The following is a 70,724-nucleotide window of genomic DNA, read 5'->3' on the forward strand; positions in this document are numbered from 1 at the left end:
TTCAAAAATGCATTTTTCTCCCTTAACAGGAAATTTCTCATGATCACTCCTGTGCTTCCTTTGGCAAAACAAAAGCGATATTCCCCCATATTAAAGCAGTGCTATGCAATGGTCAATTGCAAGAGAATTCAGGAAGAAAAAAAAAAAAAAAACAAACAAACAAAAAAAAACACCACAAAACTGTAAGAAGGGTAGCCAGACAACAGATACACTTCCCAAATGAGGAAAAATGAGATTCTCACTGGCCTTTTTCCCAGGGCAAGCCTAAGCCAAGTAGCTTTTCCCATTCTTTTACAATATTACTCCACTGCTTTTATTCACCTTTTAGACCCTGCCATTTCTTAGCCACTATTGCATAAGGTCAGGGGAGGTTCATCTCTGCTGTACAAAACTTTCAGACAGCAATTTTTTTTCTTCTCTCATACTAAGGTAACTTCATAATGAAACTAACTTGGAACCCATAAATCCAGTTACTTTCAAATAAGTTTCAGATGGGCATCAAGACTTTAAGGGTCATATTAAAAAGAAATGGATTTTTTCTGGGTTTGTCCAGTAGCATCCAGGACTCATAAAACTACATTAAATATCAGCTTCACTTTTCACAATATTGCAGTGATGAAGAAGTAGCTCAAAATTGATTTATTGATCTCTAAAAAGACAGATACATAAGGTTATTAAGTTACTACGTCAATATGCGAAAAATCTATTACTTGGGCTTGTTAACATTCCTGTGTTGGTTAACAATGGATATAAAAAGGACAAGGCAGACCCCTCCCATCTAAAACAACTGTTCACAGACAAAGATTCAGCACAATGCCTTTTCTGGAACCTATCTACTTCTAGGATGGAGTCAGTGAGAAGCATCATTTGATGTTTATTTGCTTCCAAAATTAAGTCCATGTTCCAAAATGTGTACTTCATTTTCCCAACCTCAGTGTCTCCCTGAATACACTTACACTTACACATGTATCTGAATTATTTGGCCAATTTTTTTTCCTATGAAGTTACATGCAAAGAGAAGAAGTGAATGTTCAGTGTTTGAAAATCAGCCATGAGCCAAAGTATGAATTTAAGGAGAGATAGATAGATAGATAGATAGATAGATAGATAGATAGATAGATAGATAGGTATATATTCAGAGAAAAGTGTTTCACTCCACAGATGTAAACAAAATCCTTTTTCAGTCAGAGAAAGCAAGGTCCTTGTGGTTCTTAATTTTGAATCCATTAGAGTTTTCAATGATTTATGAATATGTAGAGTTTGTGTCGCAGTGGGTTTGGTTTTGTCACATCACCTCAATTTTTCTGATGAGTCGCTAATGAGAGGTCAATTACTTATGGAAATTAGAAAAACATTCATTGAGGAACTGGTCCGAGGCAAAGTGTGCTACCCCATAATGTTTTGATATAAATCATTATGGCATTAATGAATATTTTACTCTTTTTCATGTTACAGCTTATTTCCCCAACCTATAAAATGGCCTTAATATGATTTTGAAACAAACATGAGTAACTGCCCTAAAAACATAATCATATTGTATATATGATAACTGCAGATTATCTTTTTTCCTTTAGCTATAAAAGGTTTTCTCAGGCATCAACATCTTGCTGTGAAAGCTTCAGGTGATCAGACCAGCAGTGTCAGGAACACCAGGTTTGCTGTGCTGAATCACAGCCCTGATGTGGCACCTGCCCTGGCTCCATTTCCAGGCACTACATGGTGGGAAAAGCACATCCTGCACAGCACCTGGATCCAATCCAAACTGGTGCTTGTAAATTGTCCTCCTGACCCCAGGTACCCAGCACTGCAGGAAAACATCCAGAGCCTGCAGCATCTCGTCCTGACCCCACTGCTGGTGAACCCTACCCCTTTTTTTAGTCAAAGACCATCAAGAATTAGTGGAAGGTAAGAAGTTAAAAACATTCCTTTCACAATTCACCTTCTTTCTGGGCACCTATTTTGTGTTTTCTAAAGGTCTCGAATGGCATAAAAACGGAAGAAAGGAGGCAGAAAGAATTCCAGGGACCAAGATGGATAGTGGGTTAGTTGCAGTACCATGCAATTAAATTTAGAGGCCAGGGATATAATTCACTGCTGAAATTCAGCTTTGCGCCATCGTAAGTTATTATTTCAGAGCAGAAGCTGAAATGGCCAGAAAGGGGAAAGTGTACAAGCAGAAGTATAATTGGACTTCAGTATTTCATATTGATACCCTGAGATTTCCACTGCTAAGCACTGTTTCAGAGTCTGACCAGGGTAACACTGCTGTGTAAGATCTCCCATATTCAGGCCACTAGATTATCCTGTTTCCCCTGCAGGCACTGTAAATCAAAAGCAAAAGATATCCCATTATGTTCTGGAGGACAGTTTTGTTGGCCTTTCTTTTCAAACACAATCTGAACACACATGTTTTTTATGTGAGTCTCATTTACTTCAGCTTTACTTTCTTGAATACAGATTTAACTTGGGAGGAGTGAAGGCAAGTGGAAAAAAAGCAGACCTTGAAACCCAGCAGTTATCCACAGAGAAGGAAGGTGGCAGCTGGTTAAATAAAAAAAAAAAATTACTGCATCATCATGTGGATGTGATTTTCTCAATTTCTAAAGAATTACAAGGACCTTATCCTGTTGAACCAGCCTCAGTTTGGACTTAGGTGAAACCCCTTTTTGATTCAGAACCCATCATTTTGGTGTGGAGAAATCCATATTAAGGGGTTGGTCCAAAGTACAGTGCTGCCATTTACTCTCAACATGACATTGGGTGGCATTCAACTTACGTTTCTAATTCCCTCTCCCTTCCTTCCTTCCTCCTTGGAAAGATAAACGTGTGAACAACAATGAGGTATCCAACTACTAATCGAAAGCAATATAGTTCTGCACAGATCAGCTCCTTGATGGAATAAAGGAGTGAGCATGGATCTAAGCACCTTCTCTTCATATCATAGCCTTCATGTTGTTTTCAGGAGCATTTTTGTCAGGCAGTGATGAAAGGCTGAGAACAAAGTGAACAAAATTTCCTTTTACTGCTTAAAAATTCTCAGCTTCTTTGCTATATCAAAACGCTGTCTCTTTAAACAAATCGCACGGTTAAAAATGCCAAGTTATAATTCAGCAACTAACTCTGAAAATGACAATTTAATCAATCAGAACCAACCCTCCTGAAAAAGAGAGGTTGGGAGAAAAAAAAAAAGAAAAAAAAAAAAAAAAAAAGAAAAAAGAATCTTAAAGCTTTCATGCAATGCGAGTGGTTGAAACTATAAAAATGTTCAATCACTGTAGAACAAGCCTGCAGCATCAATGTTTATTAAAGTCAGGGGAGCCATTTATTGACCTGGGAAACAGCAAAGCACCAGCAGCACTGCTGGATTGCATTTTTATAGTTAACAAACGGAGGATGATATTTTCCTTTTCTCTTCTAATTGTGATTCCATCAAATCCAAAAAGTTAAAAGCCTCCTGATTTTTAAAGGAAAGCAAAGAGAAGGATGCTCCACATCGTTCTGCAGTCATTCTCTTGGCTCTGACTCCTAACACGGGGATATATCAAATAATTTCAAATATTTAGGCTTCTCCACATGCCAGCAGAATGACAGACCTGCATGTGCTCTCTCCATCATTTCAGCTGATGGCAGAATATAGGGAGCTACTATTATGAGGCTGGTTCTTTCTGTAATTAAAAAGGAATCACTCTATTTATTCATACAAAGGTTACCCTGTCACTGGACCAGCCAAAAGCACTCAGAATGAATTGTGCTCTCCCAAACTGACACCAGGCATTTTCTCTAAAGACATATCTTAGTTGTTCTGGAAATTTGGTGACTGTTTTGCCACAAGCACATTTTAAAAACACACCTTTTCGTGCTGCATAAATAGTGAACTGCTGAAGGATATTAAAAGGAAAGAGTCAGCAACGTGAACTGTGCTCACAGATCCGTGTCACCCAAAGTACAGGAGTCTGGCTCCTGCTGCCTTCTTTCCACATCATCCCCATCCACAGGGAAACCTGCGGTCAGCTGAGGAACGCGGGCCAGGGATTTAAAACGCCCTCTAAACCGGTGTCAGTGCCACAAAAGAGGACTTTAAAAGCGAAGAGGGTGATGAGTGTAGTGTGAAGGAGAGCTGGAGCCACCCCGCATCCTCCGTGGATGGGGTAGGAAGCGGGATGAGCAGCGCGGGGTGTACATGAGCGCATCAAAGGTGATGAATATCGTAACAAATCCACCCAGCACCTCAGCAGCTGGCAATACACCGCATGCATTAGCGGCTCGGAGCGGGGTGGGAGCAGGAGAGATGAAAAACGAGTCCTTCACTTGCAAACGGCACCTCTGCCCCGTGGAGGATTTCACGCTCTCACCGTGGGGAGCACAGGGGACAAAACTGCTTTTCCTGATCGCACCCAACACTTCACACCTTCCCTGCAGGTTTGCAAACAGACCTCCGGCAGCTCCACTTCTCGTTTTCTTTTCCTCATTCATAGAGAAAAACACGCAATATCTTTACTTGAAACACAGTGGAGGAGTCTGACACAAATTAATGAGTCGCCTATCATACTCTAAGAATTTTGATAATTGCAATGGGTGGGGGGGAAGGCTTCAGGTACTCCGAGAACTGTAAAAAGCTGCTTCGGAATTCAAAGACAGCTCATGAGAAATCAGATCAGCTGATAGGTTGCTGTAAGGTTTGAGATACCCGTTTTGCGCTGAAATGATACTACTACGAGAATATGAATAAATAAAAGGTTATGGAAAATGTAAGCCACGAGTTCCCTCAAATTAGATCCCATTGGCGTGAAATTACTTCACAGCTGCCACATGTGTTGCTCCAAGAGAGATTACTCCTTAAATAATGTTAATGACAACTTTGATTTGACTTCTGTAATTACTAGAGGGAGAAGGGACCACATTTCCTAGGAAGAAAAATCTTTTATCTGCTTGTTTAATGTACAGTCTTTGATGAGATGGAGCTCCTTTCCCCCAAGTTATTTCCCTGAGTATTTTTGTTTTGAAAAAGAAATGGATTTCCAGGTTGAAAATGGAGCTGCTGTGCAGCACTCAGAGCAGTGGGAGAGGCATCTAATTGTCATTTACAATGACCCTCGATTCTTCTCTAAACACAGAGAGATTCTTTTCCTCTGCTGACTCTCCTCACCCTCACTCCACAAGCAGCCGTATTTACAGGGCTGGATTCTTCTCTGAGTTGCTTCCACCACCACCAGTAAATCATAAAAATTTCTCCTGCAATCAATGGAGTGCCTTCACATTTACCAGACAGTATAATCTGGTCCACAAGGCAGCTGATTGTTATCTATAACCTCCCCATCCAATTCAAGTGATGGGAGATGCAACCCAAAAATTTCCTTTTGACTTTTTTACTGCCAAAATAGATCACATTCTTTGGCAGCCTTTTTACAATCTCCACTTTTCTAAATAAACATCACAGAACCACTACTGCTTTTACTGCAAAATGCTTCTCCCTGCCTGTATCGAGGCGGGTTTTTAGCTGACGTGCCAACACACAGAGGCAGCAGCTCTGTGCAAGTGTGGGGTGCAGCACCAAACACGGGATGCAGTGGGGACCAGGGAGCACCAGGAATCATTTTCATGGTTAGATAAAGGTGAAAACCCCCTGCACTCTCCCCATCCCAGTTAGACACTGCATGGTGATGTAAATCATTAGAATGCAGCTCCCAGAGAATTTGGGATAGGATGCTCCTCAACAAAGGTAGAGAGGAGCTGTTATGTGCAGTGCCTAAATCCCAAACGGGCTGTGAGCAGGGTCTGCTGAGGAATTGTTGAGCTGGGATGTTCTGCAGGATGGAGGGACAGAAAGACAGCTCTTGCAAAGGCCACCGAGCAAAACCAGGTACTACCACAGCTCAGTGGCTGCCAAAGTGCTGAGGAGAGCACGGTATTTGGAAGAAATCAAAGTACATTCCTGGACTGTAAATGAACTGAAACTGCTCAGAAAAGCCCTGACATTGAAGGTCATGCAATTAAACACAGGGCTCTGATTTGCAAGAATCAACAAAAAGTAAATGCATTATTAAAATGCACGGCAAATAGAACATAATACCAAAAATGGACAGATTCTGGCTGTACTGTGCCATTACATTAATTAACAGCTTTCCCGGATTGGTTTGCTCCTAAGATTCAAAAACATTCATTCTTCGATGAACATTTGTACTCAGAAAATGGCAAATTTCATCCCAGCCTTCTTTTGTTGGGAAGAAATGATAGCTCTTAATGAGAAAGGGAACAGAGAAGGAGCTAAACAGCATAGCTCCCACAATCACAATGTGACTTTCTCACTGGGGCCTTGAACTTCAGAGCAGCTTCAACTCATTTACAGAGCCAGGGAATGAAGGTGCCTTCCCTATATGAAAATTAAATATTTTCAAGCAGCGTTATGACTTTGCCTTGAAGCATTTGTGGCTCCATGTTTCATTGGCATTTGTGGTCATTTTAGTCCACTGAGCTTAAATGTGTAATAAGGATGCCTGGATGTGGATAATTCTTCCTCCTTTCCCACTGCAATCAGGTTTTGTCCTTCATTATACCTTTCTGTGGAGTCTATTAGAGCATAAATCTTTACAGAGTTCTTCAAGCTTTGACCTACATCTTGCATGTACGGGAACTTTTCTCCCTAAATTGTCTTTTGGAGCACACCAGTTCATTAAAGTTTTGAACACTGAACCTTCACTCTTATTGCTTTATCACCCAGTTTATGCGCCAAATGCCAAAACAGGCATCAGAAATCTGATTTATGAGGATATATAGAGAAATTGTGGTACATGCTTCTGACTGGGAGTCAGCTGGCAATTTCCTATCAGGATTTCCTCCTCAGCTCCCAGTGCCCAGCACAGCAGTCCACCAACAGCGCTGCCAGCACTGAATTCACAATTCACCATTCAGGAGTAACAAAGCTTTGAGGCCTTTTGTAATATCCTTGAATTTGCGTGCTTTCCAGTTTTAATCACATTTGACCATTTTGTGATTTTCATGGTTGTTGGTTTTTTGGTGTTTTTTTGGGTTTTTTTGGGTTTTTGGTGTTTGTTTGTTTGTTTGTTTGTTTGTTTGTTTGTTTTTTAAATAAGTCAGCACTGATTGAAGATGGGGGAAAAAAAAAAAAAAAAAGTCAAGCAGTCTCCAAATGCCAGTGTCAGAAGTATTTTATACTCTCTTTGAAATATCAGAAGACTATGGATGAACTGTAAGCCAGCAGTGCTATCCAACACACAAGCACGGGTAAGGCATGCCAGGTTCGCCTATTGATTTACCATTCCACACCTTAGCGGAGTTATTCCCTGCTCACACCGCCGACCCCCCTCACCCCGCACAGCCCTACAGCCATTTCCACGGCCGGTGTTACAGCCCGGCGCACCCCGCGGCCGTGGGCAGGCCCTGGGCAGGCCGTGGGCACGCCGTGGGCAGGCCCTGGGCAGGCCGTGGGCACGCCGTGGGCAGGCCCTGGGCAGGCCGTGGGCAGGCCGTGGGCACGCCGTGGGCAGGCCGTGGGCACGCCGTGGGCAGGCCGTGGGCAGGCCGTGGGCAGGCCCTGGGCAGGCCGTGGGCACGCCGTGGGCAGGCCCTGGGCAGGCCGTGGGCAGGCCGTGGGCACGCCGTGGGCAGGCCGTGGGTAGGCCCTGGGCAGGCCGTGGGCAGGCCGTGGGCAGGCCCTGGGCAGGCCGTGGGCACGCCGTGGGCAGGCCGTGGGTAGGCCGTGGGCAGACCCTGGGCAGGCCGTGGGTAGGCCGTGGGCAGACCCTGGGCAGGCCGTGGGCGGGCTGTGGGCAGGCCCTGGGTACGCCCTGGGCAGGCCGTGGGCAGGCCGTGGGCAGGCCGTGGGCAGGCCGCAGCGGCCGGAGGGTGGAGCCGCGCCGCCGCCGCCTCCTCGCCCCGCTCCTCCCGCGGCGTGCGCGGCCTCGGCGCTACGCGAGCGCGGGGATCCGCCGCGGCCTGTGGGCCGCCATGGCCGCCGAGGTGAAAACCAAGCTGTCCAAGAACCTGCTGCGCATGAAGGTGAGGGGAAAGTTGGGAAGGGCGTGCGGGAGGGCTGGAAGCGGCGGTAGCCATGGCAGGGGGCCCGGCTGTCCACACGCGGCCGTGCCGGAGCCCTGGTGCCCGGCATCCCGTGCCCATCGCCAGCCACGCGGGGCCAGCCCCGGCCGCCTCCTGAACACAGATGTGTTTATCCGTGGTCTCTCTCTCGGGTTCCTGGCTGCTCCCCCGGCAGGACATCGCTGCTGCCCACAGCGAGCTGCTCCAAGGCGGCCAGCGGGCTCCGGGCTTACACACTGCAGCGTTCGGGTGGGAGAGCAGCTTCCAGCAAAAGGCTGACCTCAAGAGCCAGCTCCAGCGCGCCGTTCGGGAGTGCTTTCGTTCCAGCTCCTCTGCGGCTGGGTGGTTTATTGGGAATTTAAATTAAAAGATTTCAATAGTACGCTGAAATGAAAATATCAATGCTGCTTGCTTTGCTTGGGGGCGGGGCTTTTAGTATTGAGGGAAAAAAGTTTAGGTTTTGGGGTGTGCGTTTTTATCCCTGTTTGCATTGCTGGCTAAGGAAATCCCAGCCTGAATGGGGATTAATATCCAGTATTAACTTTCCCAACTCATAAATGGGAGGGATCTTAGTAACATCCCGATGTGCTTGTTACCCTTGGAATTGTGAATCTCGTGTCACCAGGGTGAAATTAGTCTCTGCTCACTGTCTGATGGATTCTGCTTCACATCATGTACTACAACTCCTAACTCATAAGAGTACACTGTCTGATTGATGATCCTTTATTCCTGGAAAACAACCAGGAAAAGCTGAGTTCCTTTTTTTTGTTTAATGTTAATACTCAATTTTTTTAACTGAGTGTGATGGGGCCTTTGTGGCTTCTTGCTAGTGGTGGTTTATTTAGCCATTTTTTTCCCCCACGTATTTATATGGGCCTATATTTCACATTCTGGCTGAAAAGAGTTAGCTGACTTCAGTTCAATTTTTCACATAAAGTGCACTCTGCTACAGTTGGATGATGGACTATTTACCCTAATTAACAGATGCTGCTGAATCTAAAGCTTGTTCACAGAAAATACAAAATACATCTTGCCTCACTCTCAGAAGGGAGTAGGTGTTGAACTGAATCAGCCAGCAATGTGTGGCTCCCATAACCTGGATGGCAGCATCATTATTTTTCCTTATTTTTATATAATACACTTTTAAAATGAAATTTTTCTTGCTGTTGTTTGTCAGTTTACTAACCCCCTGGAGATTTCAAAAGCAGGTTTTTAGGTTGTTTTTCTGTGGAAGGCCATGGAGAACCCACCACGTGAATATGCTGCCATGACATTTGCAGGTTCACAGTCCAGGCAGTAATAACCAGCTTTGAAGAGATCAGTAGTTTTTGAAAAGGTCATACACAGATCTTGCATTTAGCACTTTGTTTCTGCAGGTCTTCCTGTTTACAAATGTTTTAATTAAGCCTTTAGCAGCTGCCTCTGCAGGTAGTGATCCAGTGTATTACCAGAATTCAGCAGGTGGGTGAAGTGGCACCCAGAGGTGATTGTGTGGTTGGTGGTGTTGAAAGGATCATTCACAGTAGATCCTGGGCCACGTGGAGACAAACATTTAGATCTTGCACCATTTGGTCCCGATCTTGTAGCTTGGGGAAACTCACCCAAACATCTCCTCAGTTACTGACTTGCATGTTCTGTGCTTACCACAATGGGTATATTTTTAATTCATCAATGTGTGTTTACATTGAAGAGAAACCTGATCACATAATTTTTATCTAGGTTTTTCCTGTAGTAATCTTTAGGAACATAATCTTTAAAATGGAGTGTGAAATGATTATTTAATTGGGTTCTTGTAGCAGAATTTCTTGTGTTGAGATTTCCAACTGGCTAACCAATTTCTGTGAGCAATGTGTTTTTCCACATGATAGATTCACTTATTTTCCTCAAGAAGATACTGTAATTTTAATTGGAAAGCTTTGACATATTCTGAATCGACTCAGAAAACACGAGTAAATTTTCCTTTCATTAAAGGTCTTGTACAGTGGATGCAAATAGAAATAGAAAATTAGGCAGTAGCTCTGTAGGCTTGTACTTCTGAGTTTGGGTTGGTTGGGCATTTTGTAAAGACTGTAAAGATGTGTGGGTTGTCCACAATACACACATTGCACACCTATATCACCTGTATATTTTTACAGGACTGTGTGTGAACTGTACTGTTGGACTTGCCTCTGTCTGGGGATTAGGTTGTTATAAATGTAGACCTCTGACAGGTACAGTTATTCCAACACCAATTTCTGTAGATCCTCAGGGAGGTCCCAGCTTTCAGGGACGTGGGACTATACAGATTATCACCATAAAATTTTGAAGAGTTCTATTTTTTCCCTGGCATGTTTCATGGACATTGTTTAGATTTAATTGTCACTCAGTTCAGGCGCCTCACTTGAGACAAATGGAAATTAAAATGCTGTTTCACAGGCCTCAGGTCTGTAGTTCTGTGCTCTCAGCAGTTTTTTATAGGCTGTGACAGATGTCTTCTTCTGCTCCCAGCTGTTGAGAGGTTACTGTTCCTACCTGTCTGTTCCCATCCTCTGACAGAGGTTATCACCGAGGAGGCAAGTGACAGGAGTGTCCTTGTATTAGGAGAAAATAGCAGTCTTGCCCTCAACTTCATTTTTGGTCTCAGCTATTTTGGCAGACTGTTCCTGCAGTGAGTTAACAGGTGATTAAAGGTAGTGCTGGACCATACTTCTGTGGGTCAGTGAGGGTTGAAGAGCTGGGAACATCTTCCTTTAGGACAGCTAGATACAGAGGACTTTCCTTCATAGTCTGATTTCAAAGTCTTACGCTTTTCCACTTCCAAAGGCAGGTTTGTGCCTTCAGAGCTATAAACACAATCCAGTTCGTTAAATCTGAGAAAAGAAAAAGATGGTTAAACTATTGATGTTTCAAAAACTGGCCAGCCTGGTATGACCCACCTCTAGCTCTGAGCTCCAGTTTCTATGGGTGGAGTTGCTTCCTGATGTGCAGCAATAGCTTCATTGCCTTCTCTCTGGCCTTCGCTGAAACATTAGAAAAACTTTAGTAAAATTAGGGATCTGTGACAACTCCAGTCCATCAAAACTAACCAGGACAGCTCTGTTTCTTCATATGTAAGTACAGGTATGACTGACTGTTGACTTTCAGTAGATAGCTGTGATCAGTTTAAATTTTCCATTGTCTGTTGGCCCAAACTTTGACCAAACTCAGAGGGGAAAGAAAAAACAAAATGAAAAAAAAATTTACTTTGTATCAGCTGCTAAATATTATGTAATGGTTAATTGCCATCATGTAATTACTGCATATTCAGAAGATACTCACGATGCAGAAAACTGAAGCTGTGTGTTTGTGTCTTTTTTGTAGTTCATGCAAAGGGGTTTGGATTCACAAACTAAGAAACAACTGGAAGAGGAAGAAAAGAAGATAATTAGTGAAGAACATTGGTATCTTGATGTACCAGATCTAAAGGAAAAAGAGTAAGCTTGTAATCTTTTGTACTTCTTATCATTATTGGATTGTTTTGAAATGGAAATAGCATATTCATATTTTTTTCCTGTTAGATAAGTATTATAAATAACCTGTTAACAGAAGCAAAAATAGTGACAGACTGGAATTACAACTTCTTTTATTACTTATTTTTAGGGCTGTTCTTGAGGTTGCCCAGTGTAGTTTGACCTACTTTCAATTCTTGTGTGTGCTGTTTTCTTTCACTCACACATTCTTCTAGATGCATGTAATTAGTTTCAGTCAGGATCCAATTCATTCATTGCTGTTTTTCCCTTTCATTTGAAAAAATAAGTTTGAAACCTTGTGTTAGTAAATTCAGCTCCAATCACATGGTTAAGTTGATTCAGGACAGTTCTGTCCTCTTGTGTCCAGCTCACTTCAAATCCTGATTTTGAAATAGGAGAGAGAATGGCAAAAATAAATGAAGGCTTAGCTAATAAGAAAAAAAGTGTCCTGCTCTTTAGAAAGGTGCTTTAAATAGCAGGAGAACTACTTTTGAAATTACTCGGGCTTCATCCTTTCAAAAGTGGAAAAAAATTCCACTGAGGGAGAGCACACATACTTTTGAAAAAGCTGGGAACCAAGGAATTAACTGTAGTTGAATAAGGCCATTGATAAACTCTTTTCCATTACTCTTGGTGGATATGACAGAAAGGTATTTGAGCTTCAGTTGCAGCAAGGAGTGTTCAAGCTGGACATTGGGAGAACTTTTGTAACAATAAGGCTATTGAAGCTCTGGAGTAGATTGCCTGAGGAGACACTGGACTCTTCATCATGGGGAGTCTTTTGAGGACAGGTTAGCTGGACCTCTGCTGTTCATGGCACACGTGTAACTGATCCTGCCTTGAGGCAGGACAATGAGCTCAATCTGTTCAGCCTCAATTCTGTGATCGTGAGAGTTTGATTTACATGGGAGATGAAGAGGATGAGGAAACGGGTACATATGTGTGAGGAAAAGGATGGAACAATCCACGGAAGTACTTTTATCTGACACGTGTATTATGAATGCCTCAGGGTCATGTTTCTTTTCTCACTCCACGCTCATTAAAAGAGGAAAAAAAAGGAGGGAGAAGGGGAAAATCTGTCTGCTGAACAGAGAGTGACACAGTGTTTTATACCCTGACAGACTCAACGAATGCCTGGTCTAACAGCACAATGAAAAATTAATTAGAAGCTTTTGCTGGTATAGTAGTGCCACCTGGGGAGTGATATTTATGTGGTATTTTTATTCTGGCAAAAGTATTAATGTAGGCGGAACCATACAGCAAAGAGTGCTTTTTGTCAGGAGAGTTAATTTTGCTTGTGAAACTGGCACAGCTTTACTGGCAAAAAGGATTCCTTTGCACTCCAAGCTCCTTGTACTGATAGATTTATCAGAGCAATTAAGCAGAAAGTAGTTGATGGTTTAAAATATACTGTGGCTTTGTTTATTTGTGTGGGGGGAAGACAGCACATCCTTTTTGCATTTGTTTAATTTGATTATTTTAAAGTGCATGGTTTGATAAAGTGCTGGGTTTGGGGTTTCATGTAGGAGCTGTATAATAGAAGAGAGAAGCTTTCTGCGATGTGAGGATCTCGTTTATGGCAGAATGTCCTTCAAAGGATTCAATCCAGAAATTGAGGTACCATTTCAGTGTCCTGGTTTGAGGTTGTCTTACTTTAGGATTGAAACCCTTGGAGATGGGGATTTGAGTGTTCACTCTGCAGCCTTACTGGCCTTTGCAGCACCTCCCATAAATCCTCCCATGTCCAGAAACTCCATCATTCAACCCTAAATGTTGATCAATGCAGCATCTGGTAAATAGAATCTTTTTACCTTACTTCCCTGTGTGGTTGGTCAGTAATTACATGACTCCTGCAGATTTTCCCTCCCTGAAGTGAGGAAACCATCCCACATGCTGCTCACCAAAACAAAAGCTCACTTTTCCTCCTGACATAGAATGCAGAGTCCAATCTACAAACCTTCAACCCTGTTCACTCAACACTTGCTTGTATAACTAAGGCCTTCGAGTTCCAAAGCAAAAATGCTGGGCAAGAGAGTCTTTTAATTTCTTTCTGGAATGATTCATGCTGATAGAAATAGACAGGGACAGTAATAAAAAGATTACCACTGAACTGAGGCAGGAGGATGAAGGTGTAAAGACTAAGAGATTTGCAGAAGGCTGTGTAAGGTAATTTAGTAGAGGATTCTTTTAGTTCCTTTGAACTTGCTGTCCCTGTGACTCAGCATATGATTGCTTCATGGCTTTTACTGTAAATCCTTGAAGATATTCTTTCTTCTTCCATTCCAAGGTCTGTGTGCTAACACCACAAGGAAAGATTAATTATGATCTAACTCTCTGGTCTCCTGGAGATGTTTGGAGTGCCCTTTAGGATGTTTGAAAACACTCTCTCTCTGTTGCCTTTTCTTCATGAGTTTTCATAATGATGAGCTCTAGCCTAACCAGGAACAGAAAATGATTACTAAATTTGATTCTTACCTCTTACACTCTTCCACCAGTGAATTTCAGCACTGGCACCATTGTGTCATAGTTACATGTTTAAGCTGTTTCTCACTTCATTTTCAGAAGTTAATGATCCAAATGAACTCGAAGTGCAAGGAAGAAGAAATTGAAGAGGATGATAAAATGGAGGCTGATGTGTCAGATGAAGAAATGGCCAGAAGGTAAGTTAGATTTTTATGATATAATCAGTACTAGCTAGAAATAAGATATGTTACTGTATTACGTGTGGGGAAATAAAACCCAAAAAGGAAACAAACAAAACCAAAAAAGCCCACACTAGGTATGGAACTGTACCAAATTGATTTTCCAGGAATGCTGGTGTATATTCACTTGAATCTCCATCACATTGTGGGGTAAAATAACTTGTATGGGTTTTCTGCCCCTTTGATATCCAGGTACTCCATGCTAATTCCCTCCTTGTTACCAGTTGCTAACAAATTGAAACCATCAGAGTGAATAGTAATGTAGTAAGTCATGTAGTACTTGTGCTTCTCCAAGCTTTTAATGACCAGGTTTTTACTTCATTTAAATTGTTGATTAGGTTTAGGATATGCTCCACGATTTTTCCTCTGATTTTAATAAAAGGTGTAATTTTTTTTATTCTCTCTACAGATATGAAACATTAGTGGGAACAATAGGGAAAAAATTCTTGAGAAAAAGGGACCAACGTGTACTCAAGGATGATGATAAAGATGAAGATGATGAAGTCGAAGAGGGGAATAACACAAGACCTAGTAAAAGAGCTAAGAAAATATTCTTAAAACCTCAGGATTAATGTCAACTGCACAAGTGGAGCTTGTTACCTAATGCCTACCAAACAGACTACCAAGAACTGGAGATTGATTGGAGTTTTTGCTATTTAATGTAAAGGGTGGATTTGTAAATCTGTTCTATTCTCATTGAAATTTCTACCATCCACAGGACAGACACTTTCCAAAGTGGGTGTTTATATAATGGATGTTGTACATCCTTTCCTCTCAGCAGCTTTTTGTGAGTGGGGCACTCATCCCATCAGTCTCTTTAAATGTTCTGCATAGTTAAATTGAGTGTTGCATGCAATCAAAAGCAACATTATTTACAATTTAGCATAACATCTGAAAGAAGTATTTGGAGTAAAGATGAACTGTGTTCAGTTCAGTAAGGCAGTTCAGCTTTCACTGCTTGCTTTATTATGAAAATGAAACCTGTGCTGTCTTCAAATTAAAAAAATGTAGCAGAACCATGCTTGGTTTATGGGCTTTTTTACTGTGCTAAAAATAAGATGGGAGAAGAACAGAGAGATAAAATCCACTTTATTGAATTTTATTTTTTATAAAGTTTATTTAAAAATAGAGGATTTTGTAGTGAAACTTTTTTTAATACAGCAAGCAAAATATTGGGCAACGTTTACAGTTTGACATCTGAGCAGATTATGAGTCTTTAGTTTCTGCCTTCCAAAAGAAGTTTGCTAATTTCGCCTCTTTTTCAGCAAAAAAATCCAATCTTATAATTATGTAAGTCTTGTCATAAAAGCATAATAACAGTTTCAGGAACATACTTGAAGGCTGAATAAAAACTGTGGGGTTTTGTGTTAATGATTCTGGATTAGCTTATTTAATATAAAAAATCATGCTTAATACAGTCTGATCCAAGGGGTGATCCTGTTCTGTGCTGGCCACAGATGTCTCCCAACATTAGCTGAGTGGACTGATGTATTTATTTAGCATGTGATGAAACCATCTGAAGTAGCATTAGGATAGAAACACAAACATTCTCTTTGGTCAGTTGGTGCTCTGGGCCTATTAAAACATCAGTGTGGTGGTGTCTAAAATCATAGCAGTTCTCTGTGTGCGGCCTTTCAACAAGAAATATTGCTATTGCTACATTTCCTCAGGATGTCCAAGCTACTCATTCTTAACCCTGGCTCTCTGGAGAAAGAGCAATTTGTTAATTGAAGCGAGGAGTGGCCATTCTGCCATGGGCACCAGGCTTTTTTTGGTCTTTTTTAACAGCTCAGTGAAGCAAGACGTGCAAGTCAATTATTTAAAGAAGGACACACTGTGTCTGCTGTATTTTGCATGTGATATATGGACTATGATCCATATATCAGGAGCACCTAATTAGATATTCAAGATGGATCACACATGGAAAGAGAAATATACTTTTAACCTAGTAAGGGAACTTTGTGCAGGTGGAAAGGCTGTGATTCATGATCTGAGATAGTTTTTCAGAGCTAATTAAATGCTACTGGTTCAATTACTTAAAACCTGATCATATATTACTGCTAGCTGAAAAGGAGTTAATGATGGCAAGACATTTTTCTTCCCATGGAAGATGTGACCTGAGCTAAGAGATGATTTACTGTTGGTCATCACAAGAAAAGCTTGGAATATATCCCATTATTCTTTCTTGCTTATTAGTAGGGAAAATGATTCCTCTCTCTCTCTGAATGCATTTCTTGAATGGAGAGTGAATTTCTCCATAGTTGCGCTGAATAGTTGAGGGGTAAAGTGTGTTCTGGTGAACCACCAGCAGCTAGGAGGTGTCACTGCAATTGCATGTCCTGAGAGACCATTGGTTGGGCAAGTTTCCAGTGGTGCCATGTAAAGAAGCTTTTGGGTTATTTTGGTAACAGCAGTGGCTGAGATGAATTCTCTGTGCAGTCTTCCTTTTTCAGGGCTCTGCAGAGAACTCTGCTGCATTGCAGGGTTCTGTTCAGTCCAGTGGGGGTAATTCTCATCAAAGGGCATTCTGCCTCCTTAATTTCATGTCATTTCATGAGGGGTAGCTGGATATGGGAGAGGCACAGTCCATGGATAAGCACATGAGAAGCTAAAGAGCTTCCTAGAAAATCCACTAATTGGGACAGAGGAAGGTTGGTTCTGTTTCCTAAACATGCCCAACAGCAACTGTGAAGAAAAGGTAGATTTTAGTTTAATGTCTTAAAATCTGGGGGCTTTGCTGTTCACATTCAGCTGGTAGCTCAGTGCTACAGTAAGACCAGCTACTTATTTTTAGCACAATCTTTTATTCATGGGGCATTTGCAAAATGTGCCTTTAAAAGCACCATCCGTAGTGTTATTGTGAGCAAAACAAAACCAAACTCAGCCCTCTGTGACTTTTTCAATGTACTTTAAGTACAGAATTACAAGCAGACATGGTGGGATCTTCTGAAATACCTGTCTGCATTTGCAATGGTATAAATAGATGGTTGGATTTAAATCTGACTCGAGCTTCCTACCTGAGGTAGGAACATTCTGCTGTATAAAATCTGCTTGAACTACTCTTGACAGAGGTTGTAAGCATAGCAGTGAAATATTCATAAAGCAAACCTGCATTGATTCAGGCTTTCTGGGCTCCAACAGACTCCAGCACATTTCATGTTCAAGCTCCTAAGCTGTAGGACTTTCCCACGTGGTCATGTTTCTAAATGAAAAGTGTTTCTTTGACAACAGAAGCAAGCTGGGTAAGTAGGTTTTTTTTATTTCAGAAAATGGCTACCTGCAAAATGAAACTGGTAAAGTGTTACCAGACACCAGAAGTGTTTGTGCCTGTACCCTGAGGTGCCTGAAGTGTGATTGTAGGTGGTGCTCACTGACAGCTCACATATCTCTGTCCCTTGTCAGGAGAAGTTTGGTCCCTCCCTTTGGCAGGCTGGTGGTGCTTATTTTGTAATAAATGCTGGGCTTGAAAATACAGAATATTGAACAACTTTGTCTTTTTTGCTGATGTTTCTCTTTTATTCTGCTTAGTATTGGATCTTAAAAAGCCCAGGACCAGAGTCCAACTGAAGTGAGCCGTCCAGTGTGAATTTAGTAATGCTTGAGCTGATTAAACTTTGGTTCTTGGGGGGGGGGCAGGATGTTCAGTGGTGCCCTGGAGTTTGAACCGTGTTTCTTGTGCTCTGTGTCTTGTTATCTAATGACACACTCCATTATGCAATGCTGCAACCATGGGTGGCTGTCCTTGCACTGGGCATTTCCTGTGTGTGTAATGGGCAGCTGGGCTGGGATTCTGGGACTTCATCCAGCATTCAGACTTTAAAAGAAATTGTCTTGTCTTTCTCTTGATTGGAATACCATTCTTTTAAATTGTATTTGGAATTAGATGAGTCTAGGGGCAGGGGAGGGGTGGTTTCTCAGCATTTGTTTTGCTTCATTTGAACAACAGTCCACAACTAAAACTGCAAAATCACTTAGGCTCTCATTAAACCTTTCTCTGAGAGAGCTAATAAACCATCGTGGTAGGGAAGGATGGCAGGCATCCCATGGTTCCCTACTGCATGTGAATTCAAGTTTCTGTGAGAGCCAATGCTTTAAGGACTTGCTGTTTTGTTTTCTTTTTAGGCTGGGAGAACATCAGCTCCTACAATACTGCCTTGCTAATGGAACCCCAGCATGAGGCCTCGGGGTTTGTTTGGTTTTGTTTGGTTTTACACCATTCTCATCTCAAACCTCTGAGGCATTTTGGGCCTGGCATTCACACCTCAATAACCTGCTTTCATCAGCTTTGGGGGAGCTTTAGTTAAACTGTGAAACTGTTCCTTAGCTGTATGTGTTGACATTTCTTTGTGTGATTTCATGTTTCCCAGTGAGGACCTGCTTATAATTGTCACGTCAAGATGAGAAATCCCTCTTAGAGAGTGGTTAGTAACAGATGGGAGTCAAGGAGGTGGCTGGGGCCTCAGTCACCAGCAGCACTGTAGATCTTGGGTAAAAATCAAACAGTTGAAAGAGAAGCTGGGTGAGTCCCATCTCTGCAGGCCCAGTGAAATGCTGATAGGAGCCCATGACTGCCCAAGAAACCCTTGCATATCAAAATTGAAGCAAATATCTGGGAGCAACAGCAGGAAAGTTGGAGGCAGAATAACCACCCTGTTAACGGCTATCCTCAAGACACTAAAACAGCTGTGCTTGATGGCACAGAGAAATGTGGTTTGATGAGCTGGGTAAATGAGAATCCCATCAGATAGAATGGAGGTGGTCAGTGCTTTGAAGCCTGTAATGTTCCCTGAGGTCTCAGGGAGCACCTTGTCATGACCAATTATTTAGAAAGAGGTAAAAACCTTTAATGAGACATTAATATGAGGGAATAACCTGAATGGAAATTACTGAACAAATTCCATCATTCCATTATTAACAGAAAAGCTGCGTTCTGGCCTCTCTTGGGTCTTTCAGTGTCCCCTGTCACCCTGCCTGCCTCTCATTTCCTCATCCCTGTGCAACTATCTGTGGACCCAGGCCATGAGCTGCCACTGTGTCTGGTCACACATAGAGCTGGCACACACCACAATCAGCCCAGAGCTGCTGGCTGCCAAGCCCAGCAGAGATGACTCCTGGGCCTCCTCTTCAGTGATTATCTTCCTCAGCCTACGACCTCTTCATCCAGGTGCCCGTAGGAACTCACCATCTCCAACACCACTGCTACATTTGTTCAATATTGGCCTGTTTAGTTCAAGAAGTGACAGGTAACAGGTTCCAAGGAACAGGTAAAAAGTGACTGAACAGGTAACAAGTAACAGAAAGTGGCCTCCAATTATGCCAGGGAAGGTTTTGATTAGATACTAGGAAAATTTTCTCACAGGATTGGAAAGGACTGGAAGAGTGCCAAGGGTGGTGATGGAGTCACCGTCCCTGGAAGTTGCACTTGAGGACAGAGATTAACGGTGAACATGGTTGTGATGTTGGGCTGATTGTTGAACTCGATGATCTTAAAGGGCTTTTCCAACCTCAGTGATCCCATGATCCTAAGAAGTTTGAGGTGGGAAGGGTTGGCCAGCAGATCAGCAGCATGAGTGAAGAGCCCTCACTGGGCAGATGGTGTGTGGAGTCGGTGCAGCTGGGGGCAGCTGCACCTGAAACAACTCATAATGTCTTTATTTTCCTTTTATTTATTTTCAGGTATACACTTAGAGCATTTGTGAGATTAATTATCAGATGATGTCTTTGAGCAAAAAGACTGTTCAGTGGGAGGAATCAACATTTGACCTATATTCAGACTTATTACAGACTGGGAGAGAGAGTGTTTTTCAGTTTCTGCTTATTTTTGATGCATTTAAGAATGTTTCCCCTTTCTTAGTGGTTTCCCTGGTTGGGCTTTTTGCAGAGAAGCAGGGTAGGAGAAACATTTTCTGAAAAATGGGGAAACATGATTGTGAAAAAAGGTTTCCTTTAGATTTGACTGGCTCCTTGGGTTGCTTGGATACAGATGAACAAACACTAACAGCATTAAAGCTCCTGTGTTAGGGGGTACCTATTCAGGACAGCCATATGGGCACTCATGTTTGCAGGACAAAATTAAGGGTATAGAAGGCTTAGCTTCATGTACAAATATAATGGAGTCCTAAAAGTACAGAATTTCCACCCCTTTTGGGACAAAAATAAATCTAAGCCAGCTGTGACATTTAAGTACCAGTCACAGTTTATAGGATGATTACATCTCAGAAACAAAGCTTAGTAGTTATCTCCTTAGAGCCCATCAGCCACAATAACACTGCAATATATAGAATTTTCATCACCAGAAGAATAGCTACATACCAAAAATTACTTGGGGCAGTTTTCTGCAGTAATGGCTGGAGGGATGCACATGATGATGATTTTCATTTTGTACTATGGTTTGTCTAAGGATGATGGTGAAAGAATTATGCCTCCTAATGCTCCTTTCCAAGATGACAATGTTTTACTCATATTAAACGTAGAGGAATGAGATGAGCTGTGATGGTTGGATCTTGTAAAAAATGAAGTTTTAAATGTGTACTTCATTGTCTAAATGCTCACAGATGACTTGTCTTCCTATAATAACCTTAAAAATGTGTTGGCAGCATATCACAATTAATAATCCATACTCATGTGCTACAGGCATATTTCTTACCCAAGCTTATAACCAGATTCAAATCAAATCCTACATTTGTGCCAAAAATTGAATGGCAGCCATCTCCCAGCAAATAATTTTACCTAACTGACTCAAGAGTCTTAAATTTCTGATTTTCCCCGAAGTGAAATTCACATTAATCTCATATTAATGTATATATCCTTCAGTCACTTGCAAAAGAATCCCATAACCTTGCAGTAAGGATTGCACAGAAAGTGGAAAGTGCTGTACACACGTAGCATTACTGTAGGTTTTCTCACCCATCTAGATTGTGTAAGATCCTTTAACATTAATGGGGACAAGTTTTCTCTCTAGGGTGATGTTGAATTTCTCTTTGAGGGTTTTTTCCACCTCTTCATCTTCAAGAGTTACAAATTCCACCAGATCCATGTTTTCCTTGTAGTTGTACGTGGTCTCAGTGAGCGTCCACCCAATTAGCGCTCGGAATCCGTCGGTGGTCTGGAGGGCGCAGATGGACTTCTTTGTGAAGAGGGAATCTGGAGAGGTCTGCAGGTATGTGCACTGGAAACGGAAATCTTCCACTGTCCGTGGCTCAAGGCTGAACATATAAACTTTCCTACACTCTTTCTTCTCCAGCAGATCGGAGTTGGAGAAGCTCTGATTGGGGATGTATTGTTTCCGCCTCATCTTCTCCAGGTACCAGACGCCGTTTTTTTCCGTGAAGCGGAAGACGCCGGGAGCCTGGGGCTGCTCTTTCCCTGACACAAGCTCCATGGGCTGCCACATCTGGTAGGACACCCCGAAGCCTCCATCAACCACGTAGGCTTTGCCGTCGATGACGACCTTCACCACGAGGTGGGTCATCAGAGTGGCGTAGGCGTTCTGGTGGGGGTTGAACACGTAGGCTCCCAGAAAGCTGGTGTCGTACCCCAGCCCCTTCAGCACCCAGCCCAGCAGCTGGTTGTTTTCCATGCACCAGCCACCCCGCTTCCTCCTCACAATCTTGTTGTAAACATGCTCCAACTCCAAAGTAATTTTCTCCCCGCAGTGGATGCTGAGGTTTTCGAAGGGAACGGCACGGATGTGGTGCTGGAATATATTGGTTAAAGTTTCCAAGTCTTGTTTTTCAGTGGAGCCTTTGTAGCCAGTTCTTGCAAAATACTCTTCAAGGTTCATCTCACCTGTAAAGGAAGGAATTGTGTTTTGGTTTCTTTACATCAGTGATTTATGATGCTGTGAAAAGCTACCTTGGCTCTGCCAGCAAAGATGCTTTAATTCACTGAACCTCATCAGAACAGCTTTTAAAGGAAACAACTATTCCTATCAAATGGTTCCCTGAGCAAAGAGCAGTGCACGTGAGGGTTTGCTTTTGTCTTAGAGTCATCCCTCTGGCAAACAGCTGATGCCATTTCAGTTTCACACGAGGCGGCTGTGAGATGGGGATTTGCTGTGTTTGCATTGTAACAGCGGGGTTAAGAGGAAATGTATGATCATGCTGGGGAGTGTGTACAAGGGTTCATGAGAAATGGTCTAAAGCCACTGCTCAGTGACAGGACTGTCACTGGGGGAGGCAGTGTCATCTGCCAGCAGGAGGGAGGACAGACTGAGCCAGGATTCACATGTTCTTTTCATGAGTCTGCCACTGATGGACGTGACAGTAAATTAATTGCTCGTTCAGTACACGCTGCTCTTCCACCACTTATAAAAAGTTAACATGAAAAGTAAAGTGACAAGCTTTGTTCAGATAATTATAACTGAAAAAACCCTGACTTTTGAAAGAGGCACAGACCACTGAGTCTTGTGCCTGCTCTGTGTGTTGTAGAAACTCATTTTGGTGTTGGAGTAATGGATCTGAAGGGAGGTGAGTGGCCTAAAAGACAAGGAGCACATCTCCATTCCCTGCCCTGTGTCTCACAGGCCACCCTGAAAATGAACAGGGCCTGCTTTACTCTCTGTGGTCCTGAGCTTTTCCAAAACTCACCAATCCTTAAACTCAGCAGCGAGCTGTTGAATGTTTACTGCAAACTAGACTTTCTCAAGATGATTCTCAGTGGCAGATTCGTGCTGTGCATATTCATGATGTAGAGGCAGTTGTCCCAAGTTCATGGAGAGCACCAGCAAAAGCTACAAGTTACCTGCTACAGAGAGGAATTTAGCTTCCAGTGATATCTAAGTGTATTGTTGGAGGATATGTTGAATGTAATATTTGTTAAGTGTAACATAAAAGTCGTGGCACTTTCGATTTGCAGAATCTGAGCATATCTGATCCTATCACTCTGACTGTGAATGCTAAATAGATCACACCAGTGTAAAGCTGGTTCTCAAGTTTGTATTATTTGTGATTTCTTTCTGCAGCTGCATAATATGCTTGATCAGCATTAGATCTGGACTGCAGGAGATGAAAGCCACTGTTCTTTTGAAATGTGAGCAGACCAGATGAAAAGGCAGGTACTGAAAAGGTCATCCCACAAATGTGTCTATGATTTATGCAGAGAAAAACATCAGCAGAAGAATTTTAAAGGTGCAAATGAAGGTGTTCATACAAAAATATTCCTTACCAAGACTATACACAGTATCAGCAATTCCACAGTTGAAAATATGTTATTTGTCTTCTTTTATTCTAATACATCAGCACATGGACTTCCTGGATTGCACAATCCAGAGTCTGTAATTTTTTTAAGTTGTTTTTAAAGAGCTGTAATTTTATTCCCTTAAGCAGAATCTATTGATTATTCGACTGAACTTTTGCTTCCTTTGCACTTGCAATACTTTTAAACAATTTAAATATCTAAAAGCATGACTTCCAACAAGAAGTTGCAGTTCTAAATTCATATCTACTATTGTACCTAAACAAAAGAATCTATTCTATAGTGAAGTGAAGCTTCTCCTGAAGAATGAAAGGTAGAAAAATTGAAATTGCACATCAGTGTTTTGCCCTCTTTAAGAGCCCCTATTTAACAGGTGATATTTTAGCTCTATATGTGCACATTTTTAGAACATCTTTCCTAGAGAATGTTGCCTACGTTATTGTCCATGACCTTTACCATCATAAAGAAACCAGGTTTTTTGTATCTTTCTTTGGAGGGTTTTTTTAAGAAAAAAAAACTTACCTCTTATGAGATCCCTTTTGATTTATTGAGGTATTCAGTTTCTGGGTGGTTTATTACAGGGGCAGCAGTCAGTGAAGCCAGGAGTGGATACAGACCGTGAGGGTTGTTTTTCTAAGCTCTGCTGGCCCTCGCTCCTGAATCTTAAATTCCAAGAAAGGGCAGAGTCCATCCAAAATGAAATCACATTTTTGGACTTTGCTGATCCGTGAGCAAATTAAACTTTGTTTCTTCTCTATTAGTAGATGGTTTTGCTTTCCCCTAGTTAAGACCAGAATGAACTCATTTTCCATATTAAATAATTACAGTAGGCTGTTGCATGTGGCGTTGTAACTTTTTAAAATTAAATACTGTTATTTTGCAAGCCAGCACTTTGCAGTGGAGGATGTTAATCTGTGCCCTGATGGGGACACTGAGGTGCCAAGGTGTTGCAGGCTGTGTGTCCCTGAGCTCCATGGATGCACCAATGACCCTTCTTTGCCCATACAGGAACTTTTTTCAATCTGTTCAACTCCTCAGCTGCAGCAGGGAGTTATTGTGGAGCTGCCACACTTAATGGATGCCAAGGCAAATATTGCTTTCCATTTCTGCTCTAAATGCCTCCACTGGCCTCCTGAATCCTCACAGCACTGCAGTGCTGTTTATTTAATTCTCCCCCAGTCAAGACTGTCTCCACTTGGTTTGATGGAGGTGGAATCATCAGAGGAGGCCTCTTTGGGAAAGGCAAAGAACATATTAGACTGCACCTGGGGAAGCACCTGAGTTTTAGGCACATCAGGTGCCCCGTAGGTCTGTGGTTGACTGAAACAAGCATCAAAGTCTTCTCCTTGGCTGATGTTCTTCTGTCACCCTCTTTCATGGCACATCCTGTACAGTACCACAGGTATCATCAGGTAAAAGGCTTCTGTGTTACGGATGTCACACTGGTGGCATATCCTCACTTCCCAGGCCTTCCTTTTTCATCCACATTTTTTAAAGTAGCTTTTGTGCAGAGTACTGTTTGTAATAAATACAAGGACTTTTCTCTGTAATACTGTCATGTCTCCTTGGCAGCAAATGAGGGCTTGGTCCCAAAAGTTTAGATTATAGTTTGATCTTTTTTTCCAGTTTTGATACCAGAAGCCTGGTTTTTAATAACTGTTGTGTCATCTCATCTTCTACAGATTTTATTTTGAGTTCAGAGACACAGATAAATCAGACTCAGAAAAAGTGGGTACTCAAAATTAGAGAGATTTTGGGAGGTTTAGGTACCCTTGGATAAATATCTTACTTTAAGTCAATTTCTGAAAAGGCAACAGGACTCAAGTCTTTCAACTTTTCATAAGCTAATCAACACCTAATGGTGGCTTGTTTTGAGAAAGTCTTAACCTTTCTTTTTTTTACAAAGTCTTTAAAAGTCAAATTCAGCTCAACTTTAAGACTGTTAAGGGAAGTGAATAATTTGTAAAAGTCACTGAGAAGACTGGAAATAATGCCAGCAAAGGTTAGAGGTCTTTCATGTAAAATGGTAACACAACCTCTCCTTCTGTATCATTTTGATCTCATTTGCCATAAAATACATCTGCAATAAAATGAGTTCTTGAGAAGGTGAACAAAAACTTAAGGAGTCAAAAAATTTCCATATGAGCAAAGCAGAGCTAGTAAGATGTCTTGGTTTCTAAAGAAGGAGAGGTTTAATAAAAAATATGCAATCAATATATGCAGTTAATTAAAATGTACTGGAATTTACCAAGCTTGGTGACTAGCTCAAGTTAAAAATGAGATTATTGTAATTAATGTTAATTTTAGAATTTTCCTCTTGGCTATTGAAAGATCCATCTTGCAGTTAGATCTTATCCACTAAATTAGGCGGCAAGCCACGAACATTTACTGGTACAAGTTTGTTCTCCAGTACTATGTTGAATTTATCTTTCAGTGTCTTCTCAACCTCTTCATCTGTAAGGGTTGTGATGTTCACCAGGTCCAAGTCCTCAGTGTAGTTGTATTGCATCTCAGTGAGGGTCCATCCAACTAAGGTAAGGACCCCACTGGTGGTTTGGAGGCTGCAGATTGACTTCTTCCGAAGGATGTCATCTGGAGACACTTGGAGGTATGCATTTAGCTCCTTGAAGTCATCTATGTGCCGTGGCTCGAGAGTAAATTTATGTATTTTTCGGATATTCCCCATTTCTGGAGTATAAGGGGAGGCATTATGACTGTTCTCAGGAATATAATGCCTCCTTTTGACTTTCTCTAAGTACCAGGTGCCATTGTCTTCCATCAAGCGGAAAATGCCAGGGCCCTGGGGTTGGTCCTTCTCAGAAATCAGCATCAGTGGCTGCCACATCTGGTAGGGGCCACCAAACCCAGCATCTACTATGTAGGGATCTCCCTTGATGACCACCTTCAGCAGGATGTGGCATATCTCATCACTGTAGCTCTTCTCTGCTGGTTCATAGCTGTTTGCACCGAGCATACAGACGTCGTACCCTAACTCTTGCAGGGCCCAAAAGAGGAGGTGGTTGGTCTCCAGGCACCACCCACCACGTTTCTTCCTCACAATCTTGTCATAAGTAGCCTGCAAATCCAGCTCGATGGCCTCCCCACAGTGCATGCTGAGGTTCTCAAAAGGAATGGTCTGGATGTGATGCTCTAAGATGGCTGTCAGGGTTTGCAAGTCTGCATCCTTATGGGGCTTGTTGAAAGCTATTCTTCCAAAATACTCCTGAATGTTCATTTTGCCTGTGTGAGCAAAAAAGTTGCCAGTTACTGCTGTGCAGCTGTCAAGGGGTTCACTCACTCCTGTTTCTGTAGCACAGGCTAACCAGTCTGCAAATGTAGTCTGGGCCCTTTTATTGAGGATCTAAAAGGATTTAAAGTGTTTCTTTAAAAAGAGACAAGGACAGGAACAGGTGGCAATAATGCTTTCCCTCTCTCAGGGGCTGCCTTCAGACCAGGTGGCTGTTATTCCCATGGGAAGACACAGCACATGCCATAACAGAATCCCTGGCCACAGAGGAGGATCCCACATGATAAAAGCTTTCAAAAATCAAGAAACAACAGGTTTGCAGAAAAGCTGCCACACCATACCAGCATAAAAGTCACAGGAAGAGTTTAATGTTTCTTCTACTGTACCAGGTAAGCAATTCTTTCTTTATCCCACAGATAATTTAACTGGAAGGGTTTGCATGTGTGGATTCAGTTAACTGAGATTAACATCTCAGTGTGTCACCCTTTCACACAGGTTTTCATGTGAAGTAGATAGTTGTTTTCTTAAGCTCTTAAATTTCCCTGGGGAGCTTAGACAAGGCTTTGGCTGTGAAAGGAAGGGGCTTTAATTTTTCTAACCTAAGGATCAAAGGAATTGATCTAAAAGTACATACAAGGCATATTCATAATATTTTTGGTTTTTTTACCATCTTTTACAAACTAAAGTCTTTAGTTTTTGATAAAATTATTGGAAATATTTTGTGTCTTTGTATGTCTGATCCCCTTCCATTAGCAGAAAGACACTGTCATTGGCACTGGTTATGTGGCCAAGATACAAAAGGTTCCCTGTAAGACTTCTAATTCAGTGATTTATCTTCTCTCTGCAAGGATTTCTTTTGCCTTTAGTTTAGATTTAATATGACTTTTTTTTTTTTCATGCAATGACACTTGTTGTTCAGAATAATTCACAATCAGTTAAGGGCTACACTAATTTCTAAAAAGTCTGAGGATTTCTTGCTTCCTTCATCTGGTTAAATGTTCCCTGGGAGAATTTTCCAAAAATCCTTTGATGTGGATGAGATGGGACCAACTCCCTTCCACTGAATATTCCCAGCTTTGGTCCAACTGTTTCCCCCAGCAGTTTGACCCCATGTCCATGCATGAAGCTTGTGAAAACCCCACCTCAAATGCATAGGTGGAGGTGTCTCCTCCCCAGCAGATGAGCACGTCCAATGGCCTAATCTCTCAACTTTAACCCCAGTCTTGATGCCAGCAGCACAACTCACATGACCTGGTTGTATTGATCCTGATCTGCACTAGTACAAACGTTCAGACTAGCTAATGCAAACCCAAAGGAAAATATGATAGAGTAGAGGATTATCCCAATAAAGGAATAAGAAATAAACATTTTCACTTCAAAAGGACTCAAAGAGTCTACATGAAAAAACAGTAATGTCTCTTTGATACTGCATTTTATGATTTTTTTTCTATCCCTTTTTAGGACAAGGGCACTCATCTCTGGCAGGATCTCCTTGGAAACACTAGTAGAAAGCCATTTCCTTCCCAACACACAGCACACATGCTCACTGGCAGGCTCATCCTGTGGTCTTCTGCCTCATTTTTCTTTCTATCCCCACTGTCAGCAATTTTACATAGGAAGATAGAAACATCTTTACCCCATGAGGGTGTTGAGCTGAACCTCTGTGACCAGCAGGAGTCCAGAGGAGTGCATCAGCCTGGTGGGTCTGACATGCTTGGAGTTTGTTTTCAAGCCAATCCAGATCAGTCCCTGCCCTGGGTCACAGCAGAAGCCTGATGCCCTCCCCATAACCCAAATCCTGGGTCTGGGTGTCCCCATTACATGGGGAAAGCACAGGATAAAACCAGCTCCCTTCATCCAGCCATGGAGAGGCCCCATGGGGCCCTGGCAATGATATAAAATATATTGGGAAAGCATTTTGGGAAATTTCCTGCCCGTGCCTCAGTTTCCCCAGCTGCCCCTTCTCCATCCTCATCAATTTAAAGCCTGCTTCAGAGACAGCCTTGTGGTGGCTGACAGAATGTGCTCTGGTCTCAATGAATACTTAAAGAGGCTTAAGTATAATAAAGCTGCACTAGAACATCCCTGACATTAGGGAGCATCCACATAAATCAGTGTTTACTCCCTCGCCTTCCTGGAGGCAGCTTTTTCCTTGGCACAACCATTCCCTGCTGTGTGAGCTGCAGCAGTGAGCAAGCCCTATCCCGGGGGACAGCTTGTGTTCCAAAACTGAGTTGCCAAATATCCCGAGCCTCATCAGCCTTGTTTGCTGCTGCCCCTGCAGCAGCTGAGCTCTGCTCAGCGCTCCTGCAGCTTCGTGGGTAGTGAGATTCAGATGTTAGTTCTGCCTGTCTGCACGTGTCCCTCGGGATCGCCGGGTCCTTCTGTAATTAGGCTGAATATTAGGAGCAGTTCTTCTCTGCTAAAAATCATGAGGGACTTCCAAGGCCGGATCCTCTTGCACATGCCTGCACTGTTTGTTTGATTCCAAGTTACACTGTGAGTCAGTAGCTGCGTTTTTCATACACTCTGGCTGGAAATAAAGGGTTAGTTTAACTCTCAAACACCCCGTGTTGCATTTGGAAAACACCCTCGCAATGCCCTCTCACCATCAGCCCTGGGGCTCCTGTAGTTCATGCTTTGCTAGCACACCTGCAGTGCTGTGCAGAGACTGTGCAGACTCTCAGGGGTGAGTTTCCCAAAGGGGCTGACCCAAAGCTGCAGGGTGAAGTTAAAGAAGTGCTTACCTCACAGGCAGAGTCAGCACAGGCTTTCCACCCTAGGCTGTTCCAAAGTTCCAGGAAGAACTGCACTGCCAATTGCTGCTCTTAAAGGTCCAGGCTGCCTTTACTGCCTGTCAGGGACCGCCTTCTCCTCCAGCAGAGCAGCCAAAGAGGGGAGACTTTCTTCTTTTATAGTAGTTTATATTCTGATGGTTTTGTTGGTTCATTTGTATTGGCGTGTGTGTGAAAGCTCTATCATGCCATTTGTTCTGTTAGGTGCTGCCTGAAAATGATTCAGTCCCCACACTGCTTATAATACTGAGGAGTTTTTAACCTTCCATGTCACTGAATGACAGCTGAAGCCTTCCAGGAGTGCAAAGCATGGGCATCACAAGGAACCTTTGTAAGTGGTTATAACCTATAAACCTGTCCTCAACCCTGCAGGTCACCCAGGGGCTTCAGTGTCTGGGGCACCTTGCTGGGTGCTCCCATGCTAAAGCAGCAAAGCAGTCGTGCAAAAATGATGCAGATTTTACATTGTTGACACTGATGTGGTCTGGATCCCTGTAGGAAGTGATTTATGACAGACAGAGAGTACTCCAAGGTAGGAAGTCACTGATTTATTGGTGGAGATGGCAACTGTTGAACTAATCACACCACACTGAGCAATTCCTTGTGGCTGACACCAGCTCCCACAAAGCAACAAGGCCAAGTCATGTATTTCTCTAAATTCCCCTGGGTTCAAAGAGCAGCCCTGTCCTTCAAAAGGGAAAATGCTACTCCCAGAGAACTGTGAGCTGCCTGAACCTGCTGTGCCTTTAAGTATTTGCCTCCAAAGTTAGTGATAAGGAAAAAATTAACTAGGGCAATCTGAAATAAAAACTTCATTCTTTTCTTTTTTCTTTTTCTTTCTTTTTCTTCTTTTTCTTTTTTTTTTTTTTCCCTTCCAGCAGCAAGTTTCCTTGTATTGCTTGGCAGGACACTGTGCCTCTGTGGGTGAGCAGGAGGGCTGAGCTGTGCCAGGCAGGGGCAGCACCGGGCATAGAAGATAAGTCAGCAGAAAGAAAAGTGCCTTTCCCTGTTGCTGCCCTTCACATGCTGCATCTTGAGGGCAATGGATGTAATGCTCTACTCTTATCTTAAAGGTCTGTGATTTTATAGCTCTGGACTTGTTCCCCTGAGCCTATGGAACAGCACAAAGTGCGGGAAATGTCCTGACACAGGGAGAGAGGAGTGGGTACAGCCCTTTTTAACTGTTTCCTGTGTTTGTTCCCACAGAGGATGGAGACTCTTGGCTTTGTGTGGATCTTCTCCTGCCCCACAGCTTTGCAGGACCTGCCTGGATTTTATCTGCATCCCAATGCTTTGTCCCTGCTGTCCCACTGAGTTCAGCTCCTCCAGCTCTCCCACTAATCTGGGGACCAGAGAAAAACATAGGTCATAAACAAGCCAGATCCTGGGATAATTTCTTCTGATCTTCTTGCAACTTGTGTTGGTCCACACCATAAGAAGCTTCTCTTTCTTTTACAACCACATTTCATTTTCTCATAGGATGGGAGGGCCTCATGTGCTATAAAGAACTATTTGCACCCCTGCAGCAAGCCCATGTAAGTGAATTTGACTCTGGGAAGACAGAGGTTTCAGAAGCTTGCTGTGTCTCTAAGAAATATATTTTGAACATGCAGAATAGCAGCTTTTATTAAATCTAAACTGCTAGTTCTAGAAAGCTGCACATGCTGCATAACAAGTGAAAAAGGTTTAGTGAGTTATTGTGTTTTTAAAAGGCTTAGCAGGAAAATATTAGCACATACAAATAACCAGGACCACTTCAGTGATGACTTTTTCTTTTTTTTTTTTTGATTATTTTTTTCTTTTTTTTCTTTTTTTTTTTTTTTTTTTTTTTTTTTTTTATTTTATTTTTTTACTTTGGGAATACATGCTGTAATGTGGGGGGAAAAAATCTGAATAATTCTAGTTCACAGTGCTTGATTTTTTTTTTATTTAATTGTAATCCACTAATACAATTTGCTTAATTATAAGTGCATAGTTGTAATGCTTCCAAGATCTGTACATAAAGGAACATCAGGGATCTTCTCAAAGGGCAAAGTGGTCACATTTGAGTAATTTCTCCTCCTAGAAATCTTAGCCGTTAGGTATGTGATTAAGATTCATCATTTCTCCTTATATCAATATAATTAGTATCACTGCAAACACATCCTCAGTGGAACAGATATGTTTCAGAAAAATAATTCTGTGCATGTGTTTGGGTTCAGCCATAATAATTAACGTGTAATAACACCCAGAGTAGAGTCTGATGAGAGGAACATGTATTCCCAACCGTCTGCTGCTGAGTGTGAGCAAACAAAATGCTCAGGAGATGCTTTCAGTCCAAAGAAATGCTGCTCTTTGGTTATGTCACCGAGAAAACAGGAGCTGTGCAAAGTCTGAGGCAACACAGAATTGTCGCTAACATTTCTTATCATCAGTTTTAAGTCATAAATAACCTGTCCTCAAGTACTCACACGGTGAGTTTGCACAAGTGTGGGATGGCCTGACTGCCACATGAGAGGGTGTTGTGGATGTGAGAGCAAAAAGAACAGGCTTATGGCTTAACTGGAGAAACTCAGAACAGGGTATCTTTGGGTTTTTGGCTATTACATTCCCAAAATAATATAGTATTCATTTAAGAGACAGATATGATTTTCCCCAGGTGGCAGCACCAAGTAATAAAGACAAACACATACAGCTCCATCATTCTGCCCAGCTACACTGGGTGTGTTTAGAAAAGCTTTTAAGAGATGAAAAGAGCAGGGAATGGGCTGAGTCTGCTTCCCACTAAGCACAAACAGAGGGGCAAGGATCTGATTGAGCCAGGCAGGAATTATTTGTACCCAACCTAAAAAGAAATGCAGGAATAGGTTTGAAAATCCATTTATTTTCCAGATTCATGCTAGTATGTTCTGCCTTACACTGGTGTAGATGGAAGGAGAAAGATTAACCTTTGGATGCTTGTCAGAAAGAAAGGGAAGAATTGCCTGTAATGCCACTGAATTGAATTGTAATTCAGGCAGTGAGTTAGAACAGAGACAACCTGCTCGTATTGACAGGCACCAATTTCTTGTCTAGTGTTATATTGAATTTCTCTTTCAGTGTTTTCTCTATTTCTTCATCTGCCAGGATTCTGATTTCCACAAGATCCATGTTGTCCCTATAATTGTACTTTATCTCAGTGAGTTTCCACCCCACCAGTGCCCGGATGCCGTCGGCGGTCTGCAGGCTGCAGATGGACTTGGTCACAAAGAGAGAGTCAGGTGCTGTCTGCAGGTGGGCATTGCAGCCCCTGAACTCCTCAATGTCTCGTGGCTGAAGGGTGAAGAGATAAATCCGACGGCAAACTTCATATTCCACATTTTGGGGAGTCGAGGAGCTTGGGTTGAGAACCCACTGCTTCCTTTTCACCTTCTCAAGGTACCAGGTCCCACTCTCCTCCTGAAAACGAAAGACTCCAGGAGTCTGAGGCTGATCTGTCCCTGAAATCAGCTCCATTGGCTGCCACAGCTGGTAGGCCATCCCAAACCCCCCATCCACAATGTAGGATTTGCCATCAAGCTCCACTCGTAGCAGCAGATGATCGATTTCATCTGGATAGGCGTCAAGCTCTGCCACATAAACTTTTGCTCCCAGAAGGGTGACATCATAGCCAAGGGTTTTCAGGACCCAAGACAGAAGGTAGTTGTTTTCCATGCACCAGCCCCCACGTTTCTTCCTCACTATCTTGTTGTAGGTCGCTTCTAGGTTCAGCTCAATGCTTTCTCCACAGTGAATGCTGAGGTTTTCAAAAGGGACAGCTTGGATGTGGTGCAGGAATATCTCTGACATGGTAGCCAGGTCTGGCTTATTGTAAGAGCCCCGGTAAGAAATTCTCGCAAAATACTCCTTGATGTCCATGCTGCCTCTGAGAGAAGGTGGGAAAAAATAATAGGCAGTGTCAGAAGTGGTGGAAGGCTCTTCCCCATCCCTTATAATGGGGTGCTCGGAAAAGGAGCAGGATTTGACTAACGTCTGTATCAAAGCCAGCTGAGTAATAGTGCTGAGAGAAGCCAATGGGGCACTGCTGATGAGCACAAATGTTATTTTTATTTGCCTCTTTTACAGCTGTGACGAGAGGCTCCAGCTGTGCTAAGCACATTTCAGCAGAGTTCCTGCCCAGCAAAGCTACAAATCTCTGTAGGAAGGAACAAAAGCAGTAGCAGCGATGTTTCCCTGCTAGAAATTATAGGAACTGAGACTCTCCAGATCTGAACTGCTTTGCTCGTGGTTTGACTCAGCAAAGCAGAAGCAGAAAACAAACCCTCCCACTCTTGCAGTGTGATCCAGAGCCTCTTCTGCAACCAAATCTGAAGCAAATCTGTCCTGCCATGGTGTTTCATTCATTATTTAGGCAGCCAGGCACGAGCTGGTCTCACCTGCTCCTGCTCCCTGTGCTGGTGATAACAGATGTCACCTGGAGTGCAGAAGGCTTTTTTAGGGCAGGAAAGGCTGTGGGAGGTTTTTTGCTGCATCTGCTGAGAGCTGCCTCCCCACAGCACAGCTTAGCACCCCGGTCCTGCTAATCACAGCCCTTCTCCAGCAACAGGAGGAAACCAAGGTTTGGGCCTAAACCACAAAGTTTAAAGGCCTCATTTTCTGAGTCATTTTTGGGGATGCAGTTGCTCCTTCTGCTCATGGTCTTCCCACTGGTGGGTGGCTGCCCGTGGGTGAGGGAGCAGGCATTGCCCTTCTCTGGGATGGCAGAGGGCTCAGTGCAAGGCTATTTCACAAACACAGGGGTGGAAAGCAGCTTGAGCCCTCCCAGCCCTTGATGGAAGCAATGGGATTTTGATGGAGCCAAGTTCTTTTGTTATTTCTCCCCAGGCACTGCTAAATTTCAGACATCTGTAAGTATGGAGCAATGTTGTTCCCATTATTGACCCAAGAGGTCCAAAAATGCTCTCAAGTTCCTGTATGCAACTCCCAAAGTAAAATCAAAAGAAAAATATCCAACTGTTCAACAGGATTATATTCCCTGTCTGATGAAAAATGCCATACCCAAAATTATATGGTACTTCTGATAAGGTACTTTCAGTACATAAACAAAACAATGAAAATGAAAAATTCCCATCTGGTGTAGTATCCTGGCAGAAGCAGAGGGTGCCATGGTTTGGGTCCCCACATAACCTTGAGGATAGAGGCTTTACAGAACTCTGACTATTGTATCATGGACACCACATGTCTCAAAATCCAAGCAGGCCTGAATTATCCACGATGGGGTTAAGAGCACCAGAATCAGGAGGTTCTCTTTGTTCAGCTTTTGGCTGTTCCCAGGATTCTCCCAGAACTACAGTTCTATTCATTTCTGAAAACTTGGCACAAGCTTAGTTCTTGTCGTGTGAATTTTAAACCAGCATCACCAGCACTGAGATGTTTCTCCCTTTTTCTCCCTTCCTTTCCCTCCACCACAGCAAGCAGAACATGTGCAGTAACTTTTTTACTTACAGGGAAAATATTGGTGTGGGTTTGTCTGTCTGTCCATCTCTTGAGAGCGTCTACAGGGCTGTTTTAATGGGGGTTGCTGAAATGAGGCAGATGGCACAAATGCCTGAGTTGCTTGAGGCTCTCAACTGAGTAAATAAACCAGCGTATCTACAACACCGAGCAGCTGATTCCCTGCTCTGCCCTTACACCATTTCTGCTGTGTTTTGTCCCCAGGCACATTTAACTTCCTGGTTAGAGAGCACTCAGCTACCAAGATCTGTGGGTTAAGAAAAAGGCTTACCTGGAAAATCAAATGCCAGTGTACCTCCGGGGTTTGGGGGTGGTTCTAGGCTAAAGCAAGTGACGTGGCTGGCTGTCGTCTACTTAGCACAGACAGGGTTTGAGGACTGCTGCTCTCCAGCTGCTCTTCAGGGAAATGTCCTTTCCTTCAACTTGCTTTTACCCGCCTCTGTCAGATTGCGAAAGCTGGGAGAGAAAAAAAAAAAAAAAAAAAAAGAAAGAGAAGGAAAAAACCACCCCGAAGGGTGGAGCATGAGAGCTGGAGTGAGCCAGCAAAGCCAGCAGCAGTGTAAACCTGGCTGTTGTTAGAGCAGAGGCTGCTTCACATTTTCACTTGTTTGATGCTGTTATAAATGCCTATTATAAAGTTGGCTTTTTGCAAGGTGTGTGCTATATGATTAATATCTTTGTGGTAAGGATATAAGTTTTTATTTCTGCTGTTAGTAAAGAAAATTAGGCAAAGTGGTAGTAGTGATAGAGTATGCTTAAACTGTCTGTTTGGCTGGGATAACATCCAGTGAACATGTAAAGAAGACCCTGCCATTGATACACCAACTATCAGCATCTCCCATCCGAAGAAAGCACAGACCAAGGCCCAATCTGGAGGTGATGATGAAGACACAGCCCAGAAACACACGTGCTCTAAAAAGGCAGACCCAAGGAGGGGCCATGCAAAACAGTCCCTGGAATATGGAAACTAGTTTATGGAAAAATAGGAATATTCAACAGATTGATACAATAGAAAGGGTGTTTAAAGAAAGTCTCTGAAATAGCAGGGTGTGGACTCGGCTGAATGCCAAGTCACCTGGCCAGCTGTACTTTGCATTTTTTATCTCCTAATTGTCTTATCTTTTATTAAACCTATTCCTTATAATTGACATAAAAGTGAATCTCATTTTTCACAATGCTGTCTGCAGGGGCGTGCTCAGGCTGTCACCAAAATGTTTTTGTTTCAGTAGTTGCTGGATGTACTCAGGTGATGTGTTTTTTTCCTCCCAGTCATTAGATTACTATTTGTTTGGAAACGTGGGGAAGGAAAGCTTGTGTGTGTGCAGTCCAAGAAGGTTTTTGTGCTGTTTCTGAAGAACAGCAAGATTTCAGCACAGTGACCTGCACCTGCAACCTGCTTACCCCAGTCTGCAGCACAGGAGGTTCAGTGCTGCCTGTGCCTCCTCTGCTCTGTGTGATTTCCATGTGGTTTTTATTACAGCAAATTTCACAGAATATAAAAAAGCACTGAGCCAGCAGTGTGCCTTTGGTCTTTGCCCACAGGAATCACCTGCAGATGTTGTTGATGGTGAAGATGCCCTTGGCACAGTGATGATTACGAGGTATTAACATATAGGTAGCTCCATCCTCTCAAAGTATTTAATGTTGCTTTTGTATCTCCCAAATTTGCTTCCATTTTGTCAAGTCTCATTCATTCATTCATTCCCTGACATTTACAGGATCTTCCCCATTAGCTCCCCAACAGTAGTTCCAGTCCTTCACATTTAGTGTCAATGCCAAGTTCCATTCAAACACTGATTTATTAGGATAATTAGCAGAGATAATAAATCAGATGCAACTAAGATGTCTGTGATAGCCCATTACACAGCTCCACTCCCATATCAAAATTTGCCTCTTTATCATCCCATCAGTGGCCCGTGTGTGACCTCACAAGAGAAAACCCATGCCCAAGCCACAAGATGCTGAAGGGAAAGGAGAACCTGCCCTCATCAGGCTGATCTGGGCAGATCCAAATCAGTACAAAGAGAAAGTTCATACTCCTGTCTGGATCTTGCTGATCTTCTCTTCCCACAGACACTTATTTTGACAGGGAGAAGCCAAAAGTCAAGCAGGCAGATCCCAGTCCTGATGGAAACCATCCTGAAATTCCATGGACCCATCTCTGTACAACATGAGGAGAGCCATCCATGCTCCTTGTCCAGCGTTATTTGGGACCAGAGAGGGTGCCAGAACTGAACACTTGCCATGTTCCCTTATGTGAACTGGCTCAGGGTCAGTTCCAGAGAATTTTGAGGTCCTTTTTAAATGGTGTTTTCTGGCCCAGAAGGAGCAAAACCTGGTACTTTGATGCTCAGCTTTTCTCAACTCCTCTCCCTAAAACCTGATACTGAGCATTTTCTTCCATGTCTTTCAAATTCTCGTCCCAGCTCACTACCCTGCATCAACTCTCCTTTTTCTTCATGCACATTTTACAGCCAAGCCATTGGCACCATAAGCTCCCACCCTCCCCAGCACAGGGCAAAGCTCAGCCAGGGAGTGCCAAAGGTAAGGGAAGGCTGATCCTGAGCCCCAAGCCTTGCTGGAGTCTGTTCAGTGCCCTGCCAGAGCATCAGGGCTAATTCCAGTGGGGCAATAAACTGCAAACCCAGCGGTGGGTAATGGCCACAACGTGCCCTCAGCTGTCCCCAAGAGCCACAAAGGGCAGAGCCCAGCTGGGATGGGGACCAGCACCACGGGGTGAGTGTGCAAACAGGAATGTCCTCAGAAAGGACACTGCTGTCCACCTGAAGCACCATTTCCCAACCTTGGCAGGAGCTGGAGCTGGCTGGGATTTTTTCAGAAGATCCTCAATGTAATTGCACTCACTTTTATATAAATTTAAACTGCTGACAGCGTTAAATTTAATACTGAAATCCTTCTCTCATCCTAACTCTCCTGAGAGACCTCATCAAAGATGGTTTGCAACAGTCTCTGTCACTGCCAGGCCCAGGAATGGCTGGGTATTCCAACCTGTGCACCACATGCAAAAAAAAAATACTGTTTCAGTATTTTCTAAGAGGAAAATATTCTCGAATAATGAAAAGGTGAAATGACCAAAGGAGACTTACATGTGTATGAATTCAAGGGGCCAATAAGAGTTTGCTCAGCCTCTGAAAGTCCTTTGGTGAGATATATATATATATTTCTAAACTCTAAAGAAAAAAGTCTTTGCAAATATGTCCAAATGCAGCAGCAGTCACCATTTATGAGCCATGAAACTACCAAGCCTCATCCTCAGCAGGGTTAAATTGTCCTCATTCCACCAGAAGCATGTGGCAATGCTGCTTCCACTCACCTGGCTCTGGGTCTGCTCCTCAAAAAAGCTCCTCTCAAACCAAATTGCTGTTTCAGTGCAAAAACCCTCATGGGCTTCAGTGGGAATCTGGATCAGTCATAGTTCAGGCAATCAGCCTGGAAACATGCAAAACAGGAACAATTACACGAGTTCTGTCATTCCCATTACTCAGGATTTATATATATATATATATATTTTGGAGATAGGTGGGAAGGAAACCTTTTATCTCGGTGAAGAGTGTTACAGTGACAGCAAAGGGGGAAAAAAAGCAACTGTGTCTTTGGAAAACACATTTTCATTACAATGTGCTAACACACATCACAGAAATAATATATGTTTGTGATGACAAAGTATTCCCACCACTCCACTGCTGGATTTGGTGTACAAGTGGGGAAAAGAAAGGAGAGATTCTCTGGATTAAAAATGCTCTCCCAGAGCATTTTTACTTACCTTTACTGGGATTTTATTGGCTTTCTGCCCGGCAATGTGCTCGGGGGGACACACTGGTGTGACTCCCAAGTGGCACTGCAGGGACTTGTGCACATTAAATACCTTTTTCACAGGCTTTTTCTGCCTGCCCTGTATGTTTACAGCTGGTATGAACAGCACAAAGCAATGTGCACCATGTAGAGGTTTCAAGAATCATCCCTTTTCCCAAAAAAAGAGATCCACACCTGCTGTGATGCCCACACATCACCTATAATAATATAACTTATTTTTTCCTAGCAAAGAGCAGTTTGATCCTTGATCATACAAACTAGTGAATGGCCTTTGCTGTGAGATGATGAACCTGATTAATTTGACATCATCCCTGGGCATTTTCATCCCATAAGATAAAAAGCAACTAATTTCCTTGCAGTGATCATGGTATTTCCTTTTCCTCATCACACCGTTGCAAATTGATGCTACACCCAGGGCAGTGTCTCCTCACAGGCAGATGCTGAGGATTCTGTCATGATGGAAGATTGCCCTCCACCTTCCAAACCCTTATTTAATAGGAGCTGTGGTGTGAAATTCTGGTCAAATAATCCTTGAAAAGTAACCACCTGCTTTTTTAAGCATCCGGAGGCACATCTCTTCTGCTCCTCTATTTAAAATAAATAGAGCTGTCGTGGAGAAAAGCCTGTGGTTCAGCCACGTCCCTCTGAGACCAAACCAAGCACTAGATTTGTCAATTCACACTAATGCTATTTTTAATTGCTTTCTCAGCAGTTGTGCTGGGACCTGCCCAGCTGCACCTTGTGTTGCAGTGCAGCCCCTGCCATCCCCTGGGCCACACAAACAGACTCAAACATGATGCTGACAAATACATTGTTGTCTCTGGGGCTGGAGGCTGACACCCTGAACCTGGGGTGGTGAAATGGAATAAAGTGCCTTCAAGTCAAGATAGCTTTGTGCTAAAATAGCCGAGCTCTGTAAACCCTTTGGGAAATTTCCAAGATGCAGCAGGACTCAGCAGCCAGCCAGGCCAGCAAAGCAGCTGCAATGTCCTTTTTCCTCATTTTCCAGCTTTCATGAGTGGCACCAGGTGCTCTCCAGCTCTGCAGGGAAGATGGGGGGAGCAGGTCTGTAAATCCTTCAGCAAATGAAACCCTTCCCTTTCATCCTCCATGAAAGCACCAAGCAACCTCACCAAATCATCTGTCTTTTGCCAGGTCCTTACCCAATTTACAATCATTTCTCCAGTTCCTGTCTATGTCAGCACAGCTAGTGACTTTCCAGGCAGTATTGTATCAAAACCTTTACTGAAATGCAGCTCCCGAAGTCCCACTACACATTTCTTCCTCCTAGAAAATCTCATACCTAATCATAGAAACTCAGTAGTTAATTTGTGCTACCATTTCTAATAAACTCCCATCCTGTGGCTGCTGCTCACAACAGTCAGAGGCAGCCATAGCATCTGATGTGCCTGAATCTGTCTCTCCCCTTGCACATCTATCTGAGGGATATTCTCCAGCGGCATCCAAAATCAGACAGTGAGAATGTATATTCTGCTTTCAGCTAATAATTGAGAGACTAAACCTGCCTGGCTGCTGGGGGCTCAAGGGAAGGGCTTGGAAATTGGCTGAGAGCTTCCTTCTCAACTTTTGTCAAAGCAGCTCCTGAATGTTTCATCGTATGAAAATTCGCCTGCATATTTATGTGGCCACAAAGATTCCTGGGTTAAAGCTGCAAAATCAATTCACCCACTGCATCAGCTCTGCATCCCCACTGTAACTCAACCTGGCTGGCAGGGTTTTCATCACTCTGCACAATGAACACTTAAATAGGCAATGTCCTGCCCCATCCTCCTTGGAGAAAGATCTTCTTTTAATCCTTTGCTCATTAAAGTGCCATTAATGGGGCTCAGCCCCAGCAGGGTGCTTGGGCAGGACAGCAGAATTGAACTGAGCCTGGCCAAGTGGGCATGACTGTGGCCAGATTGCCTGACTGATACCACCAAAAGAAAAATCCCCCTTTTTTTTTTCTAAACTGCCATCAATCAGTCAGTAACCTGGAGTGGAAAACACTCCATCAACATCACAAAACCAGTTAGCTCCTACTGCTGCCAAGCACAAACCCAAGTCCTGCTTTGGTTCAAGATGCAAACCCGAATTGTAGCTCTGCTGCCCAGCTGGCATTCCCTCTTTGTTTGCCTTTTCCCTGGGTGTCTGCCTGGCGCTGAGGCTGAGCTGCTGCCACACCACATATTCCAGCCACGGAATAGGGTTCATTTTGCTTTCCCCTCCCTGGGGACCAGCTCGTACTTTCAAAGCTGCACATCATTTTATTAGTTCTATTCCCAGTCTCCAAAACGCCAAGTTTCTTTTCTATGAATGTGCTGCAATTTAGTACCATCAGCAAACTCTGCTGAAGCAGGGAGAAATGCAGAGCCAGGGAAGATCCCTGCAGAAATCATCCCCCAGCTCTTGTGCAGCTGCAGCACTTTGCTCTCTGTCAGCCCTGCAGTGCTTTAATTCACATAACCTACCCTCACTTGGAGCCCATCTCTTTCCCTGGCTTCTAATTTTTTGTTTAAGTGTTTAAAATGCTGATTTTTTAAAAATATATGTTTATTGTTTCTACTGGTAGCACCCTTGTGAAACATTAGTGATCACTAGATGTCACTGTGATTTTATTCTGTCTCCAGCCCAAGTGAACCATCATGATCCCTGGGCTCTAGAGAGCTTGCTGTAAAATCCTGCTGAAGAATTTTTTAGTGATCAGAAAATTACCCAGCTGCTGTCCTGACAGAGGGTTCCCTGGGCTGGGAGGGGAGAACCAGCTTTGGCTGAGTTTTTTGGGGCAGTTGTTGGCCCTGATGTGTGAATAATGCAAAAAATAAGGCAACTTTGGGGCCAAACACCCACACACGTGTGTGTACACGTGTCATGCGTGGCTGTCCACACGGTTTCTGCTCAACATGTGAAAGTCCTGTTAATTTTCTGTGAGTTATTGAATCCCTCTGGTGTGTGCAGCCCTGCAGAGCCCTGGCTGTGTGTGGGTCCCTGGGGCCTGGACATCTGTAAGGCTCTTCTGCCCCTTTCCCTAGCTTTAATGACCAAAAGTACTTAAAATTTTGTTGGTTTTCCTTAATAATCACCTCACTTCTCCCTCAAACACAGAGCTCAGGTTCCCTCACCATCGTTGAAGCACTCTCATCTCCTTTCTTTCCATGCAATCATCCCATTCCTACTGTAACTTCAGTTAAAACCACAGCTTTTAAAACTCAGAAAGCTCTACAGAAGCATCTTGCCTCTTTTCCTTATCTTAAAAGATGTTACAGAATACATTTCTTCAAGGCCAATGCAAATCCACACTCCCCTATTTCCTAAACTGTTGATTTCTCCATTGTACTCAGCCTTTGGGATATGGCAATTTAAATATTATAGACCACACTCCTGCATGGGCACATGGGATTTAGTGTTTTTTGTTTTGTTTTTGTGTTTTGTTTTCTTTTTTTAATTGGAAAAAAATCCACTGCTAAAAATCATTTGCCTGCTTAAAAATCATTTGTCTCCATCTGATGACATTATCCAGATCAGCAGAATGAGACTTCGCTCTGCACTTCAGTCTCACTGGGGAATGTGCCAAAATCAGATCTTTCAACAAAACTCAGTTCCCGGGTGTGCAGCACCGGCAGCTGAGCCCGAGGAACCAAAGCTCTTTGCTGGCATCTTTTGGTGAGCAGGGAGAAAGGACCAAGGGCCACGGCAGTGTCCATGTGGCCTGGGACAGAGTGGCAGAGCCTGGGCACATCCAGGAGAGCTTCAGAGCCAGGAAAATGAATTTTCTGTTCCAGGGAGTCAGGATGGTAGGAGAGCTGCTGGGGTGGGAGGTGTGCTGGGTAGAAGCCAGCTGAGATTTCTGTAACAACTTCTTGCCCTTTGAACTCCTCCACATTGAATTTGTAACCTTCTGCCAGGGTGACAACAGGATTTTAAAGGCTCCTGGGTGCTGCCTCTTCTACAAGCCAGGGGTGGGCTGCCTGGGCAGGGGGTGATGCCACAAATAAAGGCACCTTCTGGCTTGCTGCTTTCACCCAAATTACACGGCCTGTCCACCTCTGGTAATCCCAACATCTTGGCTGCTCTAATATAACCTCTAATATGCTCTAATAACCTGGTATCAACACCATCTCAGTTCTGATGAGCCATTCAGGACTCATTAAAAAAGCCTAAATGAGCAATAATGCTTCTGGACAAGCATTTTATTTTTCTCTGGAACCACCAGAAGAGATTTGTTGGTCAGGATGACAAACACCTTTTGTCTTCTCTGTCAGCCACAGCCTAAAAAGTCCTAAATTTCCTTTGGGTACTGTTAATTAGTTGAAGAGAGACAGTTCCCTTCTTTAGAAACTCTCCTCCACATCTCCACACAATCACATTTTTTCTGATGAGTAACAGCAACAGACAAATTCAAAGTAAAGGGACTATTAAAAGTTTTGCCACTGAATTTAGGCAAACATTAGAGATTATGCTGCTTAATTCACCCTGACTGGCACTTTATGCAAGTGGCCCTGAATGAAATTATAGTACCCACAATCAGATCTCACTTATCAACATGACTCAGAACCTCATTACATGATTACAACCACATCTCTGTTAGATTAGTGCCCGGCAGACCTTGTTAATTGGAGACTCATTAGCCCTGGGAAAAAGCTGATGCAGAGCCGCTGTTGGTTTACCTGGGGCAGGAGGAGTGGGTTTGGGGCATGGTGGATGCAGCACCTGGGCTTTGCACACATCTCCTGTCACACTCAGGGTCCTGGGGGTCGATGCCTCTGGTGGATCCCTCTGCCAGGAACAGCACTGGAAGGTCTTTCCTCGAGATAACTGGTAAAAAAATGTAAGGAGGGCCAGAGAAAACAAAGCATGTAAGTAATGAAAATAACATCTTGAATCTGCTTTCAAATATAGAGCAGGCTCCTCTTGAGGAATTGCATGCACTTTCTTACTTGTTTTGAAGGACCATAGATTACCTGGAACCTGATTGTGCATACATAAAATGCATTGGAACAGTTCAATTACAGGTGTGACAGCTTTAAGCCCTATTTAAATACAGGCAACTCCCTAAACATAGAGTGTCTCTCCAGGTTATTGACTGACTTCAAAAAATTCAACTCAATCAGGAGCCCCTTCAACAAAAGCCAGAATAAACCACTGTCAGTCCGAAGTGAGGGATTGCATGTTAAGAGTTAGCACACATTTCATTTCATCAGTTGGGAAACAGATTAATATTGCATGGAAAACAGTTCAAAACAAGACTGAAGTTCTGTAGAACACCCTTACATAAACATTACTGTAAATCACATTTTTGAACAGATTTCATCTTTGTTTACCCAAAAATACCCCAGAAGACAAACTTGAACAATACAGGGCTCTGAATTCATAGCAGAGATTAGTTAAAGCAGATGGTGAGTCTGTGTGGATGTGCTCCATCAGAGAAAACGTGGCTATAATTGGATTTATTTTAATTCACTCCCATTTTGACTACAGGGGAAATACAGGTGGAGTCCCTGCTGCAGACAAGCCCCGAGGTTAGGACTTCCAGGGAGCTTTGCTCTCAACTCCATTTTGAAAATTGGGCTTGAATGCAAAAATAACACTAGGTGTTTATAAACGAAAGTGAAGCCCCAGTCTTAAAACATTCATTCATGGTCAGACCTCGCCTCCATAATTCACTCTGACTGGCACTTTATGGAAATGGCCTTGAGTGAAGAAGTCCCCACGCAGAGCTCTGAGTTATGGAAGTGTTTTGTGCAGCCCGGGCTGACACTGCTGCAGGACTCTGTGCTGCTCCCCTGCCCTGGGCTCAGTTCTCACTTGGTTTGCAGCAGGGGAAGGAGCAGATTCCCCTGGGGAGGGTCCATCCTGCAGCACAGAGCCAGGGGAAGGCAGGCAAGAGCCTCCTCCTGCCACATCACAGAATGTGCTGCGTTCCCCTCTCTGCACCCTGCTGCCTTCAGGGATTTCCTTTCTGCCTCTTTATCTGAATACATGGTTCTTGGATTCTCATGTGGCTTATCTGCTGCCTCAATGGTACCCAACCATCATTTTTAACCTGGGTTCCTGGTTGCTTTTTCCTCCTAGAAGGGTACTGGTGGTCTGAGCCCTGACTCCTCTGAGGATTCGTGCTGTTGTTGGAAGCACTGCAGCACGAAAGGGGAAGGGGTTCATTTCCCTCTGTGCCGAGCTGTAATGGGTGTAAATATATCCCATAATTACAGGCATATTGCTGTGCAAACACATAATAATTGCAGCTCTCGTTTCCTGATGAATTATACATGACAGGCCACCCCATATCCCTAGCTGGACACGTGTTGTGTTGACTGGCCGTGCTGAAACCTGTCATCAGGAGCCTCAGTTTCCCTCATAATTTCTCTCTTTCAAAGTGCCTCAGCCACCCATGAGTGCAGGACACGTGCAAGTTTCTTCCCAGCTGCCCACAGCAACCCAGAGCCAGTCCAGCTGGATGGCCACGTGGAGATGTGGGACTGCAGGGGCAGATGGTGCGTGGGAAGGGATGAACTGCCTGGCCATGTGCACCTCTGGTGGTTTTTATTTCGTTGAAATTGGGTCCGTGTGTGTGTGTGTGTGTGTGTGTGTGTGTGTGCTGATTCTGTGTTTGAATCTGAGCAGTCCTGGCTGGGTGAGGCAGTGCCCAGCTCCTGCCAGGCTGTGGCTGCCTGCTGAGGCGTGGAGAGCACACCAGCAGCAACACACTGCTGCCAGCCTTGTCCCTGGCTCAGGCACTCTGAAATTACTGCTGATTTGTTCCAGCAGAACCCAAACACAATTTCAGTCATTCATCACGAAATCAAAGCCTGTTTCCCCATCCCAGCACAGAGCAATGGGAAAAGACCAAGCTTGCATCTGTGCTCAGCCTTAATGAGGGTAACCTTTCCCCGAGGCTGCCCTGGGGGAAACAGCTGCCACCAGCCCTGCAGCACACAGATGTTGCTTCCTTCCTGCAGTTGTTTCTTTCAAGCCTTTCCTCAGCCACACTTACCCACGACTTGCTGATGCACACTGGCAGTGCTCTTGCAGGCTGCCCAAACTGCGTGGCCAAACTCAAATCACATCAATGTTCCTCGTCTGAGCACCAGTTTTACTTGGCATGAGACCAGCCTGTGTTCTAGCATCCGCCCAAAATCTTCCAGCTTTACTCCTTTTGGATTAGCTAATTAACGCATCGGGCCACGTTGTGTTCCCTGCAAATTGGCTTTTCAAAATATTTCTGTAATTGGCCCAAATTTCTCTCACCAGGCATCTGCAAACCGATCTTGCTGTGATATGTTTGAGCACACGGCCAGGCAGTGGGAGCTCAGGGACTGTTCTAAAGGAAAGCAGGATGGATTTGTGGTACTTTGGTGACATCACCCATCCCTGGTGTCTCTAAAGCATCACAGGTGCTGGGTATGACCAGGAAGGTGGGACAGGACTGCTTAGATTGCTGCACAGATCAAAGTAATTCCAGCAATATCCTCCTTGAGCAAGATGGGAAGGTCTCTAAATTCAGGTTGTGGGAGCCTGGAAGGTTCATTTCCATATTTGTTCTGTGCACAGCCTGCTGAAATGCCCCGAGCAGAGTCACTCTCACCTCTGATGCCTCAGAGAAGCCCCAGCAGCCACTAGATGTCACCAGGATTTTACTTCCTTGGCAGTCTGTGCCAGCCGGGACCGTAAGAAAATAAGTGGAAAATAAATAATCATTAATAATAAAAAAATGTCCACCTGTTGCAGTGAACACTGAGTGCAGACAAGAGGGAAGTGACCCAGAATTCTGCTTTTCTGTCTTCTCTGGGAGAATTTAGACAGAGCACCTGTAAGCATGGATCTGGCTTTTGTCTTTTTATGGCAGGAGGAGTGTTTGATATCTTAGAAATCGATTTCTCCAGCCAGGCATCAGGCTAAACCTTAATGCACTTAGAGAAGCTCTGTTTAATTATCCAACCATTTTATCTGTAAAATTCTTCCCCCTGTTTGGTATTCCTGCCTGGAAAGAAGCGGGAGAGCAGCACCACCTGGGCATTACAGTGGACAAGGGAAGATTTGGGGATGAGACGGACCAAATGGCTCCACATACAAACAGATCAGCAAAGCCACTTTCGGCAATTCCTCCATCTCCAAAATGTGTGAAGACAAAAGAAAACAAAGGGGCCCAGTGGTCAGTGCAGCTGACACATTGATTTCCACTAACCTGCACTGTTAATTATTAACCTGCAATTACACCATTCATAATCCGGGGATAAAGATTAGATATTGCGCTCATAACCCCAGGAAGTTTCACTTTATCTCTCACCTCATTGGCACAAACTCACATAAAGTCAGGCCCCGGCAGAGGTGGGATTTTGGCAATCCAGCACCAGCTCAGTGAGCACTGGAGCCTGTGTCCCAGCTTCCAAACCTGTGCCAGTTTAATAAAATAAAATGCAGGAAACCTCCCCAGATATGTGCTCAAGCACAGGATGCACAGAGCAAGGGCTGTGTGCAAATCTTGCCAAGTCCCTCCTGAAGTCTCCCACAGTGGCAGCACAGCCCTTGCCAAAATATAAAACCCCTTCTTTGCTTTTGGTCATTCTCCCCCTCATTAACACCAAGGAGCTGGTGCTAGTTCAGGTGTCTGCCCATTAGACACAGAGCCTACAGTCTAGGATATTTAGCTATTGAATTGAACAGAATTCTTTTGTGTTTGTTTTTTTTTTTTTTCTTAAAAACCCTGGTCTTCAACTGTTGGGGTTTTTTAACACAGATATTTTCATATCCTTCCCCCTATGGCCAAATACCAGCACAAAACATAATGCCTTCAGCTTCCTCTTTGGCTGCTGGATTCTCATCCCTGTCCTGTTGCTCTGCTTCCTTGGGTCCAAGAAGATGTTTGTGCAAGTCCATCCCCCTCACGTTCACCCAAACCCAGCAGCACAAAAGCCCTTCAGAAGGAGCTGAGGGATTGACCTCAGCTCGTGCAGTAATTCAGCAGATCCCTGGGAGGATGGCTTTGGATAATCCCTGAAAGGCATAAACTGCTGAAAACAGGGGTCTCTTTCTGAATTCATTGCCTTCAAAATTTCCATAGCAGGGTGACAGTGCCCATACCCTGACCAGACCCAAATCCATCCCATTTCTCTGCTCAGATCCAGAGCTTTATGCCCTGCCACAAGAATTACTGGAGATACCCACATCTGCTGAAAGGATTATTCTGGGCCTCCTACAGCACATGTTCTTTCAATCTGAAGTTCACTGTCACCCAAGGAAAGTCAAACAAAACAGTCTTAACAGCTCTGTCAGAAGACAGCTTTATAAAATAAGTCCAAGAATATTTTCATTTTTTCCTCATGACACATGAAATATTTAATACAAAAGAAAATATGCCTGGCTTGGAACTTCCTCCAAAAATGACAAGTCCAAAATTATCTCAACTTAGAAATATTACTAACCAGATTGTTAGTCTGAGGTTTGGCTTATGATCACTTCTTCTTAGTGCTGCTAAGCTTGGAATTATTTGCAGGTTTTGTATTTTCTGTAGAAAGAAGGTGAAGCAGGAGATGCATTTTGTGGCGACTTCTTGCACAAATACAAAAGGGCCAAAGTTACTTATTTTAATTTCTTTCATGTGACAATATCTGTAACTTTCTGTCTCTTCATACCCTGCTGCTGGTTCAGGTTTTTTTTCTGATAGTAAAACCTGGAATGTAATACCCCAAAGGACTGACCAGAGCTCACTTCCATAAGGAAGGCAAAAAGAAATGCATCTCCATCTTCTGTGCCACGTTTTCCATAATCCTCTTCTCTCGCTTCCCACCCCACCCTCTCAGCACAGAAAAAATGCCCCTGACAGGTTGGGAAGGTGATTCTGTACCCTCTGCCCACAGAGGCACAGCTCTCACCTGTGAGAATCCCTCACAGGATCAGAGCCACAAGGTCTCTGCTCAGAAATCAGGCACTAGTCAAACTCCCCAGACCTGCCTTTTTTTTTTTTTTTTTTTTTTTTTTTTTTTTTTTTTTTTCTTTAAACCAGGTGGGTATATCCATCCAGGGCTATGGTCTCTTAAGAGGTGAAAAAACTCTTTCATTCCCAATGTCTAACAAGAAGTGATGATCCCACCATTGTGTGAGAGTGGCCACTGTCCCAAACAATGACACTTCCAGTGTCACCAGAAACCCCAGGAGCTGGTCACCTCAGCAGTCTGTGAGCTCTGATTCACAGACTTAAAAAATTAAATTAAATTTTTTACATTTTCTTTCACTTAAAAAAAAAAATACAGCTGCAAATGGCACAGATGGGTAATTCTTTCTCTGGTAAATGACCCAGGCCAAAGCCTCATGTCTCAGTGTCAGGTGCATGATGAGAAGATTTGAAGGCCAAATTTTCCATGACAACCTCAGTCCCTTTAACAAGTTTCCCCCTAAAGCAAGTGCCAGTGTGAGTGTAGAGGACCTGCCACCGACATGAGTAATGCACTGGGTCAATGCATCTTGCCACTTCTCAGCCCAGTTAGTTTAATAACACTTATTTAACTTGTCTTTTTGCATTAAGCCAAACATTTTGGATGCCCTGATGTAGTTTATGATATTTTCTTGCTGTTGCATTTGATGGTCCTATTTGTGATTCAGCAAATAGCACCTAAGTAATCAATATTCTGTCTGGGTGGACACTTTATTTATCTACAGAGCCACCATATGAATTCAGCTGGTTTACTAGAGGTCAAACACTTTTCATCTTCTCCATGAGCCATGGAAAATTGAAAGATTTAAACCCCCTTTGAATTCCTGTGATTAACTCAGTGAAAATATCACACTCCTTTTTTTCAAACTCAGAAGCAGAATTATCTTCACTGTAAATCTACCTCATTTTGACACATTGATCTCTGCATAATGGGCGACATCAAGTGCTGAGGCATAAACTGGAAGCAGAGGAAGAGTTATAAATGGTGCTGTTAGCAATTATCTTCCATACCTACACAGTTCCTTCGGGCTGGTTCAAAAAAAAAGAAAAACCCAACAAAGCATAAAATTAATAAGAGCTGTATAATTTGCTCTGGGGAAACAAGGTCTGGGATCCACTCATTTGGGAATTGCACCCTTGTGGCACAGAGCACCCATCCTGAATCAGCCAAAGGTCCATCCATCAGTGTTCCACACTTACCTCAGCCTCATCCCTCCAGCTGGACCGAATCCAGGTGCCTGCAATGCCACTGCTTTCACCCCACTGTTTAAAAAGCAAGAGAAATCCATTATGTTTCAGGAATGAGGAGGAAAGGAGAAGCTGAAGACCAGATTTCAGCTGTTTCCCACCTACCTCATGCAGCTGCACAGTGCCACGGTTTTCAGGGCCAACAGGGACAAGGAAACCCAATGACTAAACCAACAGAATAATGAAAACTTTGTCCTGGATATCTCTCATATGGTTTTCCTGCTGGCATCGCTGATTATTTTATTAATTTGTAACTTTTTAGAGTTAAATTCTTAAGGTTGCTTAACTTATCCAAACCTTTGTACATGAAAGTTGCGTCATTTTCTATAAAAGCATGATTTAAACCCCATTTAATTAAACAGGGAAATCCCTATACAGACACACTTATATCAGTTTTAGTGACTTCTTCCTAGTTATTGCATTTGACCTGGAACTGGTTTAAGATTAATTAAAATAAGCCACTCTCTCAATTCACTGTGACTTGCATTCATTTAGCTAAATTAATGTGAAAAGTGGAATCAGATTAAACAAGAACAAATTCTTCATGTTGGCAGGACTTAATAGCAATTGTTGGTGTGATTTAGACACTGCTGCCCATGACCACAGAAACTTCAAATACACTTAATCATTTTATCCTTAGTTTAATCATCTTATCCTTCATGCAAGTGAGGACTGACTTCTTCCAGTGCAATCAGCCTGAGCACCAGGACAAAACATCCAGAAGTTTTCCCTGGTTAGTTTGCAGGGATGCAGAGCTGAGATCATGAGAGTTCTTCTCATCCTTCCTGTTTTAATTCCTCCACTTTCTGGTACATTTTTTAACCTGTATTTCCTCCACTGGTTTAAAGGAATGTCACAGGCACAACGTTTAAAGTCCTGTGAGGATGAAGACAGATCAATGTGTTCTGTAGCTCCATCTCAGAACTAAATTAGATTGGCTTGAAATTATTTGCTCGCAGAAATCTCTTTAGCAGTGTATTTTCCTGTAGACATTATGTACTATTCAATAAGACTTTCCAGTGACATGCTTGGTGCCGATGAAAGAAGGAATACATGGGAATAAAAGTCATGCAGGTGAAGCAGAGGGGCCAGGAGCTGAAGGGTGAGGAAATCCTGGTGGATAACCCAGGTGGTTTCAATGGAATTCTCCAGTTCTTCCTTCATTTGGAAATTAGCAATGCTTTTATGCAATTTGGATGATTTCTGTTGACCACTGAGACGTGTTTTAACCCCTCACAAGGAGGTGGGTGTGTGCACATCCCCAAGACACCATCCCTTGGCCCTGCACCTTTGGGCTCATCTCTACTCTATTCCCTTTCAAACTTTATATATTTTCAGGAGGAAGCAGTTTTTCTCCATGGTTTACAGGAGTTACGTGTCCCCAGGATCTGTCAGGATGTTTGGGTTTGTTCCTGCACTGCTGGCTGAGCATCACCTCCCACACCAGTGGACAGCCAGCCACTTCCTCACAGCCAGCACAAACAGTTTCCATCCCAAAATTTCCATCACCGACCCAAGAAAATGAGGGCATCAAATCCTTGCCTTCAGCAGGGCAGCAAACTCAGCTCTTGGCTTTGGTGTCACTGTGTGACCCCGTGTCACCCTGTGTCACCCTGCTGGCCCTGCAAACACCTCTGGCTCACACAGTGGAGGTGGGGAGAGGCCTCACTGGAGCACAGGAGCTGGAGATATGAAATACATTTGTCAGCACCACAGCAGTAAGAGGAGGTTGCCACAAGGTCAAGGGAGAAGTGTCCAAAAATAAGGATAAACAAGCTGGCAGGGAGCAGCAAAGGAGGTCACAGCCATGCAGGATGCAGCCCCTGGCTCTCTGGGAATGGCACCACTTCAATGAGATTTTTACGTCCTTTAAAAGCTTGAGTGAATGAGCTTCTCTTTCCAACCAACTGCCAGGTAATAACAATTTGTTTGCTATCAACCATCTGACACAGAGTCAGCTCTGTATGAGAATACCAGGGCTTTTCCTTCTGTCAGACCCTGAGCTAAAAAAGAATCAGTGTGCTTCTCTCCAATTTGGCCATGAAAATGCTGGTGAGGTATTCACAGCAGCCCTGGCCTGAGAGCAGTTTGGCTCTGCAGACCTTCAGCAGTGTTTCTGGCCACCTGATTTCCTGCAACCAGGACAAGATGACTGGCTGGCAGTCAAAGAGGGGGAAAAGCAAGAGAGGACTGAAGCAACTTGTGGGTGGTGATAAGTCTCATCTGAGCAAGCAGGACAAGGTGACCTTCCTCTTAGTAGCCTGAATCATCTTCTGACAGTGTTTGGGGGTTGATTTTTTTTTTTAAGGGATGATCCTTTACCATGTTGAAATACTTTTCCACTGAACTTTTCAAAACCTTTCCTGGTGACCTGACTCACAGCTCCATGAATCATCAGATGTTCAATCCATCAATCAATCATCGACTTTTGTTTTTTTGTAAAATCGCTATTGATGTTGTACGCTATTAGCTTCTTGGCACCTTCTACTAGAATTTCATCAAAGCAAAATGCTGATGCAATTAGCAAAGGATATCAATTTATGCAGCAATCCACATTATCCCTTAAAGCTTCATTAGCCTTAGAAGCTCAGGCACTGGAGGGAAAATTTGGGGAAGTGCTCTGTTACCTTCAGCAGCTCAGCCCATCTGCCCTGCTGCAGTGCTCCCACATTAGGCTGCCCTTTGCAGCTGGGAAGGGGAGATTTGGCAGCACCCAGCACCTCAACACAGAGATATCCACTGCCTCCATCTCCCCTGTTCAGCCTGAGCACCCACTCACCCTGTTGGCATGAGCCAAAGCCATTGTGTGGGGCTGAGCGTGTTTCGACAGCCACAATCAAAGCAGCCCGGGGGCATTATTTGCAAGGAAGAAGAAAACAAACTGCAGTTCAGCTTTCCTGTCCCAGAGACAGCCTGGAGCTCCTGCTGGTGGGTGATGCTCTCCTTCTGTGCCCTGACCAACTCGTGCTTCTCCTCTTGTTCCCTACAAACACTCCCGAGGTCTACAAGGTATAATTGCCCCAGTATTTCACAGAAAAGCCACCAAGCGTCAGCAGGTGGGATGGAGACCTCACTTAGCAGCCCTTTTGCTGGGAAGGTAATTTGGTCTTTAAAACTCTGAACACAACCACTTCTTTATACCGGTTTCACTGCACTTACCAGTAAATATTTGATCTCCAGGGTTTTGGTGTAGTTGTTTTTTTGGGTTTTTTTTTTTCTCTTTCAGCTGAATAACTTTTATTATGTTGATCCACGTTGTTGTCTGTCTCTCTGCAATTCTGAATACGAGCCTTGCCCTTGACTGCACAGCACAATGAAAGCCTCCAGGTCACAGCTTTCAAAACACTTGATATTGTTGTTTTTTTCTTTCTGGAAAGAATAAATAATATTAACCTCTCTTTTAGTGTAGAGGAAAGCATAAAAAGGAGAAGGCTTTCAGAGGCATGTAAAAAAGACTAGTATTGAGCTGGGAGGATTTTAAACCCATTGACTTATTTGCACAGCCTGACACAAAAATTAACTCATCTCCCAATTTGCTGAATAATTGAAGTGAGGAGACAGATTTACTGGAGCAGCCAGGTGAAACAATATTTTTCTTTTGCCTGCACATCCCAGCTGGAGCTGGCTTGTACAAAAGGCAGGTACTGCCCCAGTGCTGTACCTGGAAGTGAAGGCTCAGGGAAATAACACAGGCTCAGGCTGGTCCTAGACAAGCAAAAAGTAAATGGTCTGCATGTTCCTACATGCAGATAGTTGATTTATCCCACTGTAAAGCAGAATTTGTTCTGATACAAATTCTACCTCTTATTATTCTTAATTATTTTCTTTTTCATCCTAGTTTTCAACTTTCTCACAAGTTTACGAGACAAAAGAGGTTTAAAAACTAAAACACAATTAATTATGCTATTTTACTTGTCTACAGTGACATACATTATTGTCTTCTTAAATTTTTTAGCAGCTTGGAAAACAGCAGGAATTAGCAGAGGATTTTCTAAGTGAACTGGCCCATTTAAATTAACTGCATCATCCAGCTTCCTTCTGGCTCCGTGCTTGAAAGTGGCAAATCTGACTGCTAAAAACCAGCACTACTGCTGTGCTGGAGGTGAGAACAGCCTGCTGCTAGGGACACTACGTGGGATTTGGGCAGAGACACCCAGTTCCACCTTCCATGACAGGTCTTGAGTGAGCTCAGGGATGTCAGGTACAGACAAATTTTTAGAGGCAGCCACAGGACTCACAGGCAGGAACTCCAGGGGCATTTGCTGTGCTGAAGTGCTGAATTGCAGGCTCCCAAATCACATCAATATGAAGCTTTTGGCGTGCACAGACCTTTTAAATAATTGGGTCTTAAATTTAATTAGAGGACCACTTCAGAAGATGAGGTGCAAAGAGCTCAGTGTGTCCCAGGGCAAACAGCCTCAGTGTCTGTGGCAGCTCCTGGGCAGTCCCAGAAAGGAAACAAATCCCACACCTGACACCTTGCAAGGGAAATATGGAGCTGATATTCACTTGTCTGAATCTCACATCCAGGATAGAAGACCCAGTTTGGACCTGCCAGCACTTCTAGGAGCATTCCTGTGTCTGTTTTTTTTAAGCAGGTTTTTCAGGAGTGTCTATTGACACCCAAAATTTATACCCCTGATTCAGCTGAGGGTCTCTGCATGAGACAAAGCAAAATTTTGCTCTGAAATCCAAGACACTTCCTCACACCAGTGGCTAAGCAGGAATTACTCTGACAGGATTATCACAGTTGCTCCTTTTAGCTTTCCCTTCACAGCCAGCCCACGGCAGGATCATGCAGAGCTGGACACAGGAAGGCTGAGCCTCTCCTGCTGCCCTGAACTGCTGCAGTAAGTTCAGCAGGAGCCCACAGGATTCCTTAGCACACAGATGGCCAAAACCCCTCTCTGAGCACCCCATGGCCATTGTCAGGGACATCCACCACTGCTGGCCAACCACAGCCTCAGCTCACTGAGGCCAAGGAGAATCTCTGCTCCTTGCTCCTGGTTCCACCCTTTCTGCTTTTTCAGCTGCATCTTCCTGACGGATGGCAGATTGTGACACAACTAGAGCATCTCCTGTTCCTGCAGAACAACTTTCCCTCCTGTCTTCATAAGCTCCATCATTGCACAAGCCCTTGGTGGCAGCTGCTGTGAAAACATGGAATAGTAAGAGGCTGTCATTCATCTTTCTCTGAGCCTCTGCAGAATTGATAAAATTGTATTTCTGGATAAGATTTAAAGGGAAAAAAAAACCCTCATCCAATTAAGAAGCACGGCCAGGCAGTCACATAGATTAAGAAGAAGAAGTTTCCAGGTGAAAAATTGAATCTGCCTGGATGGACCCAAGAGGGGAGTGTAAGGGCTCTGGAGGGAGAGGTGCACTTTAACTAATGCTGTCTGTTGGGAACCTCAGCCAGATACAGCCTGAGGGGCATCATGGGCACAAAGAAAGGAACAGAGCCCACTGTCAGCAAAGGACAGGGGAGAAGGAGAGAGTTCTCCCCAGTTTAGTTTTAGTTCAATAAGCTGAGACAGTTTTTCTCATTTTGTCGTGTTCTGTTTTGGTTTTGTTTAATTCCTGCCTGTGCTACTCATTCAGACATTACAAAAGCAGACTGAAGGCCTGGTAAGGAGCTGATGGGCTTTGAAACTTTCCTGCTTTCCAATTCAACGGCCACAAGAGAAGACTGCTGGTGCTGGGGCTTGGCTTCCTCCCCTTGAAATGCTTTTTGCTGAGGATAAACAAGTTGGGAGCCCTGGCAAGGCACTGGACAGCCAACTGCATCTGCATCAAACCTCAGTGCTTTCCATGCCTGGGGAGATTTCACAATTTCTTCTAAATTATCCATGAAATACCATTTCATTTGTAAATTCAAGCCCTGTATACTTTTTTTCCCTCTTAGCTTTTGCTGTTTACAAGGATCTAGATTTTAATGAGAACGTCCTGTGAATCTCACTCTGCATATTCCTGGCAGAAAGGATATGGGAATATCAGATTCCTCAGCTCAGTGCATTTACCTAAAGAAGGGGACACTGTGTGTCTGCAAGGAGGTGAAATGGTTGGCACCTCTCTTTCCTTAACCTGGGAAGAAAATTTGCAGTTAGTTGCTGTTCAAAGTAATTAAGGCTCTAGGCTGGGACAGTGTGTTCTGTGCTCTTTATTGCAAACCTCCTCCTTAGTACATTCAGATTGGCTCCCACTGCTTTTATCACTGGCTTTACATTCATGGAGTGCACAAACATGATCTTTCCAACAAGAAAATGCAGCCCAGACTTATTCAATGCAAACACTGAGAATTACCTGCTGCAGGTCCATCACTGTAACAACAGCAACTGGCCACGTGTTCAGTCCAAAAATGCAGGTGAAGGCAACGATGCTTTTATAAAACCAGCGAAAAAATTCCTACAAAACACATCTCAAAGCTGCCAGATCCAGAGTCCTCCCTCTGTTTTCTCGAGCTGTGAGGTTACTGCCCCAGTAAGAGCCAGTCTGGGCTGGGTGCAGTGCAGTACAGCCAGGAGAAGCCTTTGGTGCCTCCGTGGGTTGTGCTCAGCAGACCTGACACCTCGGGAAGGCAGCGTTGGCTTTGGTGGGAGATGTCCTGCAGCCAACTCCAAATTTCCTGTGCCTGGCACTCAGGATGCCTCATTACCTGCCCCTGATGGCACCTCACAATACACCATTGCCTCGCTTCCTATCATTTTTCACCTCTGCCCTTCAGAGATGGGCACTGTTCCACCCGTCCCTCCTGGCAGCACACATCCAAGTGACACATCCTCAAAACACCCGTCCCAGCAGATGCTGCTCAGCCATGGAATTCCCTGCTTTCCTTCAAATTCTCCACGTGGCACCTCCACTCCCACTCCAGCCTGATTTTCCTCTTCATCTACCACAGAGAAACAGCTAAATCGTCTGCTTGTCTCCCTGTCAAATCTTACCACAGGCACATTATTGGAGTTAAGGAGACCACAGCTCAACAGCAGAGGAGGTGTGTTTGTTGGGGAAAACTGCCATGACTTTTAGGGAATCTTAAGATTCTTTTTTCAGTATGTTGCATCATTCCTCACAGCCCAGAGCATCTCTGTGGATGAGGGGATTTTTTTTTTTTTCTCAAATTCAGGTGTAAATATGCTGTAAATATTTAGCAATGCCCAGTAAATTATCTCATTAATATACTGGCAGAGAGACAGAGCCTCTGATTGTTGTCTGAGCAGTTTTTGGAGTGTTGCAGCCGAGCAGGCAGCAGCATGTTCTGCTGTCTGGATTTTAAGGAAAGGGGAATTATCAGAGAATGCCACTCCCTGGTTCCTGTGAGCACTGGCACAAAGGTGCCAACAACACTCCTCCAAATATTGCACACAAGAGATGGGTTGTGCTCCAGCAACACCTGCTTTTATTGCTGGTCCCAAGTCACACTGAAGCTGCTGAATCAATCAGACCAAGGGGAAGGAGGAGCTTCAACTGGTTGAGGTTGGAAGTGAGTAGAAAGCTGCTCATGGAAAAAAAATCAGTGATCAGCTCTGCTGCCTGGGATAAATTGGATCGTCAAAGTCACCCTTGACACAGGCAGAGAGCAACCAGCTGAATGGCACGGAGGGGTCACAGAAACTCCTTCTCCCCAGAAGAGACCAGTGATATTTGGCACAGAGAAATTCTGTGATGCTGAAACAGCTTGTGAGACAACCCGTGGGGAATCCCAGCTCATTAGTGTAAAAATTAAGACACTTAAATGCTTCGGTATTGAAAAACTAATTACTGCACCAGGAATTTGTTAGATGTAGAAACCTCCATTAAAAACCCAAGCTACAACAGGGCTTCAAAAGGTTAAGGAAACCAAGCCTGAGGAGTTTCCAGGTCTCTGTGGAAGCATTTGCTTTATGCCCAGGGCCTCCTGCAATAGTAGTGGGATGCTGCCCTGGCCATCCTGGAGGCATTACTGGTGCTCAGCATTCTGCCCAGCTGTATGTGTGCCAGGAGCAAACTAATGGATGTCAAATAACTGCCCATTCCCAAAGGAAAGCCAGTATTTGTCTCCACTCCCAGCAATAAATACACTCAGATGGAGGCAGCTGTGCAAATGCTGTGCAAACAGCACTGGTGTCACTCTGGAAAGAAAAGGGCCTGTGAAGGTGTTTCACACACCCAGGTAGGATCCTGCCAGGCCCCTCAGTGCTGCCCCAGGCTGGGATGCAGCCAGGATCAGCCTCACAGTGGCTGTCCCTCCATGTTCTCCACAGCAATTCTTCCATAAGATATACAGCTGCAGGCTGAACAGCACAGGAGCTTCTTCAAGACCAGCCCAAATCAAGACCAAGCAGCAGCTTTGGGGAACCAGTTTCTGTGGTGGCAGAAGTGACCTCAGTAACATGAGACCATCACACCTTAAGAGATGGGCAACCACAGGCAAATCCTTTTTCACCAGCCCTGTTTTTGTCCTCACCCAGGCACACAACTGCCAGAACTGAGTGTCCTCCAGGCTGAGCAAACACTGTGGAGTAACAGGAGAAAGCCAGAAGCAGGGCCCATACTCAGTGGATACCAGGAAGTTGTGCAAACTTCATAGGGAACATTAACCCCTTCAGAGGAACTGGACTCTTCTAAGCCAATTCCCTCAAAATGGTTGGGACTGGCTATTTTCTGCAGGCACTGGATATTTTGTTTGGGGTAAGGCATGCAAAAGGTTTCAAGAGCTGTCTCTCAGGTCACACAGTCAGGAAACCCTAAGCTTTTCCTTACAGCCACAAAGATCGGCATCTTCAGTCATTAATCCCATAAAAGACAGACAGTGGGGTGCAAGCATCACATCCTACAGTTCCAAGTCTCACCTAGCATTAGGGTGAAAGCCCATAATTCCTTCCTTCCTCACACAGTAAGTCTGTGATGCTTACAAAATGCTTTCAAGATGCTTTAAGCCAACTAACAACAGAAACAAAACCAAACAAATCCACTCAGCTCCTGCATCTCAGCCCCAGCAAGGACACAGCCTCTCCCAGGCCAGGAGTGCCTGTATCTCCTTTGCACCAAAGCACCTTGACAGATTTCAGCTTGAAGCTCTGACTGGTACATGGCACATCCATCACGTTGCCCTCATTCCAGCTGAGGCACCCTTTCCTCCCTGGTGCCCAAATTCAGCTGACTGCAGTGGAGCTGGGCTGTTGTGCCGCTCCCCTTGAACACCACCATCCATTACACTGCATGTGGATCTGTCACCACGTCCCATTTGCTTCTCCACACCATATGTTAAACCCAGAGGTGGAGCAGAATCATTTATCTTCTTGTTTTTAACATCAGTCCTTTTTTTTTTTAATATTGCAGTTAGCCTTTTCCTACCCCTAAGGACACTTGCAAAATGCAGAGGGAGCAGTGGCATGGCCCAAAGTCATGGGTGTGGGTCACTCCTGGTGAGTGGATCCCACTTTGGGGATGTTTTTTGGGGTGATTTGGTTGGTTAATTGGGGTTTCTTTGAGAGCAGTGCTTCCTGCTCTAAGGCAACACACTTGCAACCACAGTGGCAACTTTTGGGAAAAAAGGGACATAAACCACACTAGTATTGCATGAACAGCTCCCAACATGAACTTCTAACACATTTCTACACGATAAAACATTTTCAAAAGTGCTAGGTCTTTAAAGCCTACCACTGCCTTAATTCATCTATGCCAAGCACACAAGATGATTACACTGCTGCACACAAGATGATTACGCTGCTGTCTATACATTAGAACACTGTTAATTCAGACTGTTTGCTCTTCTTTCCCCAATTCATCCTTTTAATTCAATTAGTCCTTTAGGATTTTGCTCTTCAGGCAGTGAATGGAGCAGGCTGTCTGTCCAGAGAAGTTGTGGATGGCTGTTCCTCGATGGGGCTCTGAGTGACCTGGTTCAGTGGAGGCTGTCCCTGCTCATGGCAGGGGGTGGTTTGAACGAGCTTTAAAGGCCCTTTCTGACCCAAACCATTCTGTGATTCTACAAATGGAGTTTTTCTGAGAAACTAATGGCAAAAAGATGCTTTCTGAAATACACAGAAGCCGTAACACTGGTCCCAAACCCTCTGTCCGAAAAGATAGGGCTTGCCCACACAGCAGGAGAATAAATCACCCTCGGGCCATTCTCTGACACATCATCCTGAGGGCTTTGTTGGCTGTGTCATGCACACACCAGAGATTTCCACACACACCAGTGGATTGGTGTTGGGCTGCTGACAGTGCAAGCCCACAGACAGACAGACAGACAGACAGCAGTGCCTTCTCTCACGGATTGCTGAGATGTAAATTACTATGGCTAAAGGCCAAACATTTCTCTTTTTCCATTATGAAACCAGGTACACTGTGATATTCTTTATCCCTAAGAAAGAGAGCAAAGGAGTCAGCACTGCCAGGCTTGTGTGGGCTGAGTGTGGGAGTGCAGTGCTTCACCAGCATCTCCCCTTTCATAGGGAGGTGGAAATACAAGACTCGTGTGTCCCATTACCACTCAAAGCAGCTTGAGGACCCCTGTCCTCACCACAACACCCTTTTTCTTCCTGGGATGGGATGCTACAAGACCAATTAATGTAAGACTTCAAAGTAAGTAAATTTATCACAGGTCACAGGCTGTTAAATGACACTTTAAAAAGTCAGGTGGAACACGGTGGGTAGGTCAACCTGACCCAAAGTGTGACAATCTGCCCAAACCCATTTCCTGAGAATCATCTTTCTTCCTTCCTTCCCTTTATACCAGTCACTATCATTTTTGTTTTCTTTGTATCTTTCATTCTCACCCCTTGATCTTTGCTCCATATTCTGCCTCTTATTTTGAAATGTATCCTTTGATACCACGAGGGGAAAGTCCCAAATCAGGGAAACATGGCCAGAATGCACAACTCATAGAGGAAAAAAACAGTCTAATAACAGGTCATTTCTGAAGGGCTCTGTGGAAAGAACAACACACTTTGTACCTCCAGACCTCTCCAGGTTTAGCAGACTGGTAGCGAAGGCCAGGCTGGCTCCACCAAGATTTGAGAGCCATCCTTTGGCCCCTGAGCTGTCCCCAATTTTTTCACTCATGGCAGATGCTGAGATCCAAATTCTTAGCTCCCAGGATTAGTTTCCAGCTTGTTCAGTGTTCTTTCCAGAGCTACAGGCAACAGCACGAACAGGGATATAAACCTGGATCATTTAACCTACATATTCCAGGCATGAAACCTGTGGAGACTGTTTATTTCACTGTAATTACTTTCATACAGGTTGTTAAAGTCAGATTCATTAGCTTAGGTTACAATGACCTATACAACATGCTTAAAACCCATTTATCCTATTAAAGGGATTTAAAGCTCGCCTCCTTTCATGAGATGTCAGTGATTCTTGATTTATGGTTTGGTCACGCTTTAAAAGTAAAAAGCAATTACCTCTCTTGCTATGGTAAAAGCCCACTGCCTCAAGGTTGCCAGAATTCATCTATAATTGAAGAGCAACAGCTCTGATGTTCAGCTTGGCTGACAAAAGCACTGGCTATAGAAACCCTGCCTCGATGGTGCCTGCATTCAGGGAGCCCTGCACCAGCTGACAAATTCTGTCAGCAGCAATTGCACCCCAGCACACATTGGTGCAGGGTAATGTGTTGCAGTGGCAATACTTTCCATTTATGTGTCCTCAGACTTCTGGGAGAAAAAAAAAAAGTTAAAAAAAAATCCCCACCCAATTTCCTCACCAGTGCCAAGATTTTTTTGTTTGAACCCTTTTCCTTTGAAGCCTGCATGGATTGGATTCCAAATTAACTTCTCTGAGCGTTCCTAGAAATATGATGACTCTCTGATGCACAGTGCCCTCGGGGGTTGCATCATTCTAGGAATCCAGTTGACTTTCAAAACACAGACATAAACAGGGTAAAACAGACAACACTGTGACCCAGAAAAGATTCCCAGAATCAGTCTCTTTAGGAAAAATATCAAAATTCACACATTGGTCCCAAACATGCTGCAAATAGGATTGGTGCCCAGATGGGTGCTGATGGCTTCATGTGGATTCTCATGTGGACTCTTGGCTTCAAGCAAATGAAATGTGGCTCTTTTTGGTTGTACCTCTGCAATGCTTTGCCCAGGTGAGTAAATTGACAGCAAAACCAGAGTGGTTTGACATCACTGAGACCTGAAAGTTCCCTGGAAGCATCCTCTTGAAACAAAGAATACATACAAAAATTCTAAATGCCTTTCATATGCAATTATATACAAAAAACCCTCTCGCAGCATGCCAGAGGAACATGGAAATGATTCCCCCTTTTCCAAAGACAGCAGGGACTCAAACTGGCAAAATCTGATATACTTTATTTGAGAAATAATTACATTTCTGTTCATGCTCATTAAATTAGACAAAGTGGCTATTACCTTTCTCCCTATTGCTGTTTTTAACCCCTCCAAAATGGGTCTGACCAACCTCCTACAGAACTTGGAAGCAGTTTTAGGATGAATCCTTGTCCCTGCATGAGTCCATAACACTCAGTGACCTGGAGTTTCTCATTCTCCTATACCACCTTTTCTATCCAACCCAAACCCCCATCAGAGCTCTCATTTGAGCACATCTTAAATTTTCTCACTTTAAACTTTTCCTTACCTCCAGCCACATGGGCAGTCCCACACATTAACCCTCCATGAAATACTGGCTTGGTCCTTTGGCAAGTGGCCACCAAAATTTCCCCACCACGGCCAGTCAGTGACACAACCACAAAAATGCACAATATTTTCCCCATCTTCCCCAGCCTGCAGCTTACATCAGGGAGGGTTGTCATCAGGTTGTCATAAAGAGGGGAAATGGAGCCAGAATAAAAAAGTTATAAAAACAAATTGCTTTGTAACTCACCTTCTGTCTCCCCAAAGCTGCCAATCTTCCAATCAGCTCCTCACATGAAGGGAGAGCATGTGGCAGCCAGAGCAGGAGAGTGGCACCTCCAGGACCCCAGCCAGGGAATTCCTTTGTAAAAAGCATCCAACAGCATTTACTTCTTGGTCACAAACTTCATTCCATAGGCTGGATCAGGGGGATGTGTATAAAACCTGATCTTTTATCATGATTTCCAGAGTTTATAACCCCTTTTTACTCTATACACATGTGTTTGTCATTTATACACACTTGAGTACTGTGATCAAGTGATCTTCTAGACTATTATTCATCATCCTTTTTTAGTGCCGCAGCCAATTTCTTCAGTTTCTCAGATGCTTTTCCTCATACCACGTGCATTTTAAAAAAAAAAATCTTATCTTTGAAAATAAGCCCAAATCATGATAATTAGTTTGGGGCTTTTAATATGAGATTTTCCACTGCCAGAACTCAACTTCCCCTCTCCCCATTCCCCAAATATCTTTGTATCAGATCAGTCTTCAGGACAAACAAAGCATCACAATACCCAGACATTTGTCCTTGAGAGGATGAGCCGGTGTCACCACCAACATCCCGTGGGCTTGTTGGCCACAAACACCTACAATTTATCCTGCAGTTCTGCCACTCTCACAGTTGGGATTATTTGCAATGCAAGCCATTAAAAAAATAAATTTCCTCCTAATACTACAGCCCATTAAGGGACACATAATTCAATAATGTGTTACAACAGAATTATCTTTAAAACACAAAGGAAGATCCCTTTAGGAACAAAACAATAACAATCTTTGAAATCACAATTATTAGAGACCCACGAAAATATCTTTGTAGTTAGGTGAAGAAACATAAAATGACTATTTAGAACAGAAATTTCCTGGGAAATAAAAGTTTAAAAAAATAAAATGAAATCAAAACTTCCAAGTAAATGCCTAATTTAATATATCTGCAATGTGCAAGATAATATACCTATTAGGAAAGTCAAGGGGAGGAAAAAATATTACATTTTATAACCACAGCCAAATAACAAAGCAACAATTAAAGATTGTTATGGAGATTGCCAGGCAAAGCAGCTGACTGACTGCAAAGACAAATTTCGGTTGTATTGTGTGCCTGAGGGCAAAATTCCAGCCTACAGAATTTACACCCAAATTGGGCGTGAAGGGAAAAACAGCCACCTCCATCCACGATGGAGATAGGCTCCTGTCAGCAAGATCTCTCACCCTGAGGGCAGCCAGAACTCACAGGCTGCCACCAGCACACACACCTAGCCCCATACTCACCTTTCCCTACAGAGCTCACCCCCAGCCCCACACTCACTTTCCCCTATAGAACTCGCCCCCAGCCCCACACTCACTTTCCCCTACAGAACTCACACCCCCAGCCCCACACTCACCTCTCCCTACAGAACTCACCCCCAGCTCCATACCCACAGCCCAAAACAGTGATCAACTGCCATTTATCCCTCTGCCCTGGAAAAGCTCCCCAAGCCTTTTCCCCCTTCAGTGCTCTCCTGCTGTGGGGGCAAAGGAGGGGATGTAGCACTGATCCCTGAAAAGCACAAAGAGTCACAACCATCTGGTTACTAAATATTATTGGTTTTTATTACATATCTCTGCTGACACACTAAAAAATTGGGGGGAAATAGATAAAGGAAGAAATTGGAAGAGAGAGAGAGAGAGAGAGAAATAGTCTCAGATTTCCCGAGTTCAAAACACTGAGTACACTTCCTCCAAGGAGAGTAAGAGTCTGCAACCAGGGCACGGATATAAACCCACCAGGTGAGAAACCTCAGTAGCAAAAGCAGTAATTGTGACAAAGTGTAAGGACAGGAGGGTTCCCTCACTCTGGTACAGAGTCCAAAGGTGGCCTGAGCCCTCTGAGCATCCTCTGTGCATTTACAGCAGCCTTGCAGTGATGTAACAGACACAGGGCAGTGATGGGATAAAATACCATAGCTGCAATGCAAATGAAACAGTGATTTTGTCCAGTTGGGTGCAAGAGCACATCACACAAGTAGGATTCTCACAGAAGAGTTCGAAGTTGCTCAGAAAGAAAAGGGAAAAATTGTGTCTGCATTTAAAGCTCAGAATGAGATCACTTTTAGTTTTTCATCACTGGAAAAGAAATGCATCTTGTCAAAGACAGGAGACATGGCCAAACCATGGCACTCAGGGGGATGGGGATTTTGAAATCTTTCAGAATATCACAGCCTTTCAAAGCCCAAGGATGTGACAGACAGTGCAAAAAGGGAATTAGATGGGAAAAATACAGGTGAGTTGCCCAACCACCTGCCAGTGGCAAAGGGGTTTATGGTATGGGACACCAGGGAGGGCACCTGGTGCTCCTGGAATGAAATTTGGGAAGGGAGGTGACCCCAATCTGTCAGGAGTTGGACACTGGACTCCAGCAAAGCCACATGAAGAGTGACTGATCTCAGATGAGTGAGCACAAACTCCCCCCAAAGCAGAGGGAGACACAAGAAGGTATCAGGAGAAGTGGGCAAAAACATGAATTCTTTGTAAACCCACACTTGAGCAAGGAATTGTACAAAAAGCAGAAGTGGCATCAGACTTTACTAACAATTAGATAAGCACAGGCATCTACAGGCAATGCACAGGATGACCCAGACAGATCAAATTAGCAGCTGATACACCCACTATGGTTATTTTTATTACTGCAGGAAGGAAATGGTTTATCTCTTCATAAAGATCTTGATCTGTTCGCATTCATTCCCCGCCCCCCCCCAACTAATTCATGTTGCTTATTCTAGCAAAGAGCAGATATTACAAACTTTATATATTACAAAACTTGGAGGAAAAGGACAGTAATTTCTTAGGTTCAACAGCAAGAGAAAAACACCAGACCCCAAACATATTAGGCTGAAGCTGTAGATAAAAAGACTTGTATTACACAGTTCTAAGTCTCTTTAACAATAGGAATATATTTAACTTCTTACAAGATTTCAGGTTGGTGACTCTCTGGGGGGTTTTGTTTTGCTTTAAAAAAAACGTGTTCTGCATCTCTCTGTGTGCTGGTGATGCCTTCAGAAGCAGACAGGAACTATATAATTTCATGAGGTACTTTACACAGAAATCAGGACACAAAGACAACAGGGAAACACTGAAATTCCTCCAAAAATGCCCCATCAGGGAATAGCTTTCTATTTGTGTTTATCCACTGCTTTTCCCAAACATTACTCTTAACAAAAAGATTTCCCTCTTTGCAAGGCAGTACCAATGCAAACTTAACAAAGACAGCACAATAAAGCAGCAGTGTCTGTACAGAGTTCTTCCCAGCGACCTCAGCCAGTGAGAGGAACACCTCAGAGGTTCCTGCCTTCATCTCCTGCTGTTCTCAGCTCCCTGGGCACAGAGCCAGCCCTCAACACCTTGCTGATGAAGAAGTCGTAGAACCAGAGGGGGAAGCAGCAGAAGATGCAGAGGGGGACGTAAGCCCCTTTGCCAGGGGTGTAAAGGCCCTGGGGTCTCCTGGCCAGCAGAGCGTGCAGGACAGCTCCCAGCACAGGGGACAGGTCAGGGGCACAGTGGGAGGGCAAGTGCAGGAGGTAATTCCTCAGCCCCAGGAGATATTCCTCCCCATAGGCCTGCCTGGTGTCTGCAGGGAGGTTCTCCATCAGCTCCTTCTCCTGCTGGTCCCACTGCTCAGCCGTGCCTTCGATACCTGCAGGGGCAACATCACAGGACAGCGAGTGGGTTTGGGGCTGGATTTAAACAAAAAGAAATCTGTAATTAATAGCCACAGTTAATCTAAAGCGAGCCAGTGAAGAACAAACACCACAGCTGGTCAGCAGCCAGTGCTTTGAGCTGGAAGAGGAGGGAAAGCACAAGGACTGTGCTACGCAAAAAGCACGAAGTTCACGCCCCATTTGGCTCCTTTGCTCTACCTAAAAATGCTCTCTCACATCCAAACCAGCATTTTTTTTCTTTCCCTCTTGTTCCCACTTTGCCATTCTGTCCCAATTAATTTTGTGGATGTTTCCAGTCAGTATTTATTATAAACAACTGAGGGCAGACAGACAAACTAGGATGAACAGGATTCTCTTGGGTTGGCCAAGTGCTAAGCTGCCCTTTCACAAGAGACATTAGTATTTCAATAACTAGTTTCCTGAAAGATTAGCCTTCTATTAGGACAGATTTAGAACTGTAATTTAATCTATTTGTCCAGTTCATCTGCATAATGTAGGAATGAAAGCAGGGGCTTCTCCAGTGGAATCATTGCCTAACTACCAAAAATTAAGCATTGCAAATAAAGAAAAATCTTTTAATCTCAAATCCCAGGACTCAATTTTACCCATAAACCTGAGAACAGCTAAGCAGAGCCCTGAAGGTGAAGCCTCAGGCAGTTTCCACTGACCATGCAAAGCTGTCAGAGCCCAGAGCATCACAGGGCCCCTTCCCAAGAGGGGAAGCACTCACGGAAGCAGCATTTTATGAAAAAAAAAAGACCAATTTGATTTACACTGACATAAAAGAATGCTCTGGGCAGGCATGGCCTGCAGTGAGGGCATGTGCAGCAGGAGATGAGTCTGGAACCTGGACAGGCTCTGCAAAAAGTGCTCAGCTGAAGGAGGAGGAGAATTTGGAACAGAGAGCAGCAGGAGCACACAGGGGAAGAGAAGGAAGATCAGAGGATATTGGCAGCAAACCAGCAGGATGACAGGTATTGCTGCAGATGCTGCCCTGCAAGACAGAGCAGCTCAATAAAGAGAGCTCTGATATTGAGGAAGGGAGGGCTGACAGGGGACCTGAAGCTCCCAGGCAGGACAAGTGAGCCACAACACTCAAACTGGACGCACAGTGCTGCTCTGTTTGTCAGCTCCAACAAAGCTGGAGCAAAGGGAAGGCACCAACTGCCTGAACACTGCCCTGTCTCAGAGAGGGGAGGCAGGCAGTGAGCAGAGCTGGAGGGAACACCTCTCACAAAAGACACTGAACTTCATTTCCATAACCCACATAAAGGACAGGGGGGAAAAGTCTGACCCCTGAGAATCACTCAGGGCTCTGTTGGAGGCTGCTGAGGTACAGGGAAAGGGGAGAGGCAGAAAGAACAATCCGAAATGTCAAACACCAACCTGTTCTGAAGCCTGATGGATGAATTGCCATGACTTTAATGCCCCATTTGGAAAGCTCTTGCCTCATTACTCCAGAAAACATGGACAGAGCTGCTTTGGATGCCCCGTATGCAGCGTACCTCGGGAGTGGAATGCCTCCTGCAGGAGCAATAGAAACCTGATAAACCTCGACAGTGGCTCGTCCCAGCCTTTATTTTCATGATTTAGAAGGGAGATTATAGCCCAACCAAAATTATGCCTCTCTCGCTGATGTTAAAGACGAGTCAGTGAGGGAATCATTTCTTGCTGGAGGTTAAAAAAGAGTGAAAGTTGTAAATTAGCAGTTGCTTACAGCAGTTAGTAACACCTGGGAAGACACCTTGTAGGGCAGAAAAAATAAACTGGACTGCATTTAAGGGTAAAAACTGCTGAAAGTTATGACTATTGATTTGAGAAACACAATGTTTGAGTTCATATAAATAGTGAAGCAGTAGTTTAATACCCCTGTTCTTACTGTAACACACATTTCAAGCCCTTACAATAAAGCATAGTTAGAACAAGGTAAGCAATATCAATTCTAGCTTTATAAAACCAACTTTCTTTCCTATTCTCTCCAGAAAGGCCATAATACAAAATTGGGGAAAACCTCTGGAGACAAACCACAGCTGGAGTCCCACCCCATGAGTGACTGGACTCCCTGAGACCCAGCACAGAAGCAGATTCCTGCCTGTAGTTACATCCCATCTTCTTCAATCTCAGAAACATTTGTTCAGATGGGAGAGCTGAGAGAACACGTTTACAAAAACAAGCCTCCAGAAAACAGTATCTTCCAAATGCAGAGGTTTCCTCTGTCCCAAAAAACTAACAGACTGTCACTTCTTCAGGGCTAGAAAAATACAAACATACTTTGATTTGAGCATCTTCCTCTTCAGCCCTCCCACTCCCTTCACAAGGTTGGTGTCATCACCACACAGGTTTAAGATCATCTCAGCCACCACAGGCAGTGCTGGGAGCAGGGAACAGAGTGGACAATCCTTTCCTTGAGGCACATCCCTCCTTCACCCTGCCTTTGTTTCACATGCTACACTTTCATCTCCATGTGCTTGAGTAGTTTAAAGGAAAGTATCTCAGGTACAGGGGGATTTTCAGGTAAGCCACTGGGATGACCAAGGGATCACAGGAGCTGTTTACACAGAGCCATTCCCTTGAAGAAGTCAGGCCAGTCATATGTTAATTATTCTTCTGTATGCATCTGAATAAGCTGCACTGGTTTGAGCCAATTGAATCTCATACTTTTCCCTCTGAGGTCAGGCTAACCTGAGCCCAGTTAAATGAGCCCTACACAGACAGGAATAGATTGAGCACAATGAGACCTCACTAACTTCTCCACTAATGTTTTACCAAAGGACCCCCAGACCCTGAATCAAGAAGAAACTTTACCCAAACCTGTCTGTGTGCAGCAACATCTCTGCAGAGAGCTGGAGTTAAAGTAGGGTCATTATCAGCTCCTGTAAGGGCAAACTACCCAGCACAGGGATAAATGCATTTCTCTCTTCAAGGCAGCTCAGGGATTCTCATCAGGAATTAAAACATCTGCCCCGAAACACCCACAGAGAGCTTCACTTGGGTGCATGGAGGAAACAGGTCTGACCTCAGAGCAGCAGCAGAAAGGTTCTGATAATTCAGCCCTGATTTCTCAGAGGATCAGCAACAAACCATGAACACAGACATGCAAATACAGAGCATATCTGGGATTACAGAGAGAAAACAGTGCCAGAGGCAGACTGCAGCCACATCCTCAGCATAAGGGGAACACCAGGGGACACCTTCACAAGTCACCCCAGCAATGCAGCAGGACTCGGGGGGACTCCAGCTGTGCAGAAGGGCAAACAAAAATGTGGGGAGCACATGACCCAGCAAATCTCTAAGAGATCTTACTCCAAAATACTTTCCAGCAGCATGACCTCCTGCTTCTAGCAGGTCTCATTTTCAAAGGAGCATTCTTGCTCCTCAGCTGTTTGCTACCAGATCCTGCATTACTGTATTACATTAGTTCCTACATTCTGGCAACTCAGCTGTCCTCCTAGACTAGAAGGTCATGTTATAAACACATGCATATATATGTATATTAAGCAAAATTTATGGGGAAAGAAATGGAAATGATATGGTAATTTTTAGAAAGGTTTTAGATTGGAAAAAAATACCACCTTGCTAAAAAGTTAGGCCTAAGTATTTCTAAGACATCCAAACTATTTTTAAAGAAATATAAACACACAGCTCCCAAGTTATCAGCAGATCACACAAACTGAGGTGGTCACAGACTTCTGCCTCAACATGTTACAGAAATACCTGTGATGTACCACCCATCTTTATGACAGCTCACAAGGTTATCACTCATGGCATCTAGAACACCAGATGTGAATTTTAATTGGTTTTTTTTTCCTCACGGCATCTTTTTGGCCACATTAAACTCTTCTTTAAAGGCTGTTTTGTGTGAGTGGTGTCCCAAACTAAAGAAAAACCTGGGTTTATTACCTTTACATTTATTCCCTGGGTGTACTGACAACCCAGACTAACCAACACCTTCCTTGGCCTTTGCTCCAGGGCTTTATTTGGTGCTGGAGCTCAGCTCACCTGCCATGCTGGACATGTTCACCAGCCTCCCCTGCGATTTCCTCAGCAATGGCAGGAAGGTCTTGGACACCTCCACAGCCCCAAAGAAGTTCACCTCCATGCAGTGCCTGTAGGTGCTCATGGGGAGCAGCTCCCCATCAGCAGGGAAGCCCAGGATCCCTGCGTTGTTCACGACACCCCAGAGTCCTGGGAAGAGGAGAAAGCAC

The 70,724-nt window shown here is 43.9% G+C and overlaps 5 protein-coding genes across 5 annotated transcripts in view; 1 reads left to right on the forward strand and 4 right to left on the reverse strand.

Annotated features, from left to right (window-relative positions):
* Window positions 1-7,869: 7,869 nt before the first annotated feature.
* Window positions 7,870-15,373, forward strand: MPHOSPH6 (M-phase phosphoprotein 6). The gene is made up of 5 exons (XM_066327535.1): window positions 7,870-8,016; window positions 11,395-11,507; window positions 13,070-13,160; window positions 14,106-14,203; window positions 14,655-15,373. Exons 1-5 carry the CDS (start codon window positions 7,966-7,968, stop codon window positions 14,815-14,817), a joined length of 516 nt encoding a protein of 171 aa, XP_066183632.1. The 5' UTR covers window positions 7,870-7,965; the 3' UTR covers window positions 14,818-15,373.
* Window positions 15,374-20,880: 5,507 nt separating this feature from the next.
* Window positions 20,881-24,588, reverse strand: LOC136366469 (arylamine N-acetyltransferase, pineal gland isozyme NAT-10). Its single transcript, XM_066327537.1, has 2 exons — window positions 23,963-24,588; window positions 20,881-22,033 (listed from the first exon to the last, which is right to left on the reverse strand). The coding sequence occupies exon 2, from the start codon at window positions 22,026-22,028 to the stop codon at window positions 21,156-21,158; it is 873 nt and encodes a 290-aa protein (XP_066183634.1). The 5' UTR covers window positions 22,029-22,033; window positions 23,963-24,588; the 3' UTR covers window positions 20,881-21,155.
* A 32-nt stretch (window positions 24,589-24,620) lies between these two features.
* Window positions 24,621-26,677, reverse strand: LOC136366468 (arylamine N-acetyltransferase, liver isozyme-like). The gene has a single exon (XM_066327536.1). It carries the CDS (start codon window positions 26,673-26,675, stop codon window positions 25,785-25,787), a length of 891 nt encoding a protein of 296 aa, XP_066183633.1. The 5' UTR covers window positions 26,676-26,677; the 3' UTR covers window positions 24,621-25,784.
* A 4,708-nt stretch (window positions 26,678-31,385) lies between these two features.
* On the reverse strand, window positions 31,386-35,570 carry LOC136366470 (arylamine N-acetyltransferase, pineal gland isozyme NAT-3-like). Its single transcript, XM_066327538.1, has 2 exons — window positions 35,226-35,570; window positions 31,386-33,365 (listed from the first exon to the last, which is right to left on the reverse strand). The coding sequence occupies exon 2, from the start codon at window positions 33,356-33,358 to the stop codon at window positions 32,486-32,488; it is 873 nt and encodes a 290-aa protein (XP_066183635.1). The 5' UTR covers window positions 33,359-33,365; window positions 35,226-35,570; the 3' UTR covers window positions 31,386-32,485.
* Window positions 35,571-65,683: 30,113 nt separating this feature from the next.
* Window positions 65,684-70,724, reverse strand: part of HSD17B2 (hydroxysteroid 17-beta dehydrogenase 2) — a 10,967-nt gene continuing 5,926 nt past the window's right edge. The window contains exons 3-5 of the mRNA XM_066327540.1: window positions 70,519-70,704; window positions 67,906-68,043; window positions 65,684-66,494 (exon numbers count right to left, since the gene is read on the reverse strand). Of these exons, the coding sequence (XP_066183637.1) occupies window positions 66,136-66,494; window positions 67,906-68,043; window positions 70,519-70,704 (683 nt within the window). The 3' untranslated portion in view covers window positions 65,684-66,135. The remainder of the gene's footprint in view (window positions 66,495-67,905; window positions 68,044-70,518; window positions 70,705-70,724) is intronic.

This window comes from Sylvia atricapilla, chromosome 12 (genome assembly GCF_009819655.1).
Source record: "Sylvia atricapilla isolate bSylAtr1 chromosome 12, bSylAtr1.pri, whole genome shotgun sequence".
NCBI classification, from domain to species: domain Eukaryota; kingdom Metazoa; phylum Chordata; class Aves; order Passeriformes; family Sylviidae; genus Sylvia; species Sylvia atricapilla.

Bases quoted from the DNA above. Each gene is read 5' to 3' on its own strand.
- MPHOSPH6 (XM_066327535.1), top strand. From the start codon at position 7,966: ATGGCCGCCGAGGTGAAAACCAAGCTGTCCAAGAACCTGCTGCGCATG. The intron at 11,508-13,069 runs GTAAGCTTGTAA...GGTTTCATGTAG, and splicing joins CCAGATCTAAAGGAAAAAGA to GAGCTGTATAATAGAAGAGA. The intron at 13,161-14,105 runs GTACCATTTCAG...CTTCATTTTCAG, and splicing joins GATTCAATCCAGAAATTGAG to AAGTTAATGATCCAAATGAA.
- LOC136366469 (XM_066327537.1), bottom strand. From the start codon at position 22,028: ATGAACCTTGAAGAGTATTTTGCAAGAACTGGCTACAAAGGCTCCACT.
- LOC136366468 (XM_066327536.1), bottom strand. From the start codon at position 26,675: ATGAACATTCAGGAGTATTTTGGAAGAATAGCTTTCAACAAGCCCCAT.
- LOC136366470 (XM_066327538.1), bottom strand. From the start codon at position 33,358: ATGGACATCAAGGAGTATTTTGCGAGAATTTCTTACCGGGGCTCTTAC.